This window comes from Triticum urartu, chromosome 5 (genome assembly GCF_003073215.2).
Source record: "Triticum urartu cultivar G1812 chromosome 5, Tu2.1, whole genome shotgun sequence".
NCBI lineage: Eukaryota > Viridiplantae > Streptophyta > Magnoliopsida > Poales > Poaceae > Triticum > Triticum urartu.
In genome coordinates, this window is record NC_053026.1 from 108,457,206 (window position 1) to 108,529,294 (window position 72,089).

Sequence of the window (72,089 nt, forward strand, 5' to 3'; positions counted from 1 at the left end):
TGGCTAACGCTTTAGCAATAAAGTAAAGTAATTACATGACGTTTATGTTGACACGCAGGTCATAAATAAGTTAAGACAACTCCTATGGCTCCTGCCGGTTGTCATACTCATCGACATGCAAGTCGTGATTCCCATTACAAGAACATGATCAATCTCATACATCACATATATCATTCATCACATCCTTTTGGCCATATCACATCACACGGCACATGCTGCAAAAACAAGTTAGACGTCCTCTAATTGTTGTTGCAAGTTTTTACGTGGCTGCTATAGGTTTCTAGCAAGAACGTTTCTTACCTACGCCAAAACCACAACGTGATATGCCAATTTCTATTTACCCTTCATAAGGACCCTTTTCATCGAATCCGATCCGACTAAAGTGGGAGAGACAGACACCCGCTAGCCACCTTATGCAACTAGTGCATGTTAGTCGGTGGAACCAGTCTCACGTAAGCGTACGTGTAAGGTCGGTCCGGGCCGCTTCATCCCACGATGCCGCCGAATCAAGATAAGACTAGTAACGGCAAGCAAATTGACAATATCGACGCCCACAACTGCTTTGTGTTCTACTCGTGCATAGAAACTATGCATAAACCTGGCTCTGATACCACTGTTGGGGAACGTAACAGAATTTTAAAATTTTCTACGCATCACCAAGATCAATCTATGGAGTCATCTAGCAACGAGGGAGAAGGGAGTGCATCTACATACCCTTATAGATCGCGAGCAGAAGCGTTCAAGAGAACGGGGTTGATGGAGTCGTACTCGTCGTGATCCAAATCACCGATGACCTAGCGCCGAACGGACGGCACCTCCGCGTTCAACACACGTACGGTTGGGAAGATGTCTCCTCCAACTTGATCCAGCAAGGGGTAAGGAGAGGTTGATGGAGATCCAGCAGCACGACAGCGTGGTGGTGGAAGCAATGGTGATCTCGGCAGGGCTTCGCCAAGCTCAGGGAGAGGGAGAAGTGTCACGGGAGGGAGAGGGAGGCGCCAGGGGCTAGGGTGCGGCTGCCCTCCCTCCCCCACTATATATAGGACCCCTAGGGGGGCGGCGGCCCTAGGAGATGCAATCTCCAAGGGGGCGGCGGCCAAGGGGGTGGAGTGCCCCCCAAGCCAAGTGGGGCACCCCCACCCCTAGGGTTTCCAACCCTAGGCGCAGGGGGAGGCCCATGGGGGGCGCACCAGCCCACTAGGGGCTGGTTCCCCTCCCACTTCAGTCCATAGGGCCCTCCGGGATAGGTGGCCCCACCCGGTGGACCCCCGGGACCCTTCCGGTGGTCCCCGTACAATACCGATTACCCCTGAAACTTTCCCAATGGCCGAAACTTGACTTCCTATATATAAATCTTCACCTCCGGACCATTCTAGAACTCCTCGTGACGTCCGGGATCTCATCCGGGACTCCGAACAACTTTCAGGTTACCGTATACTAATATCTCAACAACCCTAGCGTCACCGAACCTTAAGTGTGTAGACCCTACGGGTTCGGGAGACATGCAGACATGACCGAGACGACTCTCCGGTCAATAACCAACAACGGGATCTGGATACCCATGTTGGCTCCCACATGCTCCTCGATGATCTCATCGGATGAACCACGATGTCGAGGATTCAATCAATCCCGTATACAATTCCCTTTGTCAATCGGTACGTTACTTGCCCGAGACTCGATTGTCGGTATCCCAATACCTCGTTCAATCTCGTTACCGGCAAGTCACTTTACTCGTACCGTAATTTATGATCCCGTGATCAACCACTTGGTCACATTGAGCTCATTATGATGATGCATTACCGAGTGGGCCAAGAGATACCTCTCCGTCATACGGAGTGACAAATCCCAGTCTCGATTCGTGCCAACCCAACAGACACTTTCGGAGATACCCGTAGTACACCTTTATAGTCACCCAGTTACGTTGTGACGTTTGGTACACCCAAAGCACTCCTACGGTATCCGGGAGTTGCACAATCTCATGGTCTAAGGAAATGATACTTGACATTTGGAAAAGCTCTAGCAAACGAACTACACGATCTTTAAGCTATGCTTAGGATTGGGTCTTGTCCATCACATCATCTTCTATATCTAAATAGCTGCCCCCCACTACCTGATTTTCCTGGCTTCTCGTGAGGCCACGTCATCGCTAACCCCCCACCCTTGATCACACCACTACGTCATCACTAATCCTCCCGCAGGCCCCCCGCTGCTGGCCGTTTGGTTTACCATGGACAAACCCGCAGATGGGCTCATGACTTGGTTGATAGCCCATAGTGGCGGCCCGTGTAATTAGGTTAATCTGCTCAAGAAAATGTACGTACTAATTAGGTTCATCTTTTTCTTTTGAGAATTAGGTTCATCTTCTCCGCTACGGGTGTTATCTCCACCGCTTGCTCTTCTGTTCCCCACGGCCACAATCGACGAGATCTGCCGGCCAAAAGTGCAGGCACCAATGCAATGAAATGGCAACACTAATTCATCCTCTCACATTAATTACCTCACCTTTATTACCCGCTGCGAGTTATCTCCGCTGATTTCTCTTCTGCTCGCCATCACCACAACGAGGAGATGACCCATCCACAAATGCAGGCATCAATGCAATGAAACGGCACCATTTATCTCCTCCCATTAGCTCGCCCTATACAAGTCACTAGAACAAGCTTCAGCCACGACCCCTCGCTGCCGAGCTCGGCCACAAGGTGCTCGATGTACGCGGGGAGACTGACCATGAAACCCTGTGTTGGCTATGGCTATCCCATCCTCGACAAAAAGGTAGTATCATCTGTGGATTCCTTTAGAATTCTTTCTGTCTACCAGTTCAATTGATTTACGTACCAGATTCTGTTTGCATCGGAAGTCTTTGGGCTTACTTGGTGGAAGTGGTCAGTCTTTTTCCGTCCACACCTACGACATCAGACAAGATTGATTTTTATTGTAGCACCTAACTTGAAGACGCGTTGATATTCATCTTCCTTCAAACGTCATGGTGAATGATAAGGGGTTTTGGAATGATGCACGACCCAGTCCTCTGGGTCATCTTGATCTGTTGTTGAGGTAACTAGAATTGTGTGGAATTGTATGCTCTTCATGTGTTGTTTGCAGGGAAGCAATTGTTATAGATCCATTCAAACTAATTTACCATGTTTGTTCTCCACATTTTCTCTACGTAATTGTTTATGGTTGTAGTGTGGCTTGGGCATGATACTGATTTCCTGATTGTTCCATCATATGAATGTTTATGGTACATGGTAGTTATTTACACACAAGTGTCAGTTGCAGATAACGTTGATGATAGTATGAGGTGTGTTCTCTACATGTTTTAAGAGAGCATATTATGCTCTATGGCGCTAGATGAAGCAAGCTTATGGAAGCATATCTTTTTATAAACAATATGTATATCACTATATCATGATTTGTGACCCAGCGAACATTTGGTGCATCTACCTGCAAATAGTAACGATGTTGGGCCATCCTAAAATAACCCCATGTATTCCTTTGCAGATTAGACAAGAATTGATGTTATCCGGTTGATGAGATATCTTCGTCAGTTTTGTGAAATATATTACAGGAGTTATGTTCTCAACCAATGGTTCATCTAGCGCTCTCCATTCCAAAACCTACTACACATTCCCCTGGAAAAATGAAGAACCATTGTACTAGATGGAAAACAATGGACAAATGCCGACATCCTATATATGTTATTTCCTTTTCTGTTTTGTCAAATATCTTCAGAAGTTTACAGTCTCTCACCCTATTAATATTTTATTTCCATAGATGTTATGTGTGTGTGTGAGCATGTTTATTTCTTGACTGCTATTTTAGTCGCCATTCGTTAGTGCATATTTTGTAGATCGATTTAGATAAAGTTCATTGTTGGCTTGAGTATGTACTTTCAAAGGCTATGATATGATACAAGACTGGTTGTTCTTCTTAATCAAAGAGAGGAAAAGTTGAATGAATCTTTCATAGTATCGAGGCACCATGGCATGCTTTGAGGTTATGATACACTTTTTTAGTGCAATTCATGTAAATCATATTTTCACTCTTAGATAATCGATGTAATCTCTTGGTATGCAGGCATCGGTAATCCAGTGGGCTAACATGTTGATATCGATACTCTATCCTCACATCCACAAGACCGAACCTCCTACCAACAGAGAACCAACTCTCTTTGCTATTACATTGTTCATTTTGGAATTTTTAGCGCATTTTTAGGGTTTTATTCAAATCTTTACACTACTTAACTAACAGCAAAGAGATCCCGCAGCAACGCGCGGGGTATCACCTAGTTCTCCTAATGATGTGATCCCGTTATCAATGACATCCAATGTCCATAGTCAGGAAACCATGACTATCTTTTGATCAACGAGCTAGTCAACTAGAGGCTCACTAGAGACGTGTTGTGGTCTATGTATTCACACATGTATTACGATTTTCGGATAACACAATTATAGCATGAACAATAGACAATTATCATGAACAAGGAAATATAATAATAATCATTTTATTATTGCCTCTAGGGCATATTTCCAACAAACTTTCCCATCGGCGAGCATCTGTTCCACCTCGCCCGCCCGAGCCAGGGGTGGTGTCTAATCAGATGGCGCGGGACGACCGAGAGGCGAGGGAGCGCCTCGAGGCCTACATGGACGACCTCCGCCGACAGTACCCGGAGCTAGTGGAGTCGAAGCGGGCGATCTTCGTTGTCCATGACGTCGAAGTTATCGTTATCTCCGACAAGGGCGGCAATGCAGGCAGCAACGTCAAGGAGTGGCAGAGCATCTTCCCCGGTGACGACGACGACAGCACCGACCCGGGCCCTAAAGGATTGGCTCGACCTCCACTTCGACAACAAGTAGTTTAAGTTTAGTTTTAGTTTAAAATTATGTTTAACGTTCAGTTGAGAGAACTTTATGTGTTGAACTTATGTTTAAATGCAGTTCAAATTTGATTGAATTTGCGCAAATTAAGTTGTACTCCGCTAACTTTAGTGGATCAGCTAGGTGCGGCCAAATTTTAGTGGAGTATATATACTCCACTAACTTATAAGGGATCATTTAGAGTTGCCCTAAGAAGTAAAAGCACATCAAATGTGTGATCACAAATGGAAAGCTCACACCCATGTTTTCTCAGGAGGGTACATGATAATACGTAAGGCAAATCCATTCTGGATCAACTAGCTTACATCAAAACTACTATGGGGAAGAAGATCTAACGACACACTTGCAACAAAACTTGAAAAATTCTTGTGTTGCGGTTCGAAAACACTGTTTTCCATCATAGATGAGGTTCATGGTAGTTCTGTTTATGAAATCTTCCGAGCAAGATTCTTCACTCCCGCACCAACACATTTTAGAGTGACCGTGTTTGAGTTTGTATCTGGCTTGATGATGAACTTGACATCAAGGAACTCCTTGATGTTTCGAAGTGATTCTATAGCGTGCGGTGTCAGCTGTCCCACGCGAACCTTTGACACATCAGGCGGGCATAGAGCGCACAGCATGAACAGAAGGCCCTGCAAATTGTTTACAAGAGAAACATCATGTGGCTAACAGAAGAAGCATTTTGAAGCAAGATTCAGAAAGAGCCATAGAAGGAAAGTTAGACACGGTCTCAGACATTATCTTGCCAAAATGAACCAAGGACCAGGTTGGCAGAAGAACTAGCATAAAAAGATCATTCTGACGGACTACATCCATGCATACAATGTTCAGTTTGAATTTTTTATTCTTATCCAACTTTTGTGGCTGGCTTTTGAGTTATTAATACAATGGAAGAAAGGATTCTCCCCTGCTGTGTTCTCGAGAGGGGGGGGGGGGGGGGGGGATGCTAGAATTGCTAATTTATCTTCCTACAACATCATCAGCCAAAATAATAAATGACCATTATTGTTGCAGAGCGGTCTAAGTGCTTCAGAGTAGACAAAAAACACAGTAGTGATCATAAATCGTAGGAGAAGCATGTAAAGAAAACACAAATTATCAGCCACAATATAAAAATATCTGCCACCAGCCAGCTAAATAATATAAGAAAGGAATAAACTGGAATGAAATATCAGACCTGATGTGTTGAGTCAACAACTCCTCCTTGAGCCACCTCTTCTAGCAGCATCGATGCAACTTGCTCACCAAGATCCTCTGGAGACATTAGCTCAGGCTTCTTAGATTGTTCACTCATTTCATCAACATTGGGATAACTCACAGTAGCATCTGCAGAAATCAGACAGCCTGTTGTGGTCTCAGCAACTACTGATACGCCATAGCCTGCTGACCTGCCAAAAGATGAATAAATTTAAATTTTTGAATAGCAGGACACCAGGAGATAACAGCACATTGTGTCACTAATAATATTCAACAGGTTCTACTTCAAGTTGGAAACGTACAATCCACCAGATAAACCAGCTCTATGATCGGTGAAGATATGAACATCCGGAATAAACTTATTGAAGAGTCCACGTGCAGCATAGAGGATACGGTTTTCAATCTGTGGAGATACATTGGTTGAGAATGTTACACCTCTTATCCTCTTTACCATTCCTTCATCAATCCAATTAACTGCCTGCAAAAACACTTGATATTAGAAGGGAATGTCAACAGAAATCACGAAACGTGAGCAGAAGTAAACTCCACCACACCTTTAATGTACTATTTATATTGGGAACTCGAAGAAGCACTTCACCACCACCACGAGGAGGAGCTCCCCGGTTTTCAATTTTGAGCTCCAGTCCCTCAAGAGGAACGCCAAAATGCTTGAGCATATGCAACGTAACCATCCGGAAAGTATCCACAGAAGGATCCTTTGTATCATTCGTTATTCCTAAAAATAATGGCATCACATTTAGACTCCATACTAAATTTAGAAGCAAAAGACACTGTATGATCAATAACAGTGATGGCCATCAACCTTCTGCAGAATTTGTGATTCCTACAAGCATGACAATATTTAGACTCCGTAGAAGTGGAAGACTTTCTACAATCATTAACAACAACGGCCATCATTTGCGCAGAACTAAAGAATTATTTTCTTTCAGTCTTTTGCAGATCTTGGCTTATGGAAGCTTGAGACACATAGTACTACTGAGCACCTCATGTTAACAAGAGCATCTTCATTAGCAAAAATGAATGGCCACAAGGATCATGGGTTCATGAGAAAAAGCTAATAAGGTTTGCTTACTCGGTGACAGCGAATTCAGCCAAATTAACTAACTGGCCATAAAACCACCTTCGTCAAAACAATCCATGCGAGAACAGGACCAACTCACATGATCCACATACACCAATTGAAACAAACCATCCGACCGAACAATGAATCAGACTGGATAAGAACAACCTAAAATTAAAATAACTCATTGCAATGAACAATGAAGCAGATTTGATAACCAATAATTCTAGAAAACCCTGACCACACAACCTCTGCCTGAACTAATATCGTAATTCCGGAGTTCCAGTGCAAAACATGGCAATCAATTGACCTGACGGTGCAACAACAGTCACCCGAAATTTCTCTGATTCTGCACACCTCAAGCACAAACAAGATGAGCAAACGCTGTTCACCTTTGAGCCGAATGGACAAGGGCGACCTGGCGAAGAGCCCGAGCAGAATGAGCGGCTCGATGAAGTAGCCGATCCCGCGGTGCACCCCGCAGTCGTGCTCCAGGTCCTTCCCACCGAGGACCACCCCGGGCTTGTACCCGACCTTCGTTCCTGCCCACGAACGAACCCACTACAATCAGCCACCAGCCCAAAAAGAAGAAGCCCCTGTCGCGGCCACAAGTCGGCGCGCCCTTGCCTGTGTCGTTGACATCGATGACGTGCTGGTCCGAGACCTTGTCGAGGAGGTGGAGGAGGGACATCTCGTGCTGGCGGAGGCCACCCTCGCCGGCGCGGATGTCTTGAGCATGATGGGGTGGAGGGTCAGCGTGCCAGCACGCCAGCACCAGCCGGTGCCCGGAGTCCGGCTGCCCGAGAGCCTCCGGACTTCTCGCGACCCATCCTCGCGGTCGCCGGCGCCGGGGACGGTTGGCTCTACCTCCGCCGCGCGGGGGTGGTGGGGTGGTCGTGACGGCGGGGCGGGGGAGGGCTCTTGCTAGTAGGTTTAGCGGGCGCCGGCGAGGCGTTGCTGCGGCGGGTATTTCACCAGGGACGCGGGCCTCGCGCAACGGCCCGCTTGTACTTTCTTTTAGCAAAGCCCCGCTTGTACCAAACCGGAGAAAATGGCCCGGTGTCGTCCATGAATACACAGCCCACATAGAGATTTAGGGTGTGTCTGGATTGTGGCCGCTCCTTCGGAAGGCTCTGGTTAGGTCAGTCCAATGGTCTTCATTTCGTTCCTGTAAACATCGTGACGATTAAATAAAAAGCTTTAGAATTTGCCTAAAAAAACTTGGCGCACTCTCAGCCATTCGACACGTGTCGCGTTCTGGGCGTCTCCTTCGGATTTTGTTTTTGTTTTTTTTCGCACGCGTTTTCAGCTATTTAAACGGGTTTTTTTCGGTTTGCTTTTCATTGGTCTTCCTTAGCTTTTCGACCAAAAATAAATAAATAAATACGAAATGCGTTTTCTTTTTTTCCTTTTCGCGAGAGTCACGGTTTCGCTTCCGCGAAAGGCGCGGTTTTGCTTTCGCGAGAGTCATGGCCGTGCCTCTCAGAAACGAAAAAACACGTTTTCTGTTTTTTCCTTTCGCGAGAGTCACGGGTTTGCTTCCGCGAGAGGCACGGTTGTGCTTTCACGAGAGTCACGGTCGTGCCCCTCGGAAACGGGAAAAACGCATTTTCTGTTTTTTTTCCTTTCGCGAGAGTCACGGTTTTGCTTTCGCGAGAGGCATGGTTGTGTTTTCGCGAGAGTCACGGCCATGGCTCTCGGAAACGGAAAAAACGCGTTTTCTGTTTTTTTTCCTTTCGCGAGAGTCACGGTTTTGCTTCCGTGAGAGGCACGGGTGTGCTTTCGCGAGAGTCACGGTTTTGCTTCCGTGAGAGGCACGGGTGTGCTTTCGCGAGAGTCACGGCCGTGCCTCCTCGGAAATGAAAAAAACGCATTTTATTATCCTTTTTTCCTTCCGTGAGATTCACGGTTTTGCTTCCACGAGAGGCACGGTTGTGATTTCGTGAGAGCGTGCCTCTTTCGGAAAGGAAAAAACCGTGCTCCGGGTTCGGTTTTTTTGTCCGGTTTTTTCGGCCGGTTTTTTCATGAAAAAAAGTCGTCAAAACCAATCAACATGGAATCTAGTTTTGAAGATCTCGACGCGAGAAATTCAACGGTGAAAGCGATTTGAGATTTGGACGCATGTTTTGAGAGATAAAACGTTTTGAACAAACGGATCTATGAAAAAAGGAAAACTCTCAGGTTGCCACAAGTGGTGCAGAACGTGACACTTGTCGCAACATGGGGAGTTGGAGTGGATCTTTGCAACGAGTACTCCCCAACTAGTGATCTCGGCTAAAGTGCACCTTATCAAAATTTTGGTCATGACCCAAAGATTGGTCTTTGTTTGGATGGTTGACAATTTTTTGGCAATGCCAATGAACTCTAGCCAACTCTAGTTTAATTTTTTGCTAATGTTGGCCAAATCATGGGTAACCAAAACTCAACCATAATTTGGCTAGCCAATACTTTGATGGGGAACATTGGGCACAAACCAAACACACCCTTGGCTCCAAAAACAAGCCCACATAGAGATAAAAATGAAAAGAAAAAAAACTACCAGATACATTGTTTGCTTTTTTCTGCTAAAAATGGCACAATGTTTTGATTGCACACCCTAATTTCTATGAAACTGTTTTTTTCAAAATAAAATAGTAACTGTTTTTGGTGGATCAGTAAGAAAACCACATGTTTAGCACGCGTTGACTGCACATTATTTAGTTTTGTGAATAAGGTTGCATGCTCCTCATCATGAGTTGGGACTTGGCTTGCATTGGAGGCATGACAGTACCTTCTACCCGTTCATATATGATCCCTTAAGGCATCTCCAAGGGGATCCATCAAATCGTCCCCAAATATTCATAACAAACAGTCCAGACACTTTTAACCCTACAAATGCGGCTTAATAAATTGGATTGGACCGGTCTGGACAGCCAAAATTCCCTAGACTGACCCCAAATCGAGGAGCTCTTGGGAATCCGTCACGTTGGAATCCCCACTCATGTCCCATCCAAAATTCCACTTAAATCCCATGATCTCATATTTCTCCTCCGTCATGATGTAACACGAACTAGCGAGATGCTAATTCGCGCGTGTAGACGGCCGATCTTTCACAGCGATGCTTGATCAACAGTTCGTCCCCTTGTTCCTCCTCGCAACCTTCAAGATAATTTTCACCGTGTACGAAAATGCACATTGAAAATAATGACCCCCTCGGATCAGCACGTAGGCGTCGATGTGATGATCAACCCTCCATCGCTAGTAAATTTCCACGATGGGAAAATCACAGATAATACACAAGATATGGCCGCCCGTAACTCGGACGTTTTTCTGTATATCTCATACTCGAAATAAAACTCAAAACTGATCTGTTTACACGGCCATAGCCTGGCTTTTATATGCCACACCTACGCAACCCCAAAGTCTATCTAGAAACTTAAAACTCCAACCCTCTTACGAGTGCTAACTATAAAAAAACAAATCCTAACTAGAAAAGACAAAATGACTTACGTACCATGCTAGCCAGCTAGCTAGCGTGTAGACACAAAATAAAATAAGGAATCCTAACAGATTAATTCTAGGACTCTGTGTATCACAACTTCACATTGCACGAAGGGGTATGGAAATTAGGCTCCACCACAGCTAGCGCAGGCTCCTCCTTTGCCTCTTGTATTTTCTTGAGCGCCCGAATAAATTGACGCTGTTTCGATTCCTTTTTAGTTTGGACACTATGACCTCTTGGCATTTTATGTGTACGTGGCTTCCTTTCTATCCTTTCTTTGATCAAGCCTGACCATACACCTCTAGATTCCATACGTTTAGGACTATGCACCCATGTGCCAATACCATCTCTTGAATCAGGTGCACACATCATATAACTGGTCGCTAGTCTACAAAATCAATTCTCGAACCACAAAGTTGTCGCACACGACCATCGTTTCCTCGACAAAGTCTGGCGGCATGCATGGCATTATTTTCCACAACGTTTTCCTGGCCTGACTCATTAACTCGCTCAACTTTAATAGAATTGTCGGTCAATGGTGACATGCCCATATCCTCCTCCCTCCCTTGAAGAGAAACCGTCCTCGGTTTCAAGTTATTTTTTAACACAACCTTCCTCTCCGAAACTTGCTGTTCTCTAGTGATTGCACTGTCCAACATTGGCTTTAGCACGTGCTTCCTCCCATTATGCGTGAAAGTGTACGTGTTTGATCTCCCAGCATGCACCGCATCGTGATCGAACTGCCACGGTCTCCCTAATAGCAACTCACAAGCGTCCATCGACAAGACATCACAATCCACCTTGTCAACATAATCCCCAACAGCAAATGTCACACGTACCTTATGTGTAATTTTTAATTTCCCAGAGTTATATAGCCACTCCACATGGTGTGATTGAGGGTGCCGCCACATAGACAAACCCAACTCTTGCACAAGATCTTTGCTAATGGCATTGGTAAAACTGCCACCATCAATTATCATCTTACAAGCATGATTCTTGATATTACATTGTGTTTTAAAAACACTCCACCGTTGTCCCTTTGCACCACTGTCAATTTTTACCTTCTTCACCAAAAGATTTAGCCCCTCTATCGGTGCATCAACTTCTTTCTTTCTTTCTTCCTGTTGTTCTTCTCTTTTTAGCAAACAATTTTTCCAATCTGCCCTAAACACATCCGTTGGCATGGGAATAAAACAGATTTGTTGGCCCTTCCATGATAGAGAATAACTATTTTTCTTGGCATCCCAAAAAGCCCCGACGCGCTTGCACCATGGGTCCCCAAATAGCAGATGGCATGACACCATGGACACAGGACAAATATGAAAAAAATTCCGCACAACAATATTTTCCCAGATCAAAAATTAGCAAAATCTGATGCGTAATTTTGATTTCACCTTTAAACCACTTCAGCGTGTACGGTCTTTCAAGAGGTGACATCTTCAGCCCCAATTTTTTGACCACCTCGATGCTCACCATGTTGACTGCGATACTCTCATCGATCGTCAGATTGACACGTCGTTCGTTCACGACGCAACGAGTGTGAAAAAGAGTGACCTCGCCAATGCCTTCCTCCTCCATCAATATGTTCCTGCTTAACATGTTGATGCTCAACTCCGTAGACAATGTTGCAAACTGAATCGCCGTGACTAACCTTTACTCTGAATACCACTTGATGTAACACGAACTAGCGAGATGCTAATTCGCGCGCGTAGACGGCCCGATCTTTCACGGCGATGGTTGATCAACAGTTCGTCCCCTGTTCCTCCTCGCAACCTTCAAGATAATTTTCACCCGTGTACGAAAATACACAATTGAAAATAATGACCCCCTTGGATCAGCACGTAGGCGTCGATGTGATGATCAACCCTCCGTCGCTAGTAAATTTTCATGATGGGAAAATCACAGATAATACACTAGATATGGCCGCCTGTAACTCGGACATTTTTCTGTATATGTCATACTCGAAATAAAACTCAAAACTGATCTGTTTACACGGCCATAGCCTGGCTTTTATATGCCACACCTACGCAACCCCAAAGTCTATCTAGAAACTTAAAACTCCAACCCTCTTACGAGTGCTAACTATAAAAAACAAATCCTAACTAGAAAAGACAAAATGACTTACGTACCATGCTAGCCAGCTAGCTGTCCGTGTAGACACAAAATAAAATAAGGAATCCTAACAGATTAATTCTAGGACTCTGTGTATCACAACTTCACATTGCACGGAGGGGTACGGAAATTAGGCTCCACCACAGCTAGCGCAGGCTCCTCCTTTGCCTCTTGTATTTTCTTGAGCGCCCGAATAAATTGACGCTGTTTCGATTCCTTTTTAGTTTGGACACTATGATCTCTTGGCATTTTATGTGTACGTGGCTTCCTTTCTATCCTTTCTTTGATCAAGCCTGACCATACACCTCTAGATTCCATACGTTTAGGACTATGCACCCATGTGCCAATACCATCTCTTGAATCAGGTGCACACATCATATAACTGGTCGCTAGTCTGCTAGTTACAAAATCAATTCTCGGACCACAAAGTTGCCGCACACGACCATCGTTTCCTCGACAAAGTCTGGCGGCATGCATGGCATTATTTTCCACAACGTTTTTCTGGCCTGACTCATTAACTCGCTCAACTTTAATAGAATTGTCGGTCAATGGTGACATGCCCATATCACGTCATCTATCTCCGCTTCTGGAGACCGATGTTTCCTCTTCCTTCCCCCCTCTTTTAAAAGGAGTTGGCAGTGTGTTTCTGAAGAGAAGGGAGGAAAAGGGTTTGTGTTTCTACATGAGTTGCCCCTCTTAATGGGTTGGGCCTATTTCTTTTGCAAACTGGTATTTTTTTTTTCTAGTAATACACACATATGTATGTACTCCATGCATGTAGTATGGGTTGCTGTTTACGCTGGGCCCTAGACCGTTGCACTCGTTGCCATGGCCCAAGGCCGGCCTTGGTGATACTCATAGGTTTTAGTGAGTTACTCTAGCACCATGTTTACTTTTACATTCCTTTCACTTCCGTAAATGATGTTCTTTGTAAATCTCTTTCAACGTGTTGTCGATAAGCAAGCATTAGCTAGACGAAGTAGAATAATTACTAGTTGATTACTTTTTCTAAATTAATGAAGCTTTTGTTCTGATTATCTTGGCCTAACCCACTTGCATAATAACAATTGCCGCTACTACAACTATGCTAAGTTTTCAGGTAAAAAAGCGGTGTACTATCTAGGCACGTGGATCGTAAGTGAATCAAAACCTTCTTGTTATTTTGGTTTAAACAAATGAGTTCTTACGGTCTTGTTTCTTGCTCGAGGATTGTCGGAGATATACCCCGCGGTATGACTCGGCTGGAGTTATAACCCGGCTGAGACTTGGTAAACTGGCAGAGAGGTAGGACAGACAGTTAAGTCAGATAATAACCCGTCAGGTGTTAAGTCAGATGATAACCCGGCAGGTGTTAAGTCAGATTATAACCCGGCAGGTGTTAAGTTAGATCATAACCCGGCAGACAATCATAACCCGACATACAATCATAACCCGACAAACAGTCATAACCCGGCAGACAGTCATAACCCAGCAGGCAGGGGCGCATGGGGTTAACAAGCCCGAGACGTTAAGGAGCCCAAGATGTTAAGAAGCCCATGAAGATAAGTCAAAATAGTTTAAGTCTTAATCCAAGTTGGACTCTATATGTAATCCGCCCCTTCAACATATATAAGGAGGGGCAGGGCACCCCAAAGAGGGAGAAAATAATAACTAAGCCTAGACACAACTAGAGGAGATCCGGTTTATGCGGCGTCTCCCTCATGATGATAATGAGACCTAGCCACAAACAACATGCAGGGTTGTTACCGGATGATGTTTCTCGGGGCCCGAAGCTGTCTAAATCTTCGTCTTGCGTGTCGCGTCTCTCGATTCCGATCAATCCCTTCAAGCTACCGCGTAGATGCGTTGGCCTCACGACTAAGTTCTTACACTAGGACATCTGCCGTGACAATTCCACGACAGTTGGCGCCCACCGTGGAACCTGCGCACAGTGGTGTTGAGTTATTGAAGAGATCTTTTTTAGGTTTTGAGAAGTTTACAATTTTCCAACTCAAAAATGGCGTGGAAAGTTCGCAACAGCTGCAAGTTCATCAAATCAAGATCAACGAAGTACTCCAAGTCGCCAGAAGGGCCTCGCTCTGGGACGTCCCGAGTTGCTATCGCCGGTTCTCGTCCGCCGCGCGTCACGGCAGCAAGCCGCCGCCTGCTTCGTCAGCCGAAGAGCCGCCCGAACCGCCTGTTTCTGCCGCAGCGTCCGAGCCGGGCCTGCTTCAAGGTCTCCATCTGTGGTCAACAACTGCAACGGTGCCAAATCTTCTTGCCGGTGCAGCTTTGCCAACGCGGACCATTTCATGCAAGAACCGCCTGTACCTCGCTACTGGTTGTCTCCATCCGCCGCTTCAAGTCAAAATCAACACGGCCTCGAAACACCAACACGACAAGGTGCCGATCACATCTGAAATTGCAATCAATGATCCGGAATCAGACTTGGCCACGACCCGGACATGGACAGTCCATAGGCTCAGACTTCTCCTACGACCCGCCTCGTTGACCCGCTGCGCCTCCATCGCCGCCGGTTCAACTGATCGGCCGTGGCCAAGCTGTCGTTCTGGCTGCTCCCGTGTTGCGGTGCCACCCGAGCGCTTCCGCCCCTGCCGCGAGGCCGCCTGTATGAGTCGCCCCGTCGCCGTGGCTTGCCGGCGCCGCCTCATCTCGCCCCTGATTTGAGCCGCCGCCGCGGCCTTACCTCACTTTTTCCACCAAGAGCCGCCGCGGCCCCTGCCGGAGCAGGCCTCGGACCGCCCCTGCCTGTGGGTTGCTGCCTCCACCGGCGTCGCGCCCGCAGCTGCGACCTGCCGCGCCTTGAGCCTAAACAGTCAATATCCGGGTAACACAGTACCAACGATCATGGATTTGGTACCCGCAACAGTCAATATCCGGGTAAAACAGTACCAACGATCCACCACATTATCGGGACATGTCCAGGGTTTGAAGGAAAAGCCAGTGCTGGCACAGCAGTCCTCGGTCAACGCCAATACATCAGACCGCATGCTCTGACTGCTGGTGTGCATCAAATATGCTGGGTCACTCGGCGGATGCCCCCGAACAATTCGTTGCCTTACAAGAAAAATAGAGAGAGCAGCGACAAGCCGCATCAACATGCTTGTACTGGAAGTAGCGCAACAGCAGGCACACGCAAGGGTGGCATGAAAATACCTAGTACTGTATTTCGTCTGACAACAGTCAAATCGGTTCAGCAGTTGAGGAACTGTCGAACATAAAATATTCTCACGTGGGATCCGAATGAAAAAATACATACGAGCCCACATGAGCCTAGTAATACAATTGGTGCTGCTAGTAAAAGCAAACAGTGGTGGAAGTAGAAGCATCACATCGATTATGAGGAATCAAATAAGCGGATGGATGATTGAAGGTGGAGGCGTGCAAATTCCGCTAATTAGGATCATTTGTGTCAACCTCTGCGTCCAGCATTATCCGGCATCAGTGCCTGCACTCATCTCATGAAAATATCAGGCGATATTCGTTCAGTTTATTTTAATAGCACATATTAAATTTTGTGTGAAAAAGTACTTTGGTTTGTGATATTTTTTGATGCAGGACAATTGTTCACTGCAAGAGTGATGGTCGTGTCGTGGATGTATGGCTCGCGCCACCATTATCATGCGCTAGCATCTGACCATGCCATGATGCTCGACGAATATATGTGCAAACCGCCGTTTTTACGGCCCAATTTACATCAATATGACGTGGTTGACTCGCCCGTCCACGCTGGCTTCCAACGCTGCGGGCGGTTCACCCGTTATTGATTTCAGCTTCACCGTGGTGATCATCAATTCCGCGGTGAATAATTTCTGGCCTAACATATCAGGTGAAATTCATCCAGTATATTTTTATATCATATATTGCTTTCTTTAAAAGAGCAATTACTCCGGCTTGCAAAGTTATCTGATGCAGGACCCTAAAACCGCTATATTGGTGCAAATTTAAAGGCCGTCAAAAAATTTCCGGCTTAAAAAGAAAGATTTCGGTTTAAAATCCGGCTCAAGGGAAGCTATCTCCCACAAAGCTTTGAAGCTCTCAATATCCAGTTTAAGAATTTCCGGTTAAAAAGAATAATCTCTCGCAAGTTCGAGTTCTCAGGAAAAATTAAAGGGACCAAAGAGAGTCTGTTGTAAAAACACAGCTCAAACATAGGCACCCAGCGAGCATAGCTCAGAAATATATCACTTAGGGGCTTCCGGTTTATTGAGATAAGCTATGATTATCCTTTGATCCAGCTTATACGCCATGTTTACAAAAAAACTTGGGGGCTTGTTACCCAAAGTCAAAAGGGGCCAAAGAGAGTGTTGCAAAAGCACAACTCAAACATAGGCACCCATTGAGCACAAATCAAAATATTGCTCGGGGGCTCTTTGCTTCTACAAGAACAAAGAGTCTATAACCTTGTAATAGGCTATAAAAGCCAGGCTTGGAAGCCAGGTGTATCCACCTAAAACCTCGGGTTATCCTGCCTTTTTTAAGTAAGCCACTCCGCCCAGGTAATCCTGGTAAGACCCGTCGAACGTTTGACAAGTTAATCTTATAAAGACCCTGAACTTGTCATAGTTAAAATGACAATTGGTTAATGTGAGGTCCATCTTATAAGGCTTTGCAAAATGGTTTAACTCAGTGGCCTAGCAGCCCATGAAAAGCCTCACCTTTTTGCATGTTTTCTTCTGAAAATTTTCTTTTGGCAGTTTCTTTTGATGAAGATTATACTGATCCGGTGTTTATTGACCCAGCTTGGCTTTCAGCTATAAGTTGTCAGCATACGATCAGCTACAATCCGGTGTTTATTGACCCGGTCTGGTTTTCGACTACAAGTCGCCAGTATGAGATAAGATAACATCTGGTGTTTATTAACCCGACCTGGTTTTCGACTATAAGTCGCCGGCATATATTTGGGTTGCGCCATTGGAATCATGCGCTTATAAATCATTGGGTATATTATTCAAATCTTTAATAGCCAACATGGCTGGATTTTTATTATGGTTATCAATAACCAATATTATGATTGAGGTTTTCAAAGTCGCTTCAGCGCAATGGCTATTATTTTATCAATGGATATAATTTATTCTACAATGGAAGGAATAGTCCCAAGTCGCTGCAGGCTTACGACCCGGCACTTGGGGGCTACATTATTCAAGTTGAGATCACATCAAATATGCAAGTCTCATGTCGCTGCAAGCATGCACCATGATACTTGGGGGCTAATGTAAAGTCATTTTTACTGGCTTTATTGAAGACCCGACTCATCACATCATAATGAGCCGGCCCTCGGGGGCTACCAATTGCTCCTGTCAACAATTCAAGGCACACAAATCTTAATCCATTATATTGAAGGGCCCACTGCTCAATTGGTAAAGCATAGAACTCTTAACCTTGTGGACGTGGGTTCAAGCCCCATGATGGGAGCTACATCATATGATGTTATTTTCAATGAAGTATATATATAAAGTCCCAGCTCAGTATTATCTTACTGAGCCGGCCCTTGGAGGCTACACATTGCTGTTAAAGTCTACATGATCATATTTTCAAAGTCCCTGATCATTATTTGCATAATGACCCGGCCCTTGGGGGCTACACTGGTTGAAGTTTTTATGAGCATAAGGCAATTACAAGTCCCAAATTGCTGCAAGCATGACAACCCGACACTTGGGGGCTACATATGTGGAATACTCAGTTTTGACTAGTGATTGAGATGAACAACCTAGATTTCTTCAAGCTTGTGACATTCATATTGAAACAATTCTTAAGCTGTTACTACGTTACCTTCTTAAGACTTGGGGGATACAAGTGATAGGCATATAAGAGGTATATTTTCAAAGCTGACGTTAACAAACAGTTATGACCCGGTGCCATCAATATTTATAAACCGACAATTTTGGCAATGATAAACCGGCAAGTTCTATATCCTTAAGCCGGCTGAAGATCAGATGAGTATTTCAAGGTCCAATATTTTTGTTAAGCATTGGGAGCTGAATCAAATGAATTATTCTTCACAATTTTTCTCTGTGACAAACCAATGTCAGCAAATTGATTATGAAGCTAGCCTATTGACCCAGATTTTCTAGAAGAAGGAAATGACAAGGATTTAAGGATGATTCAGGATCAGTTTAACATGGATAAATCCAAAATAAACTGGGGGCTAATATCGGGGATATACCCCGCGGTATGACCCGGCTGGAGTTATAACCCGACTGAGACTTGGTAAACCGGCAGATGGTAAACCGGCAGAGAGTTAAGACAAACAGTTAAGTCAAATGATAAGCCGGCAGGTGTTAAGTCAGATGATAAGCCGGCATGTGTTAAGTCAAATGATAACCCGGCAGGTGTTAAGTCAGATGATAACCCGGCAGGTGTTAAGTCAGATGATAACCTGGCAGGTGTTAAGTCAGATGATAACCCGACAGGTGTTAAGTCAGATGATAACCCGACAGGTGTTAAGTCAGATCATAACTCGACATACAGTCATAACCCGGCAGGCAATCATAACCCGGCATACAATCATAACCCGGCATGCAGTCATAACCCGGCAGACAGTCATAACCCAGCAGACAGGGTCGCCTTGGGTTAACAAGCCCGAGACGTTAAGGAGCCCGTGAAGATAAGTCAAAATAGTTTAAGTCTTAATCCGAGTTGGACTCTATATCTAACCCGCCCCTTCAACATATATAAGGAGGGGCAGGGCATCCCAAAGGGGGAGAAAATAATAGCTAAGCCTAGACACAACTAGAGGAGAGCCGGTTTATGCGGCGTCTCCCTCATGATGATAATGAGACCTAGCCACAAACATCATGTAGGGTTGTTACCGGATGATGTTTCCCGGGGCCCGAAGCTGTCTAAATCTTCATCTTGCGTGTCGCGTCTCTCAATTCCGATCAACCCCTTCAAGCTACCGCGTAGATGCGTTGGCCTCACGACTAAGTCCTTACACTAGGACATCTGCCGTGACAATTCCACGACAAGGATGATCAAGTTTAAGACATGGGAGGTTGATGAGTGTATTTTTACACTCATTTCCACCATTGTTTAAACATGATAACCTAAGATATTTCGAGAGACTCACTTTGACACTATTACTAATGATTAAAAGCAAAAGAGTGCAAATCCCTCTATTTATTTTGTTATTTTGTTTCCTATAGGAATGGGCCAATTAAGGGAGGAAATCGAAGCATAGATGGAAAAAATGAAGTTATGCGAACATCGTTAAGCAACCGTAGGTGCGGAGATGCAACCAGGAGAGAAGGCGGCGCCTGGTAGGAGTGCGCCCGCATGTACCAATGTTAGTACTACCCGACGCCATCTCCGTGACGTCAGCACAAACTTTATAAAAGGGGCGAAACCCCATTAGAAATAGAGAGTCTCCCATTCGCAGCAGAACACTGAAACCCTAAACTGCCGCACTACCATCCATCTTATAGCCTGTGCCATTCCCATGTCCATATCCATAGTAATTATCCCTTAGCCACTGGTCATCGCTTGTAATCGAGATACATTGCATACACTGATATTGTAAGACTATTATCAATAATCCATCTTCAAGTTGGATTTTCTTTCTACTGTGATTCATCTATGACGTGTGAGTAGTCCACTCGAGCTATGGACTGAAGCGTGGCCTTGCAACCCCATGTACTTGTGCAGGATTGTTGGTATTGGCTTTAAGACCAAACACATTTATGTCCATTGCAACGGATTTGTCTCTTGTCTCTTTATCGTTCTAAGGCCCCGCAGGTACCCAAGATCCCAAGGATCGATCAAGGAGGAGGTAAAGTGCAGGGATGAATGGAAGGTTGTGCCGAAAGCAGGTGATAGTAAGGATAAGTACGATCGCTGAAAGAAATTCCCTGGGGAAACATGAAGTGCAGTCATTAAATGACCCAATGCGTTGGTCTGAAGAAATCCTTCATAATCGAGGTAACCTTGCATGACGATAAGGGCATTGGCTGGACAATAGAATCATGATGACCCACAAGTATAGGGGATCAACTGTAGTCCTTTCGATAAGTAAGAGTGTCGAACCCAACACTACAAAAAAATACACTTCCATGATGATACGTGTTTGTCACAGTAGGTCGCTTTTTTTGTCATGCATGTACATCCATGACAAATTTATGACAGAATCAAGATAGTCATACCTGTGCTGTCGTAGAAGTGTTCCATGACATTACCAAAATTATCATCACGGAAGTGTCCACTTCCATGACGGTAAATCACGCGTCACAGAAGTGCTTTCGTCAAGGGTGACCGACACGTGGCATCCACCGTAACGGAATGCCATTAAGCTATCGGGTCGGGTTTTGGATCTGATAACCCGTTAACAGCCCCGACCAATGGGGATTTTCTACGTGTAAAATCATCATTGGCTAGAGGAAACACGTGTCGGCTCATCGTTGGGACAGATGTCATCCACTCATTGGACAGGAGGCGCCTATGATAGGTCGACACGTGGCACGGCCCAACAGTGGCCCATTCCGGTGAAAAAGGCCGGCCGAGTAAAAATTAGCAGGCCGACCCATATAAGGCCTACTTGTGTCAGGTCCATTTAAGCCCATAGCCCATACGAGATGTGCCAATTCGGCCCGTTAAAGATTTGACACCATTGCAACCCATCGTCAGTTCGAGCCCATTAACAGCCCGCTATATATTTGGGCTCAATATCGGCCTGATGAGATTTCGGCCTGTTAATGACCCATTTAATGGATGGGCCAATTTTCAGGATGTACATCTTTCGGCCTTTTAGCGACCCATTTAAATGTTGGGCTAATTTCCGGCCCGGTGTGTCTTTCAGCCTGTTGACGGCCCATAAATCTGATGGGCCATTTGTAGTCGGACCTGAGTTTCGGCCTTTTAGCGGCCCATTTAAGTGTTGGGCCAATTTCTGGCCCGGTGTCACTTTCAGCCTATTGACGGCCCATAAATCAGTTGGGCCAATTGTAGTCGGACCTGAGTTTTGGCCTTTTAGCGACCCATTTAAGTGTTGGGCCAATTTCCGGCCCTGTGTGCCTTTCGGCCAGTTAACGGACTATAAATGAGTTGGGCCATTTGTAGTCGGACCTTAGTTTTGGCCTCTTAACGGCCCATGCCCTTCATGGTCCAATACCAGCCTGGTTTCTCTTTCGGCCTGCTAAAGGCCCACAATACAGTTGGGCCGTTTACAATACGACCTGACTTTCGGCCTCTTAGCGGCCCATGCTCTTCATGGTCCAATACAAGCCCGTTGTCTCTTTCGGCCTACTAAAGGCCTACAGTATAGTTGGGCCATTTGTAGCCCAAACTTAGTAACGGCCTGTTAACGGCCCGTGAAATAAATTGGGGCCACCTGTTGCCCGCTTCGATGTCGGCCTGTTAACGACCCGGGAGGTAAGAGGGCCGACCATTAACTTTCGGCCTAGTAACGGCCCATTAAGTTAATGGGCCCACTAAAGTTCGTTCATGTCTTTAGGCCAAATTAGATAATTTGAGCCCATTACGACGAGCAAAGGTACGGCATACAGGGAATAACGTTGCACATCCAGAATATATTACAGGAAATTACATCCACTGGGCAATCAAAGATTGATGCGAGTGCAAATAAATGAGCAGAACCTAACCATCTACAATGTCACAATCTGCAACCTCAACACAGATGACGCCCATAAGCATGTGGGCAAGTTCTTGCTGCTTTGCCACACTGTCTCTGAAAACATTGATCAGTTGTTGTGTCACACGACTCTGCACCCCTGATTCATCCACCATTTCCATCATTGCTTCAACCATTAATTGGATCACAAACATACATTTATTCCGTCGCATTCGAGACAGAGGATACTGAACAGACTCAGATGGCGATTTTGGCAGGCTTGTATTATTGATAGTGGAGAGTGTCTTGACCACTACATCATAACATAAATTAGGACGGGAACCAAATAGATTAATCACGAGTTATTGCCATATTACCTGGCCTAGATTTACTGGAAAGAAACAATGGGGTTGCCTTGCTGTTTTAGAGTTTGTCTTCTTATCTTCAGCAGCCTACGCAAAATTAACACACTAGCATTGCTATCATTGGTCAAGTCAGATAATAGGAAAGCAACATTGACACAACGAATGTTTGGGCAACTAGCCTACACCAAATTAACACAATATGACACAACTATCATCAGCCAGGTAAGGTAATATGAAAGCAACATTGACATAATGAATGAATGGGCAACCAGAGAAGCACTACAATTAAGTAATGTGCGTGATATGAGATAGCACATTCATGCAGCTCAGTACGCAAAACTACCAGGCAGTTTTCCTTACAAAAATCAACATTGGCGCCTTTAACATTTTGCTACAACTAATTTTATATCAGATAAATGTTAGATTCAGATCGATTAACAAAATACATGCTGATGTAAAAATATAGTGATATATAACAGGTACTTACATCAGCACTGGAGCACAGAGAATTCCCGCAAGATATTTTCCTCGAATACGAACCCAATGGAGGAAGTCTTGTATCGTTTAACCTTATTTTCTAAAAGAGAGACGGGTAAGAAACATGTAGAAAATATGATCAAAATGCTATAAAATTTTATGATGCGAGGATACGCACACGCTTCTTAGAATGGAGTTGACATTCTTTTGCTGGACTGGAGTGGACTAGTTCTTTGGCCACTGAAATCTGCTTATAATCAGTGGGAGTTGGGTTTTTCTGTTCTGGAGCAGTATCTGTGAAAAAATGAAGTTGGTTTACGGATTTGCTATTTTACAGTTGACTGTTTTTCAATTCGCCTACACTCAAATCTCTCTCCGTCCGCTCTTGCGCAGAGATTCGCGTTGTGAGGTTTGGTTTTCGGGCTGGTTTTTTGCTGTCGGGCGCGGTTTTTCTATCTCAGCTCGTTACCGTAACGCCTGCCCGACCCCTGTTTGGTTTTGTCCTTTCTGAATTTTCGGCACGGTTTTCCCTTTTCATTCGAGCATCACTGTTTCGATAAAGCAGAGAGAGAGAGAGAGAGGAAGGGGCGCTCGAGCGGAGGAGGAGGAGACCAGGCGATTCGTGTTGTTCATGTCGATTCCGAGACCCTCCTCCCCCCACCTGTCGAGCTTGATTTCTCTCCCCTTTCTCTTCGATTCATGACGTCTTCGGTTGGTCGGCCTCGTCATTCTCCCTCCTGCGCATGATTTTTGATTGTTTCTGGGTGTGTGGCTTTCCAGATCTAGGTGAATTGCTGCCGTGATTTCTTTGTGGGTTCGTGATTGGTGTTTGTAGCCGCCGTGTTGTTGTAGATTCGTGGTAGGTGCTTGTAGTTTTAGCGGTTGGCTCTGCTTCCTGGCATGCGTAATCCTCCATTGTTCCCCATCTACTCTTGTGTAGGCGCTGGTAGTTGTCTCGTTTTTTTGTTAGATGTAGATGTATGGATTAGATGCAGGGTTTCAGATGAGTGTTTTTATGGTTAGAGTTTGGTGACTTGCGCTGGCAGGTGGTCTTTATGTTCGTGGATCCTGTTGGTTTTTTGTTGTAGATACATGAATTTTGGTAGGTTTAGTTGTAGTTAGTTGTTACCAGTGGCCTCTACTGCATGCAGTGCACAGGTTCCATGACTTCTGAGTGTTATCAATGGCCTCTGGGTGTATCAGACTTACCCCAGCCTCCAGTTAGCTCTGTTTTTGGTGTATTTTCCAGGTTATATTTTCTATTTCCCCCTGTGTTCTAGCCCTGTACTTACCCCTAGTTTGTGAGTGTTGGTTCTTATCAATGTATTTTTTTTCAGTGCTCATGTATTAGAGTGTAAGCACAATAATTTATGTGTTCTTTTGCTAGTATTTGTTTTCTGAAGTTCATGTAGGTTATCTAGATTTTCTATTGAATCATGCGCTTTTCTCTGTACTTTTATGTGCTTTGCACTTCAATTCCTCTATTCTTTCATTTTTCTAATGCTCCTGGTTGATTTAACCAACCAGGATTTGCAGTGTAACTCTATTTGTATTGAGCCTGTATTTTACTTATGTTTCTCTAGTGTAATTATCCTAGAGTTACTGCGTAATTATGTCCAGAGTTTCAGTGTAATATAGGCCAGAGTTACTGTGTAATTTCCCTGAGTTGCAGTGTAATTCCCCCCAGAGTTACCGTGTAATTCTCATGCTTATTATATGTACTTGACCCTAGAGTTTTACACACTGTGATTACCCTAGAGTTACTGTGTAATTACCCCAGAGTTCCAGTGTAATATACCTTAGAGTTGTGCAATTTGTCCCAGAGTTTCAATGTAATTACCCCCAGAGTTACTGTGTAATTCACATGTTGCTTACATGTTATCCCAGAGTTATAATGTGTCCCATTTTTTACAGTGTAATTTTGTATGATTCGGTTATGTAATTCCTGAAATTTTGGCTTTCATTCTTGTTGATTGTTCGAGTGTCGTTGTGGTGCAGTTATGAACTATGTCCTGTTTACAGTGTAATCTTCCCAAGAATTCCAGTGTAACCCTAGTTTTAAACGCCTTGCTTATTCTATGTATTTACAGTGTAATGTTCCCAATAATGTAGTGTTATCCCAGATTTACAGTCTAAGCCCCCTTGCTTTTATTTCTGTATTTATAGTGTAATTTCCGCCCTAATTTTTAGTGTAATACTCATGCTTTAGCTCTGCAATTTATAGGTTTTAGTTTAATGGGTAAGCTTCGGAAAGTCTCTCGCCAGGACGTTACATTAGTATCATCTTCGGAATTTGCATTTGTGTGAGTGCTCTGATTCTCCCCTTTCTCTTTCTTCATTGCTGTGGCAAGTGTTTGAGCTTGCTTTTGTTGCTGCTGAACTGGGGTGAACATCTTCAGTCTCCTGGATACTTAGCATTTTGTTTCCGATTTATTATTCTTACTAGTTTCAACTTGTATGATATGTACTTGTTTCTGAAATTTTATTAATGTGCCCACCTGTTCCAAATTCATGTGGGCAAACATGTCTGTTTTCCAGGGGTTCAGTTCTGTTGCGCCTTCTTCGCTTGGTGTAGCTTCGTTTTGCATTTCTTCCAATGTCTGCAGCAGAGTTCTCAAGATGTAAGTTTCTCAATTTTTTGCCAGGTCATGAGTTTTTCACCAATAGTTTCACTTACTCTAGAATGAATTGTTGGGCTGTTGGTGTTATGCGTTTTGTTACTGGAGTCCTCCACTCTTGATTGTGTTGTTGATGTAGCCCCATTTGCCGAATGTACCTGCAATCACCATGTTAAGTTAACTGGAGTTCTTGTTGGAATAGCATACTAAGAAAACACTCTTTTTTGTCAAGAGGTTTGGTACCACTACTGTATTTCAAAGTTGCTTTTCTGACCTTGTACATAATGTCTTATTGTAGGAGTGCTGTAAAAGAAAACGATTCCTACAATGTATTTTTTGTGTGAGCTATTTTGATTTTGATGTACGCAACATTTTCTTCTGAGTTTTTGCCATTTAGTGATACTCACATTTTGAATGAGATCTTCTTGTAATAGTGACACTAGATTGTCTTTTGTTATTGTTCTTCTCATGCTCCCCATCTACATTTTTTGTAAAGAATTATCTGTGAATTTACTGGATCTGTATAAAAAGTCGAGAATTAGGAGGACAGTGGTCTTTCCGGTGTATTTTTAAAGTTCATGGGTATTTTAGTTCCCTTTGGTATTTCCAGCATAGATTTTTTGGTGATTTACACTGTATTTATCATGGTAGTATCGCTGTAGTTACTCTGCACTTTTAGTCTGTATTTACACTGTAAGTTCATATGCTTTTTCAGTGTACTTGCTATGTATTTTAGTAGTTTTATGCACCGTTCTTACACTGTAAATCCAGGGCATTTTGATTGTACTTGATCTGTACTTTCACTGATCATTGTACTTGTAAGTTCCGCGACATTTGGTAATTCTATGGTTTTTTTCCAGTGTAAGTCCATGTGTTTCTACATTGTCCAGGAAGTTACAATGTATATATAGGGGCACTTTACAGTGTAGTTCCTGGGTTATTTCGCTGTAAATCCTGATCAACAACATTCTTACAATGTAAATGTTCATTTTTACAGTCTAATTTACACTGTATATTCTAGGCGATTTCCATGGTATTTTTTGTGCAGTTACACTGTAATTCCTAGGTACTTCACCGTGTAAGCTGACAAGTTTTGGCAAGTTTAAATCTCTTGTAGTTTTCAGTGTCAATTCCTGTGTCAGTGGACTATAATTTCCAGGGGATTTACACTGTAAGTCTTGGACTATTGCAGTGTAATTGTTAGGCAGTTGCAGTGTAAGTTGGCAAGTTCTGCTAGTGTAAATCTTGGACTGTAATTTGTAGGCGTTCTTGGACTCTTTTGCACTGCAATTCTTGGTAAATTTTCAGTGTCATTTACTTTGTCTACGCAGTCTGTAGGCTCTGATTTTCTTCTTCTTTCTACTCTTTGTAGCCTTGTTTTCGTATTATACTCCGGAAATGAGTTCCTGTCATTTTTCTGAATGTTCCTATGGTATCAGGTGCGCATATTCTTTTGTATTTTTCTGCATGCTTTCACTAGTATTGAGTTTACAGTGTAATTTTCAGCTACCTCGGGATTATAGTGTAGGTTCTATGATTTTTGCCACTGTATTTCTTCATTATATACTTCAAAGTTTCTGTAATTTCCCAAGTTTAGGCACTGCTAGCGATCACTCATTTCCAGAGTATCCTGTGGTCCAGGTTTAGTTGAAACTGGGTGATAGTTTAGCCCAGCCCGTTTTTTAGAAATAGAAAACATATAGTTGCTGGGGTGGTTATTTTTGGACATACAAGTGTACTGTGTTTATTTGTCAAGAAATGTGAATGTTGCCGAATTGAAAAACAGTCAAGTGCTGAATAGACACTCCCTTGGTTTATTATCTCCTGGCGTTTGGATCTTTTGCAAAGACCTGGTTTGTAACCCTTCAGATTCTACCATAGCCATCTTCCCCTTGCATGCCTTATATAGAAGAACGGTGATTCAGTTATAAAACATGCTACAGAAGAGATGGAATAGGTACCGAAGAATAGAAAGGCATGATATATTGACATGTATTCACTCCATCCGGAAATAAATGGATGAGTCTAGGCGTATTTCAGTTCTAGATACATCCAGTTTTATCCATTTCTGCGACATTTAATCCGGACGGAGGGAGTATGATGTAAGAGTTAGGGATACGATAGGACAACACAGTAAAAAAACACTGAAAAACCCACTGCAGAACCAAAGTATTCAAACCCACTGATATGAGATAGTACACTCATGCAGCTCAGGATGCAAAACTACCAGGTAGTTTTCCTTGCAAAAATCAACATTGTGGCCTTTAATCATGCATTTTGCTACAACTAAATTTAGATCAGATAAAGGTTGGATTCACGCCGATTAACAAAATACATGCTGATGTAAAATATAGTAATATACAATAGGTACTTACATCTACATTGGAGCATAGAGAATTCCTGCAAGAATCTTTCCTCATAAACGATACCATTGCAGAAAATCTTCTATCTGTTAAGCTTATTTTCTAAAAGAGAGATGGGTAAGAAACATGTGGAATATGATCAGCATGTTATAAAATTTCATGATGCAAGGATACGCACATGCTTCTTAGAATTGAGTTGACATATTTTTGCTGGACTGGAGCGGACTAGTTCTTTGCCCACTGGAATCTGCTTATTATCAGTAGGAGTTGGGTTTCTCTGTGCTGGAGCAGTATTTTTAAAAACTGGAGTTGGTTTATTATCTCCTGGCATTTGGATCTTTTGCAAAGGCCTTGTTTGTAACCCTTCAGATTCTAACATAGTCGTCTTTCCCTTGCATGCCTTGTATAGAAGAATGGTGCTTTAATTATAAAACATGCGGCAGCAGAGAGATGGAATAGGTACTGAAGAATAGAAAGGCATGACATATTGACATGCATTCCCCCCATCCCAAAAAAATGGATGGGTCTAGGCGTATTTAAGTTCTAGATACATCCTTTTTTATCCATTTCGGCAACATGTAATCCGGACGGAGGGAGTGGTGTAAGAGCTAGGGATACGACAGGACAACACAGCAAAAAAAACACTAGTTGAATGTAAAACTGTATGCTAGCGGAATACATACAGAAATAACTAAGGCAACATACACATGTATGATTGGGAAAATAAGATGGCATTGCAACAGAGCACTAGAACAACACTTCAATGTAAAAAAGCATGGTATGGTAGACAGATGAAGTACATACTGATGAATAACAATGCATAAGATATTCAGAAGCATGATGTCCAAATTAAGCAAATGACATTGTGATAGAGTAGAATGACAGTACTTAAATTTGAAAACATGTAATCATGAATGGAATAGGTACTGAAAAACAGGAAGGCATGACATATTTACATGCATGATCAGCATGCTAAGCACATGGCATTGCAACAAAGTAGATACACTCCAGGACATTATATGCATGTTGTACCCATATCACAGGCCAAGTTAAAGCAAGGACCTTGTGGGGTGAAGAGGATTCATCATCTTTCTGCAAGTCTTCTGAAGAATTGCCTTTACATGTTCCATCATATTGGGTATCATTGACATCAAGTTTATTGGCCTTTACATTGCTCCATGAGGTTCTTGTGGATATATCAGTGTGTGCAATTATATCTGACATGCATGGAAGACAACTAGTAGTTAGATTTATGTAATGAGTGCCTATAGGAGACGACATAAATAGTAGGACTGGGGTTAACTAGCAGCAACAGGTCTCATAAACTAAAAGGAGAACACAGATGAAAGCTACAGAATATGTATCGTTTGTACTCGAGATTAACTAGATGGCACACAAAAGTATTAAAGAACAATATAGGAAATACTAGAAGTGGTATAATACTATAATCACCAGCCTGTAGGATAGCATTGGCTGATGGATGATAACTATGGAACAGTGTTACCTAAAGAACAAGTATCTTAGCTGAACTATGGAACAACGTTAACTCCTGAACAAGACCCGTAAGAGATCAGCATGAATATACAGTAAAATGTGATGATCTATTTTCCATACTTAGATGAATAACAAAGCCATAAATGTTGCACACAAGTAAAATGAGGGTACAACCTATCTGGCTGCCATCCATAGGAGTGAGCATCATGTGCTGACTTGTGGATAGCCCTACAGTTGTTGTGGCTGTGCACGTCGGGCACATGCATTCGATGCAGGGAACTACTGAGTGGGGACTATAGCTCCCTTCTGGTGTATGCTTCCCTTGTTGGAGCAGCTGCATTGAGTCGGAAGACGGTGTGTCTGAAGATGCAGATAACGCATAATGTTAAGAACGACATATCTCTTTGATCTAAAGAAATACACTAAGAGATCAACAGCAAGGTACGAGAGTGGTCACACGTCTGTTGACTGAAGACTAAATTGGGGTCACACGATTTTATTTTATTTTCGTACTGTCCGATCTACGCCGGATGGCTGGCCGTCTTGTGCCTCCCAGCTAACACTGTACGGAATCTTCCCCGAAGAGCCAGCGACCAACGGCAGAGCAGCCTGCCTCCGCCGTCTGTGGCCCCGGCCAAAACCCCGCTCCCCACTACTACATTGGTAGTACTACTACTAGTACTAGCAGCACCACCGTCTGGATTTAGGAGTACTACCACTGGCACCGAGGAACGTCTCCAGGTAGTATTTCTTGAGGCCGCCAGGGCGAGGGGCCGCTTGGACGACAGCTTCGTCTCCTTGTTCGATGAGGTCCTCGTCGGTTTCCTCGACAAGTTCACCGTCGTCAAGAAGCTTGCGGACGACTTTGATGTAAGCCTCCAGCCGACGCGCCCAGGCTCTGCGATGCCCGCCACCCTCAACGGCCACTATGGTAACAACCTCTTCGACGCACTGGTGGCCCTGCGACTGCCCGCCGTCGCGCCGGAGAATGTCCACCTCGAGGTCGCGCTCGCCGCGCAGCGCCTGGCACAACAAGACACCATCGACATAATCACCCACGTCTACGCGCAAATCGTCCACAAGGACTACTACATGCAAGAGGAGGACAATAGGACGCTGGCCTTCTTGGAGCACATGGCAACCTTGGACGGCACTGTTCAGAAGCACGTTGAGCTCGTCGCCAATGCCGCTGCTCCTCACACGTCGGTTGGTGACCCGACGCACTAGGGCGTGAGGATGTCGTTGAACGTTGATGGATCTGTATGTATTTTTATCTTTCCATCAAATCCATGTAGTAGTATATGATACTACAGTAATTATCTTACCTTTCGCATCAACTTCATAATTTTTTTACGTACTCCATGCATGAATGGTGCCAGAACCAAACTTCTCATTACTCTAGGCAAAATTGTTATTTTCTATCTATCGGTCGCGCCATGGAGCAGAACCAAATTTTACAAGCTACGAGTTCAAAAGGAAAAGCCTGCCGTGTTCGCGTCGCACCCCCACACGGTTGGTCCAGCACGCCGCTCAAGCGGGGATGCGTGCGGTGTTGCATTTTCACTTACAAGTGGGACCGCAGTTGAGCAAACCGACTATCGGCAAACCCCAACCCCGCCCACCGCGCGATGGCTGAGAAAACAGGAGGGAGAAGAGATGGCTGTAGCACGGACTCCAAGAAAATTGGTGTCGAATGGGACTCGTGTGGGTGGCGTGTGCCGTACTGCTAGACGTGAATGCTACTGAGTTATGGCCCATGCCACCCCACTATATCGAGCCTATATCGAGGTACGTAGAACAAATTTCCTGCAGTCCGTGCTCAGCCCTCCTTTATCTCTCTTCTCAGCTAGCCAGCGGACGCGCGGAGCCCATCGTCTGCTTGCTCACATGCGGCCCCACATGTCAGTGAAAACGCAAGAGGACCCACTGAACCTGCACATCTTTCACCTCGACGTGCTGGTGATGAAAAACAAATCCAATAAAGATCTTCGGTGGCCGCTTTTGGAGTTACTCAAGAGTAGTAAGATTCTATTTACAGTTTAACCCAAGATGCACATCTCGTGGCTTCAACTACCACTCTATTTTCTTTCATGACACGACCTGGATGCTGGATGTCCCACGTGTCGGCAAAAGGAGGAAGAACCCAACCAAATCTTCGGTTCTGCTCTCGGATTAGACTAGTTGTGCCAACTTAAAATTTTTATTGTGTACTCCCTCCGTTCCAAAATACTTGACTTCCATTTGTCCAAAAATGGATGTACCTATATACTAAGACATGTCTAGATACATATATATTTTGACAAATAGAAGGCATGTATTGTGCAACGGAGGGAGTAGAATGGATGCAAGTTTTTGTATTGGGAAGAAGAGTACATCCATATATTGATAGAGCGCAATTTAGTAGATGTTCTATCACTTTTAGCTGGCACAGACGCAAGATCGAGCCTCCGCAGATCAACAATGAATGCATCGAGAAGGCACTAATCCAACTTACAGGAGTAGTAAAATGTATTCTTGTGGTTCTTGTTTTCTTTGGTCTTGCTTTTCTAGTCAAAATTATCGTTGGAGTCCGTGCAAAACGGAGGTGCGTTTGGGGTCGTGCGTTGGAGTTGGCCTTACAAGTGGGACCGCAGTTAAGGAAACCGACTATCGGCAAACCCCCACCTCGCCCGCCGCGCGATGGCTGAAGTTAGAGAAACGACAGGGTTGAAGAGATTGCTCTAGCACGCACTCCAAGAAATAATATGGTGTCAGATGGATGTCGTGGTGGTGGCGTGTGCCGTACTCCTGGACGTGAATGCTTGTTCTGGCCCATGCCACCCTACTACTCCCTACTACTTACTCCTACTATATGGTACTAGTATCGAGGATTCGAGGTGTTGGTTACGTACAGCGAACACATTAACATATGGCTATAGTAAAAACACCCGCCCGGCGCGCGGAGCATCTGAAGCTAGTACAAATAGTGTACTACTATTGTTGATTGGCCTCATCCGATAACTTGTTGCAATGCACGTACAATTATGTATTCGGAAAATATTTTTTGCCTCGTCGCACCACTCACTCAGAGAAGCGACTCGAAAGCCATTCATAAATTTAGTAAGTTTATCACACGCATATCGTTTTATTACATACAACAGGTCATCAACCCACATCGACAACGAGGATACATTATAAATACTAAAGTTTTCACCACACAACAAATAACAAGCAATGAAATGAACTTCAACTCAACCATTCCTCGGCGTTGGAAACGCTTGCTTTGAACCACAAGTGATTCTCTGGGACGGGCCATCGATTGTCGATCTGGAAACCAACGCAACACTGATCATCCAGGCTGAAGCGGCCTACTATATCCCTACCAGGGTAGGGAACCACACAAATGTCCGAGGTATAGACACAGTTGCTTCTCATAAATGTTTCAACAACAGTTGGATCGCCTTTCACCATCATCGGATAGTTTTGTCCAAGGAAGAGCGAGTTTTCTCCAAGACTATCAATTCTGTACCAGGGAGAAGGAGTTGGTGCTAGCACACTAGTATCCATCCCGAATACCATGAACGGGTGTTGGAATAGGTCCGGAGAGTGCGACGATGGGAGACACCTGCTTCCTTAGCAGTAACATCATCAGTGGGCTATACACACACAAGAAGAGGTGATCCATCGGAATTAGTTGCCAGGCGCCACAGAGTATATGGGCGCTGCTCGTCCTCATGCTCGTGATCATCACCATCGTCATCTCCCCCTTGGTTATAAATTTTTTCAAGTATAGGTGGTGGGATGTTCACAGGACCTTGGAAACACAAGAAGAAGGTTAATTAGTAAAGGGAAACTTGCTAACCCGCATGCATGTGGATGAAACAATTATAATTATGGTGGAAGACAAACGTATCGAAACTATGAGGATGCCATGCAAAAACAGTGCCACGAGTGGTGGCAGCAAACACAAGGCGCTCGTATTGAATTGCATCACAGTACTCATCCATGTACAGAAACTGATTTTTGAGCAATATCCATCGAGTGAAACCATCAAGGACAGCAACAAGCTTGTCGAAGATAGCAACAACATCATAGTTGCTGTAATTCCAAGAGCAGTTGGGAACTCGACAAATTTCTATCTTCCATAGAATACAGTCACCATGACCGTATTTGAACGTGCGTACATTACCGGTGTGCTCAACCTCTGGGCAGTGTGCTGAGATTTTTGTAAGTGGAACCCGGTGACGAGTGTACACATTCACAAGTTCCCACTCGCAGTTGGACCCAATGTAAACAACCCAATCTCCATTTGTGCCCGCCCAAGCCTTTCCCCCAAGCGATGGCATCTTAACATCATACGTATCATTATCAAGCGGCATCAACTTGCACAGGGCGAGGCCTCCGTCGTGCCGGCGCCAGTCATCATCAGGGTCACGGCGAAGAAGATAGGGGAGATCAAACCTCTCCTTGACTCTTGGGTTCTTTGTAATGATGCTATTAGTTGAGTCGAGAATGGGCTTGAACGAACCTGCCATGCTAGCCGAGGTGATGACGTCGCACCAATCAATGAGTTCCTCCACCACGTCATCTTTCAGATTGGGGCAAGAATAACGGGGTCGATTCCGGCCTGTTCCCTCCATGGAGAAGATGGTCGAACAATGGCAGAAGAAAGGGTGAAGGGCTGAAGGAAAATGGAGGAGGGAGAGGAAGAGCGTGCGACAGCAGTTCCAAATCGAGAGGGAAAGGCGAAGAGTCGGTGGACGGTTGCGAGTTTGCCGCGGTTCACGAAGAGGCGCCCCGGCCTACACGTCCGTTCGGAAATACTCCTACTACTTGCCGTCGTCTCACTGATATGTTGGAACGGGACCACATGTCAACGAAACATGGTGTGTAATTTCTCGTGCAAAATGCGATCTGGCCGCGTTGGCCCGAGGTGCCGCATTAGTTATCGACCTTTATTTTTTAATGGCGTGCCAATCAGTTTTGAAGCACGACTAACTGGTACTGTATGCAGAGAAAATATAAACTACTCTACCACTACTCCACCTCCAGTACTAGTAGTAACAAAAAGATATATAGGCTGGAGCTTGAGCGCTTTCTTGCTAAGGGCTGCCCACTTGCTTCTCACACTACCACCCTCTCTCTAGATCTAAAAAAAACGGCCCCTCTCTCCCTCCTCACCGGTGGTCACAGATCTGCCGGGGAAGAAAAGGACGTGCAGCGTTGACGCACTCGTCGTCGGCGAGCGAGGTCACGCACTGACGACAAGGCCGTCCTCTTAGACCTAGCGCCCGCGCGGGATGGCTTCCGTCCCCAAGCTCGCTGCCGTAGTGTGTGCGGAGGACGACGACCACGAGCGAAGCCACTTCCCGCCGACCCTCAGGTATGCTACCTCTTTTCGAACCATAACCTTGTTCTATTGCCCCATCTGCCACGTCGTTGCATGTGGATCTTTTTCCACTCCACCATATTCCCAATTTGCTATCCTCTGCTCTGCTGGCCACGCAGACGAAAACCATAATTTGCACTATTAAAGGAAACCCTACTTCATGCAGACTAATCCATGTCTGGGTTGAATAAGGAAAGGAAGGGAGACTGTACTGTCCAAGAGAGTAGGCATCGAACCCGCATCTAGGTTGAAAAGGGGAAAATCAGTAGCTAAGGAACGAGTCTCGTGTCTCTTGGTTGAAGAAGGGTAGAAAGGCATGACAACGCAATAGAGAATGACTAGGTCGATCGGTTTGTTGTCCTCGCATAGGAAAAAGGTGGCTAAAGAGAGCAAAAATGGGACGTAATCCACATATGCTGCCTGGATATTTGTTGCTCTGGGCAACCATACCTCCCTCACCACTCTGCGTCCGTGGAGGTACATCGTACTGGTGCGCCCACTGTCCGAATGGGCCTCCCATGCTCTTATTGCCACTTTTTTTGCTGTTAGTATAATGCCAGCAGTCAAGTCAAGCAATGCTACTGCTAAAGTGATGCCACATTTAACTAATGCCGCTCTCAGTCTAATGCCACTGATAAATTTAAGCAATGCCATTTAATGTCACTGGATTATTTCAGGGTTAGCTGTTGATTGTGGATGTATTAAAGATTTTTCAGCTAAGGCATTCTAATGCTGTTGCACAGCCAGTATACCAACGATGAAACTTGTTACTACCTTCAGATTTTTGCACTGTTAATGCTTATAGATTACATACCTCACTTTCATGAGATAAGTTAATTTTTTGTACAGTGTCACCAAAATGCCAAGGCGCTGATGTCATTTTATTTTGGTTAAACTGCACAGACAATTATGAAGACAAGAGGAAAGGTCAAGAGTGGGCACCTCCTCCTCCGGCTGTTCTCTTGATTCGTTCGATCAAGTTTTTATATTTGATCGATTATCAAGATTGGGATAGCAATTTTTAAGGTCCCCCCGAGTTCGAAATGATATTTACCTTGGAGGTACATGGTTTGCAATTTTTTTATACTGTCATTAGTTAATAATGTAGTTACCTTCAGACTTTTGTATTTGGTTTAATGCTCATGCAGAGCTAGTATACCAATGCTGAAACTTGTTACCTTTATATTTTGTATTGTTAATTCTTATAGAAACCTTACAGTGCTAGAGTTTATTGAAATCTGTTCAGTAAAACCATTGTACTGTACCCTGTAATAAACTGACTACTCTACTGTTGCACTAGCCACTGGATTAGTGTATATTTGTAGTATTCGAATGGTGTTGCATTAGCATATGGACATAAATAAAGTGTGGCAAGCTTTCCCAGATATGTGCTCAAGAAAACTACTACCTGTTTTTCTAAATACTAGACGTTTGGGTACTTTAAATTGAACCGCGAAAACGTCTTATATTAAGGAACAAAGGGTGTCGAGTTCACTCAAATTATCCCGGTAAAGCTAGTCACACCTTTGTTAAAATTAATGTTCATTATGTTATCGGAGGAGGTCTATATGTTTGTCTCTAATGCCTGTCGACTACATACCTGACATCATGATGTAATGTTAAGTCATTTCCTTTTGTACAGTGTCACTGAATTATCAAGGCGGTGATGGCATTTTATTTTAGTAGAACTACACAAAATTTGCTTAAAATAAGAGGAAAGGTCAGGAATGGCTCAGTTTTTCAGAAAAAACTAGGTATGCCTTCCTGACATCAGCTGCTGTTGCTTTATTTATTCCTTCAAACAGGTGGTTAGAAACAGTCTTGCTACCTTTTCCCATTATGAAATTGGAATGCTTATATTTGTGAGTCTATTCTTCAACTAGTGCCACATTTAGAGTAATCACACTTTCAATATCTATGCAAACAGGGATGCTCGATTTTAGTGGAACTGTACAAAAAGTCCAACTGGTTCAACATTAGGAGCATGTTTTTTCCAAACCTTTATATCCAATTGGTGGCACTATGAGCTGTTCATTACGAAGGTACATGGTTTGCTACTATCTTGCTACTCTTTTTGTATTGTCATTAGATAGTAATACTAGTGGTTTGCATGTGAATTTATTGGCAGGGTGGACCTACATTGGAGGTGCAGGACATGATTCAATGATTGGATGCTCAATTTCGGTTGTATTGATTTCACCTCTTCCATCACTGCGAACATGGATATCCTTGGTCTGATGAAGAATAGGCGCTATATTTTGCTCTGAACCAGCAAATCAATTCAGTATGAAATTGTCCAGGGCAAAACATAACTGTATCAGATTGTCCAGTGCAGAACATGACAGATGCTAAGCGGAAGAGACATGTTTAAACCGAAAATATAAGGTGTGGTATATGTTTACTAGCTGCTTGATATTTGTGCAGACAGAGATGTCTGCCCATTGCTATTTGGCAAACAAACAAAGTGTCCGCAATTTTGGTTGAATTGCACAAGAGAATAGTATAGTCACTGCATGCAGTGCCATTTGAAAATAGACACAGAAAGATTGGATAGTCACTTCATGGACTGCAGAAAAGTAGTACTGCACTATTTATTGGCCAACACTAGGTGCTTCATTGCTTTGGTCTGATTATACAATGGGCATAATTTTGCCTAAGTTAAAGTTTGTATTCCGAAAATAGTCTCGCGGTGTGATCGAGAGAAGACCAAATCATATTGCAGTTGATGTTCCTCCATCATGTGTGGTTCATTCTCATGGTTCCAGCTATTGGTGAAACCACTTACATTTGCAAGAGGAATTGTAGACTTCACAAACAAATTTTTTCTTTCAGTCTGTACTGAATGTTGGCCAAGAGAAGCATCCATGTTAGTAGGAAAGAACAGATGTTTTTTCTAGATCTCTGCTTTTGGAGCTACATATTTGTATATGATCTGTTATTGTATATCTTAATATTTTTGTTGTTGATTTGTTATTGTATATCTTAATATTTTTGTATATAAACTTGGTCAAAGTTTGTAAAGCTTGACTTTGACCAAAGCTAATATGCGAACTAAATAAAAACGGAGGGAGTACCTCCTTTCCGGTTTGCAGGGCTTAATTCAAACCTCTCACCAACCAAGGTACTCCCTCCGTCCGGGATTTATTAGTCCCGTGAGCAAAGCAGCAAGACCAAGGCATGGCAATAATTAACGGCATGCAGAAGTTTAAGCCTAATTAATTCCAGCGATTTAAGTGGCTGCATGCGTGCCCTCGGCTATGACTCGTTGCATGCTGCTTCGCGTACTGCCTGCGAGCGATTCTGAGTGCCTGCATGCAGCCGGCCGTAATTAAGGCAGCTAACTGATGCAAAAAAGATACACTTTAAATCCGTGGAATCATTATTGACAAGGAGGGAGATGATTCGAGTGCACTCGTTTGACCGCCATGCCGGCGTGCAACCCAGACGGGACGGGAAGACACAGTCATAATTTCAGTTTCTCTAGTTTTCCACGGCAAGCTGGCGCGCTAAGCCATTATGCATTGAATTCCGATGACCGTCGCGCTACCTTCCGCCTATAAGTACTGTTTCTCGGCCTTCTCAGGTGCCACCGTGACCCAACTCGCCATATCCTCATAAGCCCTCACCGGCCCGACGTCGCTCGCCACGTCCGCCATGCCCCCGCCCGTCCGCGGTAGGCGACGTCGGAGGCGGTCACTGCCGGAACTAGTGTTCAGGTTTTCACCAGAAGGCAGACGGAGGGAGGAGGCATTCTATTTGTCTTTAGATGGCAATGCGGAGATCAAGGAGTTGTTGGAGCGCGACCGCATGGCGGAGGAGCAGGAGTTGTTGGAGCGCGACCGCCTGGCGGAGGAGCAGCGTATCGCCGATTTGTGCCGCCAGCAGGACATGGAGCAACAGCACACCGACGCTCTGAGTCGCGAGCAGAGCGCCCACAACTGGGCCGACTACGTGGAGGCCGGTGCCCGGCAAATAGCCCTGGAGGCTGTCGGGCACGCACGCGTTCGCGACGCCGATTTTTACTACCAGCTCGTCAAGTGGGTTTCCTGCTTGGAAGCCGAAGCTTCGATGGACCACGCCGGCATGGAAAGGGCCAACGCGCGCTAGCAACGCGCCCTATCGCACCTCTGGCAAGTCCGAGGCGAGGCGGAGGACGCCGGTGCCGGCATTTAGCATGGACAGCAGATGGCGGCCGACATCGTCTAGTTAGCTAAGAGTAAGTTAGTACTTGTACACTACTAGAGTGTTAGTGGGAGTAGATAGTTAACTTGGCTATGATGGTTGTCAACGTGGAAGTTCAGTACTCTATATGTGGATCAGACCTATTACTTTGGTCTGAATGTTGAACTTTCCGTTTGAACGTATGGAATGGGCTGTTATTTTTTTAATGGGTTGTATTTGTCCTCCACAGTTTAGAGGCTGACTTGTGGGCCTAGCAAGTTGACGCGTACACAATCAGGAGATGATTGTACGTGGTGAGGATGATAGCATGGACTCGCCAAGGTCATGGCAGTACACAAGCAAGTGCCTCCTTATTTCAAGCAAATAAAAAATGGCTCCTCCTAGTGGATTTCTGACATCTGGGTCCCATGCCATTGTCAACGTAGTCAATAAACGAGAGAATTGCACAACGAGTGGCTGACACCAGGGACCCAGCAGCTCGCCCAGTTATTTTTGTTTTGGGTTAATTTGATAAATGCCACTCCAAATCTGGTGTATCCGAGAAATGCCACTGCAATTTCCAAACTTTGAAAAATGCCATTTCATGCCATTTCTAGTGGCATTTTTCGAAGTCTGGAGTGGCGTTTTTCAAAGTTTGCAAACTGCAGTGGCGTTTTTCAAAGTTTGCAAAAATTGCAGTGGCATTTTTCAACGTTTGGAAATTGCAGTGGCATTTTTATGAATCGCCATAATTGGAGTGGCATTTATCTAATTTGTTTTTGAGACGGAAGCAGGGTGTCAACTGGGCTGTGCGGGACACTCTGGCCTGTCTAGACAGCCTTTTCTTTTATGTTTACCACAGACCAGCCTAGTAGTTTTTTTCTTTCTGAAAATGGCTAGCCCATTTCTTTTGTGATTTGTCAAGTAAGTCGCTTTATCAGGCCTGTTGGGCTGCAAATCTTTCAAGATGAGGAGAGCTTCATTCGGCTGGCCGAGAAAATAGCCTATCAGTAATGAGAAATGGGCTGTACATTTTTAAAACACATCAAACCGGCAATTATTTTCAAATATCTTTTTTTCATTTCGACATTTTAAATTGCATTGATTTTTATGCATGGACAATTTATTGGATTTTATATTGATATACATTTATTTTTAAAATCAGTCTGAATGTGACTTGAAATTTCAGGATTAAAAACAGTTCAGACCGCACCAACATATGCAAAATTTCGTATAATTTTTTAACCGTGCCCACAATATGGGCTGTAATGCTAACATAAAGAATATGGGATCCAAAAAAACCCGTAAGAATTAGCAAATGGGCTGTAAATTATTTGAAATAATGGCAGATAGGCTGTATGCTGTTTTCCACAAATTTGAGGCTTTCCACAGATGGCCTGTATACTGTTGGATGTCCATCCAATGGCCGTCGTGCTTCTTCAATCTCTGCTCTTCCTACTCCAGCCGCTCAAACAAGCGCCGGCGGGACTGCCTGCTCCCTCCTCCCCGCGGCCGGCTGTGCTGCCGCGCAGGCCTCACCGCCCCACCATACTCCCATCGCTGGCCTAGCCATCCCTCTACTCACCCACACCTGCTGTTATTCTTCGGCGACGGCAGACGAACCAGTAAACCCTCATACAGTCGTACTCCCCTCCGCGTGGGAAACAAAAACAACGACCGAGTCTTCCCTGCCTCCGTGTCGTTCCCTTCCTAGGCCTCGCCGTCGTCCACCACCCTGGTGCTCTCCGCGTGGCGTGGTCAGCGTGGTCAACGACCGACATGCATCTGAAGTGGACTGTACGTGGAGAGGCTGACAGCTGGGTCCATGGCCGCACGCAAGGAAATGCCTCCTTATTACGCGCAAAATAATGATTTCCTCCACCTGACATCTGGGACCCACCGAAACGGCCTCTGTATTTCGCGAAAAAAATGTTACCAGCGCTGACAGCTCGGACCCACCAGCTATATCTTCGCACGCAAGGAAGTGCCTCCTTATTACGCACAAAAAATGAATACTCCCCCTGCTAGCTGGGACCCAGTATAGTGGGCCTACTAAGTTGACGGGGATGAAGGGCTTTGTCAACTTAGTCAATATGCACGATTCTAGCTCGACTGACCGTACGATGTCCATCCAACGGCCGTAGTGCTTCTTCAACCTCTGGTCTTCTTGCTCCAGCCACCCAAAGCAGCGCCGGTCGTGCCGCCTGCTCCTGCCTCCCGTGGCCGGCTGTGCTGCCGCGGAGGCCTCACCGCCCCCATACTACTCCCACCGCTGGCCAGGCCATCCCTCCACTCCACTCACCCACACCCCTGTTATTCTGCGGCGACGGCAGCGCAACCGAACCAGTGAACCCTCGTACTCCTCTCCACGTGGGCATCCACTGCCGCGTCTTCCCCGGCTCCGCGTCGTCCCCTTCCTAGGACTCGCCATCGTCCACCGCCGTGGTGCTGTCGGCGTGGCGTGGTCAATGTGGTCAACGACCGAATTCCATCGGAAGAATTCTATACGTGGAGAGGCTGACAGTTGGGTCCACGGCAGCCGCAAGGAAGTGCCTCCTTATTACGCGGAAAATAATTATTCCTCCACCTGACAGCAGGGACCCACCGGACGCCCACCAGTATATCGCAAAAAAAACGTTTGCCCCTGACTGCTGGGACCCACCCAACGGGCCACCGTATTTCGCGAAAAAACGTTCCCCCTGCTGTTAGCTCGGACCCACCGGAAGTGCCTCCTTATTACGCACAAAAAATGAATACCCCCTGCTAGCTGGGACCCACCTTGGTGGGAGGCTGACTTGTGGGCCTACTAAGTTGACGGGGACGGAGGGCTTTGTCAACTTAGTAAATATGCACGATTCTAGCTCCAGTGACCGTACGATGTCCATCCAACGGCCGTAGTGCTTCTTCAACCTCTGGTCTTCTTGCTCCAGCCGCTCAAACCAGCGCCGGTCGTGCCTCGTGCTCCTGCCTCCCATGGCCGGCTGCGATGCGGCGGATGCCTCACCGCCCCCTACTACTCCCACCACTGGCCAGGCCATCCCTCTACTCACCCACACCCCCTGTTATTCTGCGGCGACGGCAGCCTCACACCGCAACGAACCAGTGAACCCTCGTACTCCTCTACGCGTGGGCATCCACTGCCGCATCTTCCCCGGCTCCGTGTCGTCCCCTTCCTAGGCCTCATTGTCGTCCACCGCCCTGGTGCTCTCGGCGCGGCGTGGTCAACATGGTCAAGGAACGGCTTCCATCAGACGTGGACTGTACGTGGAGAGGCTGACAGCTGGGTCCACGGCCGCAGAAAGGAAGTGCCTCCTTATTACATGCAAAATAATTATTCCTCCACCTGACAGCAGGGACCCACTGGACGGGCCACCGTATTTCGCTCCCCTGACTGCTGGGACCCACCAGCTACATCTTCGCACGCAAGGAAGTGCCTGACAGTCGGGACCCACCTTGTCGAAGCGTATGTAGCGTTGTCATTCTGGTCGCGAACATGTACCTACATATATACTGGTGGATGTAGAGGCGCGCACGTGTCGTAGTAGAGGTGGCCAAGGTGCAAGAAAGAAAATACGGCCACGTATGTGTACATACGGGCGGGGTCTCGAATGCCTACTCGCGCATACGTACTGCGAGGGCTCGTGTACATGGCTGGGTCGGAACGGAGAAACAACGTCGTCGTCGTGTTCATGGGGAGGCAACGGAATGCGTCATGTTCATGGGGAGGCAACGGAATGCGTCGTGTTCATGGGGAGGCAACGGAATGCGTCGTGTTCATCGAGAGGGCTTGGATGGAACAGGCGATGGAAACGAGGCCTGGCGTACCGCAGAACGGAGGAAACGGCCTTGTGTTCGACCGGCCACGTTCGAAACGGGATCTTGTTCATCGGGAGGGGTCTGGCGTACCGCAAAACGGAGGAAACGGACCTCCTACGGTCGAAACAAGGGGCCTGTTGACCGGGAGGGGTGTGGCGTACCGTAAAACGGACGAAACAGACTTGTGTTGGAGCGCTACGGTCGAAACGGGGTCCTATTCATTGGGAGGGGTGTGGCGTACCGCAAAACGGGACTCAATGGGATACTGTTCATCTCCACCGTCGACCCCCTCCAGCCTCCACGAGCTACTGTTCATCCACCGTCGACCCCCTCCAGCCTCCACGAGCTACTGTTCATCCACCGTCGACCTCCTCCAGCCTCCACCTATGACTGTTCATCCACGGGCTCCTGTTCATCCAGCCTCCACCGCGCGCTACTCCACCGTCTACTGTTCAACCAACCCTCTCCACAGGCTCCTGTTCAACCACCCCTCCACGGGCTACTATTCATCCTGCCCTCCACCATCTACTGTTCATCCTGCCCACCACGGGGTGGTCCTGTTCATCTAGCCCTCCACAGGGTCCTATTCTTCCAGCCCCAACCGACTCGATCGATCGGGGTCCTGTTCATCCAGAGGCAACACCACGGGGTCCTGTTCATCCACCCCCACCGGGAACTGTTCATCCACCCCCCGCAACGCTCATTGTTCATCCAGAGGCAGCATCGATCGGCTTCAGTTAGAAGCAGTAGCGAAGGAATCGCTCGATCGGGTTCAGTTAACAGCCATCGATCGATCGCTGGGTTTAGTTAGAGCCAACACCTCGCACACACGCGCGTACGTGTACGAGAGAAACGCACATCGCTCGGCCCCGACCTCCCACTGTAACCGGGAACTCCCCGAAATTTTCCTCGCCCTCGCTTCTACCATGGTTTTTTCCGTCATGGACGGCCCGAAGAATGTCATGCAGCTGCGTCTCCGGCCCGCCCAGGACGAAAAGCCCATTTTCTGTCATGATTTTTTTGTCATAGAAGTAGGAGCCCACCACATCTATGATGATACCGGGTTTTGTCACAATTATCGTCATAGAAGTGTCATATGTATGACAATTTTTTTTTCGTTCGGCCCAAAATGTCACGGATGTGTCTTTTTTTGTAGTGCAATGAGGAGCAGAAGGAAATGACAAGCGGTTTTCAGCAAGGTATTCTCTACAAGCACTGAAATTATCGGCAACAGATAGTTTGATAGCAAGATAATTCGTAACGGGTTACAAGTAACAAGTGTAACTAAGGTGCAGCAAGGTGGCACAATCTTTTTTATAGCAAAGGACAAGCCTAGACGAACTCTTATATAAAGCAAAGCGCTCCCAAGGACACATGAGAATTATTGTCAAGTTAGTTTTCATCATGCTCATATGATTCATGTTCGTTACTTTGATAATTTGATATGTGGGTGGACCAGTGCTTGGGTGTTGTCCTTATTTGTATAAGACTCCCACTTATTATTAACCCCTCTCGCAAGCATCCGCAACTATGAAAGAAGAATTAAGATAAATGTAACGATAGCATAAAACGTGTTGATCCAAATCAACCCCTTACGAAGCAACACATAAACTAGGGTTTAAGCTTCTGTCACTCTAGCGACCCATCATCTACTTATTACCCCCCAATGCCTTCCCCTAGGCCCCAATTATGGTGAAGTTTCATGTAGTCAACGTTCACATAACACCACTAGAGGAAAGACAACATACATCTCATCAAAATATCGAACGAATACCAAATTCACATGATTACTTATAACAAGACTTCTCCCATGTCCTGAGGAACAAAAGTAACTACTCACAAGACATATTCATGTTCAAGATCAGAGGGGTATTGAATAGCATTAAGGATCTGAACGTACGATCTTCCACCAAATAAACCAACTAGCATCAACTACAAGGAGTAATTAACCCTACTAGCAACCCACAGGTACCAATCTGAGGTTTTGAGACAAAGATTGAATACAAGAGATGAACTAGGGTTTGAGATGAGATGGTGCTGGTGAAGATGCTGATGAAGATTGGTCCTCCCATGATGAGAGGATCATTGGTGATGACGATGGCTTCGATTTCCCCCTCCCGGAGGGAAGTTTCCCTGGCAGAATCGCTACACCGGAGACCTAGATTGCTTCTGCCCAGGTTCCACTTCAAGACAGCGGCGCTTCGTCCCAAAAGCCTACTCCTTGTTTTTTCTGGGTCAAAACAGTTCATATAGCAGAAGATGGGCACCGGAGGATGGCCAGGGGGCCCACAAGCTCAGGGGGCGCGCCCTGGGGGGTAGGGCGCGCCTCCCAGGCTTGTGGCCACCTGGTGGGTTCCCTGCTGATATTTCTTCGCCCAATATTTTTTAATATATTCCAAAATAATTCTCCATAAAGTTTCATGAAATTTGAAGTTGTGCAGAATAGGGATATCAGATTTTCTCCTTTCCAGTCCAGAATTCTAGCTGCCGGCATTCTCCCTCTTTATGCGAATCTTGCAAAATAAGAGAGAAAAGGCATAAAAATTACATCATAAAGTGTAATAACAGCCCATAATGCAATAAATATCAACATAAAAAACATGATGCAAAATGGACATATCAAACTCCCCCAAGCTTAGACCTTGCTTGTCCTCAAGCGAAAGCCAAAATCGATAATCATGACCACATGTTTAGAGATAGAGGTGTCGATAAAACAAAATACGGACACGAGGGCATCATGATCATCATTAGAACAACAATATATTGTCATGTAACTTCTCATGTTAAAGTGATAATTCGTTCACAAGGCAAAGTATGAAACATAAACTTCATTGAAAACTAACAACTATGATCTCAGTCATTGATGCAATTGCGATTTATCATAATGTCAGAAAGAGTCTGTGTAAGAGCTGTTATTTAGAAAGTTCACATACTCAACCATCATTTAGTCTTTCACAATGTTGGGAAACGTTGCATGGAAAACAAAAAAAATCTACGCACACGCAAGATCTATCAAGGAGATGCATAGCAACAAGAGGGGAGAGTGTGTCTATGTACCCTCGTAGAGCATAAGCAGAAGCATTTAGTAACGTGGTTGATGTAGTCGAACTTCTTCATGATCCAATGATCGAGTACCGAATGTACGGCACCTCCACGTTCAGCACACATTCAGCTCGGTGACGTCCTCCGCCTTCTACAGCAAGACGACGAGGTAGTGGATGAGTTCCAGCAGCACGACGACGTGGTGATGGTGATGGTGAACCTATCTCCACAGGGCTTCGCCTAAGCACTACGAAAATATGACCGGGGGTGTAAACGGTGGAGGAGGGCGACACACACGGCTAAGACAATGTTCTGGGTGTGCTAGGCGCCCCCCTCCCACATATATATAGGTGGGGGAGAGGGGAGAGGCCAAGGGGCACCCCAAGTAGGTCCGAATCCTACTTGGGCTCCTGCCCTAGGCCGACCCCGCCTTGCCTTCTTTTGGCGCCAAGGGGAAGGAAGGAGGAGGTGGCGCCCCCTTCCTTTCTCCCATAAGGAGGGGAAGGCAGGAGGAGGTGGCGCCCCCTCCTTTCCTTCTTCTAGGGCCGGCGTCCAGGGAGAGGGCGCGCCAGCCCCTCTGTGGGCTGGTGTGTGCCTCTCCTTGGCCCATTAGGCCCATAGACCTCCCGAGGCCTCCCGGAACCCCTTCCAGTGATCCGATGACTACCCGATGCACTCCAAAACTATCTCGGTGTCCAAATACCATCGTCCTATATATATCAATCTTTACCTCTCGACCATTTTGAGACTCCTCATCATGTCCGTGATCTCATCCGGGACTCTGAACAACATTCGGTCACCAAATCATACAACTCATATAACACTATATCGTCAACGAACGTTAAGCGTGCGGACCCTACGAGTTTGAGAACTATGCAGACATGACCGAGACACCTCTCCAGTGAATAACCAATAGCAGAACCTGGATGCCCATATTGGCTCCTACATATTCTACGAAGATCTTTATCGGTCGAACTGTTATGACAACATATGTAATTCCCTTTGTCCATTGGTATGTTACTTTCCCAAGATTCGATCATCGGTATCTCCATACCTAGTTCAATCTCGTTACCGGCAAGTCTCTTTACTCATTTTGTAATACAACATCTTGCAACTAACACCTTAGTCACTTTGCTTGCAAGGCTTCTTATGATGTGCATTAATGAGAGGGCCCAGAGATACCTCTTTGATACTAGAACTGACAAATCCTAATCTCGATCTATGCCAACTCAACAAACACCTTCGGAGATACATGTAGAGTGTCTTTATGATCACCCAGTTACGTTGTGATGTTTGATAGCACACAAGGTATTCCTCTGGTATCCGGGAGTTGCATAATCTCATAGTTGAAGGAATATGTATTTGACATTAAGAAAGCAATAGAAATAAATTGAATGATCAATATGCTAAGCTAACAGATGGGTCTTGTCCATCACATCATTCTCCTAATGATGTAAATGACAACACATGTCTATGGTTAGGAAACCTTAACCATCTTTGATCAAGGAGCTAGTCTAGTAGAGGCTTACTAGGGACACGGTATTTGTTTATGTATTCACACATGTATGTAAGTTTCCAACCAATACAATTCTAGCATGAATAATAAACCTTTATCATGAATAAGGAAATATCAAATAACAACTGCTAACTCTCACACAATTATTGCCTCTAGGGCATATTTCCTTCACACAATTGTTAACTCTCACGCGATACTTATGAGATCAAAGCTTTAGTCAGACACATAGAAAGTAGGGGCTTATAACTTCGCCTCCCAACCATTTACCTCAAAGGTAATGTCAACAATAATAACTCATCATCGCCTACATCTGACTGGATATGTGTGTCTAGATCTTTCCCCAATACATGATGCTTGCCAAAAAAGAGAAAATAAAAAGGAGTGGTGAAGATCACCATGACTCTTGCATAAAGGTGGGTAATTAAAATAAAAGATAGGCCCTTCGCAGAGGGAAGCAGAGGTTGTCATGCGCTTTTTATTTGGATGCACAAAATCTTAATGCAAAGGAACACCACTTTATATTGCCACTTGTGATGGCGAACTTTATTATGCAGTCCGCTGCTTTTATTTCTTCCCCATCACAAGTTCGTACAAAGCTTATTTTCCTCACACTAAAAGATCATATATATTTAGAGAGCAATATTTATTGCTTTGCACCAACGACAACTTACTTGAAGGATCTTACAATTCATAGGCAGGTATAGTGGACTCTCATGACATGAAACTGGGTTTAAAGATTTTGGATGCACAAGTACGTAGTATCTCTACTTGGTGCGGAGTTTTTGGCTAGCATGGGGTAGAAGGCAAGCTCCACATGTTGGAGGATCCATGACAACATAACTCCTATTTGGATATAAGAAAACATAACTCATTATGTTGTCTTCCTTGTCTAACATCAACTCATTAACATATAGTATTTTCATGAGTGCTCACAATCATAAAAATATGTCCAAGATAGTGTATTTACATGCGAAACTTCTCTTTCTTTATTACTTCTTATTAATTGCAACAATGACCAAAAGTATGGTTGTCAACCTTCAACAATTTTTATGCATTATACTTCTTATATGTGAAGTCATCACTCTCCATAAGATTATCATACAATCTTTTATTTTCTTTACCCCCCTTTATTTCTAAGAGCAAGAAATCAAAGCACTCAACCCGAAACTAATCTTTATTATATATCTATCATTCTCGATTACATAGATAGATCACGAAGCAAAAACTTAAAGACTAGATCATACTAAAACTTTTATTCTATTAGATCAAGATTTAACCAAAAGGATCGAACTAAAAATAGATGATAATGATAAAGGTGGTGATACAATATCGGGGCACCCCCAAGCTTGGCACAAGCCAATGGGAGTTGAGGGAGTCCTAGATTATGGGGTCCTCGGGTGCCCGGGCTGTGTAGCATAGGCCGGACTGATGGACCATGAAGATACAAGAGAGAAGGCCTTCCCCCGTGTCCAGGTGGGACTCTCCTTTGCGTGGATGGCAAGCTTGACGTCCGGATATGTAGTTTCCTTTCTCTGTAAACCGACCCTGTACAAGATATACCCATATCTGCTCAAATCATCTATGAAGGTCATAAAATAACGATACCCGCCACGTGCCTCAACACTTATCGGACTGCATACATCGGTATGTATTATTTCCAATAAGTCATTGGCTCGCTCCATTGTTCCCGAGAACGGAGTTTTAGTCATCTTGACCATGAGGCATGGTTCACAAGTATCAAATGACTCATAATCAAGTGATTCCAAAAGCCCATCTGTATGGAGTTTCTTCATGCGCTTTACACCAATATGACCTAAACGGTAGTGCCACAAATATGTTGCACTATCATTATCAACTTTGCATATTTTGGCATCAATATTATGAATATGTGTATCACTACAACTGAGATTCAATAAACCATTTACATTGGGTGTATGACCATAGAAGGTTTTATTCATGTAAACAGAATAACATTTATCATCTAACTTAAATGAATAACCGTATTGCAATAAACATGATCTAATCATATTCATGCTCAAAGCAAACACCAAATAACATTTATTTAGGTTCAACACTAATACCGAAGGTAGAGGGAGTGTGTGATGGTGATCATATCAACCTTGTTATCATTTCCAACACACATCGTCACCTTGCTTTTAAATAGTCTCCGCAACTCCTTTTTCGAGTTACTAATCTTAGCAATTGAACCGGTATCAAATACCCAGGGATTACTTCGGACACTAGTAAAATACACATTAATAACATGTATATCAAATATACCTTTGTTCACTTTGCCATCTGACGATGACATGTACCTAGGGTAGGGTCATAGGCCTGTCCTAGACACCCTACCCAAGGACACTACCCTAGAGTCATGAACATTCAAAGGACAATAGAAGATACTGACTGAAATGACCTTAGAATGCAATCCACTCGACCAGCTATCCCACTCGGATACCCCAATTCCATTCGACCAGAACAGAGTCACTCGACCGTACAAAGAATCACTCGGAGCACAGAAGATCTAAAGCCACCTATGGATGGCAATGGTCAGGCTTTCACTCAGTAGCCTTAATGATCATTTATAGTCATTCATAGCTAGCGTTACCAGTAACACCCCTGCCTTAAAGTACATTGAACCCTGTGTAACTGAGGGCGGGAGGGGTCCTGCGCACTCTATATAAGCTACCCCTCCTCTGGCACAAGGGTTCGCACCCCATGTAACTTTCACGCATAATCCAGTCGACCAAGCCTCCGGGCACCAAGACGTAGGGCTATTACTTCGTCCGAGAAGGGCCTGAACTTGTAAACCTTCCATGCACAACCTCACCGTAGTTAGGACCTTGCCTCCTCCTTCGTACCCCCTATTCTTACTGTCAGACTTGCTCCCACGATAGTTGGCGCCCACCATGGGGCAGGCGTCTTAGCGACTTCCGGTGAGGTTGCAGTTTTCCCGATCTTCATCAACATGGTTTCCGATGGTGGTTTGGCTTTGGGCCGCGAGATCCGTCTTAGTGCACTGATGTCTACTACACAACCTTCTTCTTGTAGACGTTGTTGGGATTCCAAGTGCAGAGGTTTGTAGGACAATAGCAAATTTCCCTCAAGTGGATGACCTAAGGTTTATCAATCCATGGGAGGTGTAGGATGAAGATGGTCTCTCTCAAACAACCCTGCAACCAAATAACAAAGAGTCTCTTGTGTCCCCAACACACTCAATACAATGGTAAATTGTATAGGTGCACTAGTTCGGCGAAGAGATGGTGATACAAGTGCAATATGGATGGTAGATATAGGTTTTTGTAATCTGAAAATATAAAAACAGCAAGGTAACTAATGATAAAAGTGAGCGTAAACGGTATTGCAATGCTAGGAGACAAGGCCTAGGGTTCATACTTTCACTAGTGCAAGTTCTCTCGACAATAATACATAATTGGATCATATAACTATCCCTCAACATGCAACAAAGAGTCACTCCAAAGTCACTAATAGCGGAGAAAAAACAAAGAGATTATTATAGGGTACGAAACCACCTCAAAGTTATCCTTTCGGATCGATCTATTCAAGAGTCCGTAGTAAAATAACACGAAGCTATTGTTCCCGTTCAATCTATCCTAGAGTTCATACTAGAATAACACTTTAAGACACAAATCAACCAAAACCCTAATGTCACCTAGATACTCCAATGTCACCTCAAGTATCCATGGGTATGATTATACGATATGCATCACACAATCTCAGATTCATCTATTCAACCAACACAAAGAACTTCAAAGAGTGCCCCAAAGTTTCTACCGAAGAGTCAATACAAAAACGTGTGCCAACCCCTATGCATAAGTTCATGAGGTCACGGAACTCGCAAGTTGATCAACAAAACATACATCAAGTGGATCACGTGATATCCCATTGTCACCACAGATAAGCACATGCAAGACATACATCAAGTGTTCTCAAATCCTTAAAGACTCAATCCGATAAGATAACTTCAAAGGGAAAACTCAATTCATCACAAGAGAGTAGAGGGGGAGAAACATCATAAGATCCAACTATAATAGCAAAGCTCGCGATACATCAAGATCGTGCCAAATCAAGAACATGAGAGAGAGATCAAACACATAGCTATTGGTACATACCCTCAGCCCCGAGGGTGAACTACGCCCTCCTTGTTATGGAGAGCGCCGGGATGATGAAGATGGCCACCAAAGAGGGATTCCCCCCTCCGGCAGGGTGCCGGAACGAGTCTAGATTGGTTTTCGGTGGCTACGGAGGCTTGTGGCGGCGGAACTCCTGATCTAGGTTTATTTCTGAAAGTTTGGGTATATATAAGAGGTGTTGGAGTCGAGAACAAGTTAGGGGGCTCACCGAGGCGGCCACGAGATAGGGGGGTGCGCCCAGGGGGTAGGGCGCGCCCCCACCCTCGTGGTGACCTCGGGACTCCTCTAGTCCATCTCTGGTACTTCGTGGGCTTCTTCTGGTCCAAAAACAATCTGCGTGAAATTTCTGGTCAATTGGACTCCGTTTGGTTTTCCTTTTCTACGATACTCAAAAACAAGGGAAAAACAAAAACTAGCACTGGGAGCTAGGTTAATAGGTTAGTCCCAAAAATCATATAAAATAGCATATAAATGCATATAAAACATCCTAGATGGATAATATAATAGCATGGAACAATCAAAAATTATAGATACGTTGGAGACGTATCATGTGCTCATTTTTGTCGCCGACGACTCCGCTTGGCTCGAAGAGGCCCCCCTCAACGTCGAGGCCCTACCCATCCACGGGGTGGCGCACTTCCAAGCGAGCGCCTGCGGCATGCTCTTGCGGCAGCCGTCGACTCAGTATCAGTCAGCTCTCGCGTCATCCACTCTCCCTGCTGTACGCCGCCGCAAGCGATCTGGTCGGTCGCAGCTTCATCGGTGGGTGAGGCATGCGGTGGGTCGACAGGTAGCCACCCCTCAAGTCACAGCTATCGAGCCCGACGAATCTCTCTACGCACTGTTGGACTGGTTTCGCGGAGACTCTTTCTGAGTGCGGAAGCAGCGACCCTGTGGTGGAAGTCCTCATGGTCGACATGCCCGCAGCCCAAATGGGTTCCGTCACGGTGGTGGCGGCGGCCCGCTGCATGGTCATGACGAATATCATCACGAAGCCCTCACTTCGGAGTAGAGGGACGAGCTGCATCATTGCAACATGGAGGCACTCCACACCCCCATCATTGGGAAGACCTCCCAGGCTTGGGCCTTGGAGGATGAGCGTCTGGCCACCTTGGCTGAGCGTGGGTGACTGGAGAATCTCCAACATTCACTCGACGAGCGTGCCCGTCGACGGATCCCCAAATCCAGTCGACGGCCTCGACAACTGTTTCCGCCTGAACCTCAGGTATACCGTACTCCAATCCAGAATCTTGCAGCTGCAACACGAATAGCAGAGTCAATTCAACCATCTCGTTCAGAAGCTGGTAGAGGTTTGCTGCAGATTCATGCGCTGCTCCGAGTAGCGGGTGAACAAAACTCAACTGTTTCTCAGTCGTGCAATAGGATCCATAGTAGATCCGTAGTCACAGAAATAGTTCGGTCAGCACATAGCCCAAGATCGCCCCCATGGTGTGATAATCATGGGCATCGCCAGGATCAGAACCTGGATCGAGGCCACATACAGTACGATCACCGCTACACTCACGATGATCACTGTCGAGTGCCTACGCCCCCTCCGAGAGGCGGGTCGTACGCGTCCCGCCGGTATGATGACATGCACCCGTATGGTGATGATCGGAGAGTTCCAGTCGACCCCAGAGAGCCTGGTTTTGATGCGAGATCTCTTCTTGTACAAGGTCTGGTCGACAGGAGCCGGGCACACAGAGAAGGACAAGACAGAAACCATACGAGTGGAAGCAGAGTGCATGTTTCTGGGCCAGAATGTTTCAGTAGAGCCATCCATGCTGCAGAGATCCCCCCCAACTTCAGATTGGCAACAGGCGTGAGTAAGTTCACCGGTGAGTCGAAGCCCGACACTTGGCTAGAAGATTACCAAGTGACAGTGCAGATTGTGGAGGCAATGATGACATAGCCATGAAGTACCTCCCTGTGATGCTCGAGGGTTCAACAAGAGCTTGGTTGAATCAGTTGGCCCCTGGAAGTATTTTTAGTTGGGAAGAATTGGCCCGAGTGTTTATCAAAACATTTGAGGGCACCTGCAAGCGACCTGCTGGACTGACTGAATTGCAGCACTGCGTTCAGAAACAGAATGAGACTTTGAGAGACTTCATCCAGAGATGGACTACTCTTCATCATACCGTGGAAAATGTGTCAAAGCACCAAGCAGTTTGCGCCTTCAAAGAGAGTGTTCGATATAGAGAGCTAAACCTGAAATTCGGTCGGTCAGGTGACATGTCTCTAGCTCGAATGATGGAAATAGCCACTCGGTACGCTAACGGCGAAGAGGAGGACCAACTCCGCAGTGGCAAGAACAAACCAGTCGCCCAAGACACCGGAGGAGGAAATTCCAGTTGAAAGCAGAAACGCAAGGCTGAAGCTACAGCTTTGAATCAAGGGAAGTTCAAGGGAAAGCCTAAAGGGCCATGGATCCCCAAAAAAGTGAAAGATCGGGTAGGAAATGATGTTCTTGATTTTTCGTGCCACATACACACCAAAACAGATGCAGAGGGTAACTTGATTCTGCCCAAGCATACCACTCGACAATGTCGGCTTCTGATTCAAGGTTTTCGGGAAGGTCAGCCTAGTGAGAAGGAAAAAGAGTCCAATAAGGATGAGGATAAAGAGGAAGATGAGGGTTACCCCAACGTCAATGCTACTTTGATGATTTTTGCTAGCATCGAGAGCAAAAGTCGACTGAAAGTTATCAATAGAGAAGTGAACATGGTTGCTCCGGCAACTACGACGTATTTGAAGTGGTCAAAAACTCCCATTACATCCAACCAGTCCAATCACCCAGCACACGTTGCTACCCCTGGGCAGCAAGCGTTGGTGGTCGATCCAGTCGTTGGGGGCACGCGACTGACCAAGGTTCTGATGGATGGCGGTGGTGGTTTGAACATTCTATATGCTGAGACCCTCCAAGGGATGGGCATTCCGATGTCCAAGCTCAGTGAGAGTAATATGCGGTTTCACGGAGTCATCCCAGGAAAGAAAGAAGATTCACTCGGTCAGATCACTCTAGACATGGTTTTTGGTGATTCAAAGAATTACTGTAAAGAAAAGTTGATGCTTGAGGTGGTGGATTTTCACAGTGCCTACCATGCAATTCTGGGCAGGCCCGCATATGCTCGTTTCATGGATTGACTGTGTTACGTATACCTCAAGTTGAATATGTCTGGTCCCAAAGGTGTGATCACAGTCACAGGGAATAGGCAAAGAGCAAAAGAATGCCTCCAGAAGGGTTCAAAAATTGCCGATGAACAGATGGCAGCTGTTGAGATGGAAGAATACAACAAAAATGCAGATCCGAGAGATTTGTTGCGAGCCAAGAAGCCTGCTTCAGAATCCGCATTCCAGTCAGCTGGTGAGACAAAGCCTGTTCATATTCAGCCGACTGATCCCAATGCTGCCCCAACCCACATCTCAACGACACTCGACAGCAAATAGGAAGAAGCGCTCATCCAGTTCCCCCGTGAGAATTGGGACATCTTTGCATGGAAACCATCTGACATACCGGGTGTACCCGGGGGACTAGCTGAGCACCGTTTGCGTGTCGACCCAAAAGTAAAACCTGTCAAAGAACATCTCCGTCGGTCCACCGTGGAGAAGAGAAAGGCAATTGGCGAAGAGGTGGCTCGGCTCCTGGCAGCTAAGTTCATCCACGAGATATACCACTCTGAGTGGCTCGCCAATGTTGTCATGGTCGCCAAGAAATATGATTCACTTCGTATCTATATCGACTTCAAGCACATCAATCGGGCCTGCCCGAAAGATCACTTCCCTCTTCCCCTCATCGACCAGATCGTCGATTCAACTGTGGGGAGTGAACGTTTATCCTTTTTGGACGCGTATTCCAGGTACCATCAGATCTGACTGTATGGACCCGATGAAATAAAAACAGCCTTCATCACCCCATTCGGGTGTTTTTGCTATGTCACCATGCCCTTTGGTCTTAAGAATGCTGGCGCAACATTCATGCACATGATTCAGAAGTGCATGCTCACTCAAATCAGTCGGAATGTGGAAGGATACATGGATGATATCATGGTCAAGTCACGTAAAGGTTTCGACCTGCTGACTGACCTCACTGAGACATTTGCCAACTTAAGAAGATACGACATTGTAGGATCGAGAGTATGTGTAGAGGGGGGGTGATTAGACTACTTGACTAAATAAAAATCTAGCATTTTCCCAATTTTAAGTCTTGGAAGATTTTAGCAACTTAGCACAAGTCAAGCAATCAACCTACACATGCAAGTCTAAGAGTATAGCAGCGGAATGTAAAATATTTGCATATGAAGGTAAAGGGAGGAGGTTGGAGGGAGCAAACAAAATGTAGACACAGAGATTTTTGGCGTGTGTCGGATCACGGGTTCCGGCAAAACCCTTAAGGTTTGAACTCTGGTGTGCGCGCGAAGATTTACCCCCTACCGATACACGTCCTAGTTTTGCTAAGATCTCGCGGGCTAACTCGACGAACTCACAACACAAGAGACACAAGATTTATACTGGTTCGGGCCACCGTTGTGGTGCAATACCCTACTCCAGTGTGGTGGTGGATTGCCTCTCGGGCTGAGGATGAACAGTACAGGGGGAAGAACAGCCTCCTGAGGAGAGGTGTTCTTGTGCTCGGTGGATGTGATTGTGGGGATGAACTAGTTCTAGTCCAAGATGAGGTCGCCCCCAGCTATAGTGGTGGCTAGTTCTATTTATAGAGGCCCTGGTCCTCTCCCCAAATATTGAGCGGGAAGGGAGCCAACAATGGCCAATTTGAAAGGGGACAACTAGTACAGCTTATCCCGACAAAAGTGGTCTTTGCCTGCAAAAGGCTCTGGTGGTGACGCCGCCTTGGGCTCCATGGTGACCTCCGTCTTGCCGTCCTGCTGGTCTTGGTCTCATTGCACCGATATGGAAACCTTTGCTTGATGCCTCGGTACTCTGCGCCTACGCTTGCCCCCTTAGCACCAAAGAGGAAACAAGGACGCTGTGCACGCTGGCGCCCGCCTGGTCTCGATCGTCATGGCTCACGTCACGAGAACCTCGCGAGGTTTGCCTTGCCTTGATCTCTCCGCCCCTCGCGAGCCTGTCTGGCGAGGCCGCTCCTGAGGAGGTCTTGCGTCATCTGCCTCGCGAGGCTTGGCCCCTCACGAAGGTCTTGAATGCCTTGTTGATGAAGATGGGCCGTACATGCGTGCTAGCAAAGCCACGCCATGGGCCGCAGGCAGGCAAGTCTGGGGACCCCCATTCCCAGAACGCCGACAGTAGCCCCCAGGCCCAAGGCGCGCTCGGGCTTGGCTTCGAGGCGAAGCCAAAGGTCAAGTGCGGAGCGCCACGGGCCCCAATAGCCCGCGGCCTCGGTCGACGCGTGGCGGTTGATTGGACGTGGGCGTCTCTGCTTCCCCACGCTGCCTTGGAATCCGCCTGGCTATGCGCCCCTCGCAACCTACACAGTTATTCTTCCATCGCCCGCGCCATACTTCCCCGATTCCTTTGCTTCCCCTAGACTCTGCTCCTCCTCCCAATCTGGCCTGCGCTCTGCCCGCTCCATCGCCATCGCGCTGAAACAAGCTGACAAGGGGAAGAAGCCTCTATCTTCTACCGGCGCGCCTTTGACCATTGAGCCCGTGGTTGGACGACCGCTGGTGCTCAATGATGAGGCCATGAGCAAGGTGCGCCCCATGCTCGCCTCCAGTTTCAATGAGTGGGGGAAGACAGCGGCTTGGCCTGCGTCTCGCACTTGTATTGACCAGGCAACCACCGAGGTCCCAACCTTCATCGATGCTCTTTGGGCTGGCCTGGTCCCCCCTTTCTCTGCCTTCTTCAACGCAGTGCTGGAACACTATTAGATCCACTTGCTGCATCTTGACCCCCAATCCGTGACCCTCCTTGCCGTCTTCGCCTTTGTGTGTGAGGCCATGGTGGGCATTGCCCCTTCCATGGCCCTTTTTTGCCACTTCTTCTCGTTGCACCTGATTGATCCTCGGCAAAGCTCGGGGTGCGTGAGCTTCCAGGCTGTGGTTGCGATGGCTGGCGCAGGGATCGACTTCGAGCTTCCTCCTTCCACGAGCAAGTTTCGGACACGGTGGGTATGTGTCGACGCCGGGGTGCTCAGCCTTGTGCTCCATTCTCCGTTAGCACTTGCCGTTCCCAACTCCGGTTGGGGCCACAAGAGGCTCGCGAGCTCCTGTCTCATCCCCATCTGGCTCAGGCTGAGGGGTATGAAGGACCGCGGCGTGACTGTGCCTATGGTGGTGAAGGAGTTCATCAGGCGCCGGGTCGCTCCGCTTCAGCGCCATTCTGGCCCAATGTGGGCTTTGCTCAGTAGTGAGGACCATATGAGGCTTTAGGAGTCCGGGCTCCCTCTTGAGACACGACGAACAGTGCTCGAGGTCCAGACGGGTGTCCCTTCGCCGGACGACATGCCTGGGAAGAGCTGTCTGCTGTACCACTGCTCGAACAAGGTTGGATTTGTGTAGCAGATGCCTTCCTTTGATGAGTGGGGGTTGCGCCCGGAGGGCCTGGTGGGGCCCCGTGAGAACCCCGTCAATGTGGTTCCCTTCTTCGTAGCTGGCGCCGGGCTCGCCCCAAATGTGGATGCAAGGGGGCGAGCATCGCCGGAGGCCGGCGGCCCGAGTGCTGAGGTGCAGATGTCGTCTGGGGCTCCTCGGGCGTCGTCCCCAGGATCTCATGATCCTTCCCCTAGGGTATCGGTGCTGAGACGATGTAGCACACGGCTCCCAAGGCCGAAGCTCCAGAGGTCTCGGGAGGTCGCGCTGAGACGGCACCCGACTGCTGTCCGCAGCCCGGCACCCCTGAAGTTGTCCCTTGGAGCGCTTCTCTGGTTGCACCCCATGCCGGCCGCCACGTCCAGCGCTTCGGCCGGCTTTGCATGGACTTCGAGGAGCTCCGCAAGAGGAAAGGATCCCCGAGCAGCAGCGGTATCTTCGGGCCGTTGAAGCGAAGGAAGTGCATCGCCGTCAATGAGTAAGTATTGTACCCTTGTGGTTTCTTGAGTGCCGCTTTCCTTCCTGACGATGGTCCTTTAGGGTCCCTTCTGCCAAGGCCGTCACATCTCTTGAGGAGCAGCCTCCTCTCTCCTCGACTCCCCTGCTGGCCTTGAGCACCCCGCGCCCGCGTGCCACTCTCGGCGCGGGGTCGGTCGGAGAGGCGCGCTCGCCTTCATGGCGCCTTGAGCTCACGGCCTCGTCGCCCCTCCTTGGCGGTCTTGCTTGGAGCTTGGCGGGCGTGCCCAGAACCCCTCCTCTAGTTATGGATGGTGGCTGGTCGGCTTCGGTCTTCGGCTCCTCTTCAGGTAGCGGGCCCCGTCTAGTTCGGGCCCCTCGCAAGGCCCGGCTGGCGCCTGGGTGTTGGTGTTCTGGGAACAGGGGTCCCCAGACTTGCCTGCCTGCAGCCCACGGCGTGGCTTTGCTAGCAGGCCTGTACGGCCCATCTTCATCAACAAGGCATTCAAGACCTTCGCGAGGGGCCTAGCCTCGCGAGGCGGACGACGCAAGACCTCCTCAGGAGTGGCCTCGCCAGGCGGGCTCGCGAGGGGCGGAGATATCAAGGCAAGGCAAACCTCGCGAGGTTCTCGTGACGTGAGCCATGATGATCGAGACCAGGTGGGCGCCAGCGCGCGCAACGTCCTTGTTTCCTCTTTGGTGCTAAGGGGGCAAGCGTAGGTGCAGAGTACCGAGGCATCAAGAAAAGGTTTCCATATTGGTGTAATGGGACCAAGACCAGTAGGACGGCAAGATGGAGGCCACCTTGGAGCCCAAGGCGGCGTCACCACCAGAGCCTTTTGCAGGCGAAGGCCACTTTTGTTAGGATAAGCTGTACTAGCTGCCCCCTTTCAAATTGGCCATTGTTGGCTCCCTTCCCGCTCAATATTTGGGGAGAGGAACAGGGCCTCTATAAATAGGACTAGCCACCACCATAGCTAGGGGGGTCAGATCGAGAGAGACCAGAACAACCACAAGTTCACCAAGCACAAGAACACCTCTCCTTAGGAGGCTGTTCTTCCCCTTGTACTGTTCATCCTCAGCCCAAGAGGCAATCCACCACCACCACACTGGAGTAGGGTATTACACCACAATGGTGGCCCGAACCATTATAAATCTTGTGTCCTTTGTGTTGCGAGTTCGTCGAGTTAGTTCGTAAGATCTTAGCTGAGTTAGTACGTGGATCGGTAGGGGGAAATCTACGCGCGCACCCGTGTGTTCGAACCTTAAGGGTTTTGCCGGAACTCGTGATCCGAAATTTGGCGCTCCAGGTAGGGGTGCGCCGGGGCTCTCCTCCCATCAGCCGATTCGCTCGTTGATCCTTCGGCGTCCCGCGGCTCTGATGTCAGGCGACTCGAGGACTAACACCGACCGCTGGGCAGCCTGGCCAGCCCGGGCAGCGCTACCAGTCCAGGAAGACCACAACCCCGCGTCTCAGGCGGCACGCGCACCACCAAACACTACAGGGCGTGGGCGGTGCAGTCACTCACCCTCTACTCTTACTCCCCGACAGACGCGAGCTGCTTCAAGGGCCACAAGCCACGCCGCGGTGACGGTGCCGCACACTAGGAGGGAGCAGGTGAACATGCGGGCCGTGCTCATGGTGGCACGGGAGCTGCTGCGGTGCCGACTGATGGAGAGCGGCCGGAATGCACTGCTGGAACGCGTCACCGAGCTACTGGACGGGGCGGCCACAGGAGCACCGCCCTTCTACTACCAGCTCATGCCCCAGGCAATGACAGGATCCCACGGCGGGCCTCGCCACGCCCGCGTACCCCCAAGTGCACCCGGGGCTTCGTCGACATCAGCACGATTCACGGTGGAGGGCGCCCCCTCGCACCCGCACCACCTCAGATGGGTGCGGGCACGAGCATCATCGCACACAACCCTGGTGAGGCGCTACCCCACCATCCTCAGGACAGCGTCTTGAGCCGGGCGACATGGAGTGTGGGGCACTACGACGAGGCCTTCAAAGCAAGGGCCTCGGAGGCCTACGTGCCCCGCATGATGAACCAGGAGTACGCGCCAGAAGATGACCCCGGCTCGTTCCTCGAGCTAGGCTGGGAAGAAGAGGTGCTAGGAGCTGAGGCTTTCTAGGAGCTGCCCGAGAGCCCCGCCAACCGCGCCGTCGACAACAGCTACAGGGTACCACTAATCTCCTAGGGGCAGGCTTACGCTAACCATGAATCGCAAGTGAGCCAGGTCACAACACCCGATGACGGTTCCAGCACGGTGGTATCCGTCTCACCAGAAGAGGCTCACTGGGGGCTGCGTGGGAGGGGCCAGGAGCAAGGCCCCTCCCCGCATCGCACGGAGCAAGGCAACGCCCGGAGGTAGGCCCTCTGCCGGGGTGGCGCCGGTGACCATTCCCCCGGCAGAGGACCTGTGGTCGCCGAGGGCGCCGCTGGCGTCCCCTCTGCCCTTGTTGGGCCGTCCTGGTTTCCGGTCGTCCCGGCGGTGGTAGGGGGTGGCGCAAGGCGAGGCCCTCGTCAGGCGATATGAAGTAAGGCTCACGCCTGTGAAGATCGCCACCCGTGACACTCTCACATAATAACAAGTGGGGCTGTACACGCCCCGGAGTCTCAGGAGTGCCGCCCTCGGGCCTCGGGGGCTCCCTCCCATGCCTAGTGGCAGCACTTAGCTCCATGATGGTGAGAATACGTCGAAGACTAGACTAGGCACCGGACGCGGCCATTTGCTTTGGATATCTTTTCTGTAACCCCGCCTTCTGGATTTGGATTTAAGTTGAAGTTGAATTTTCATTTGATGCGCGCCGGGGGGGATGCCTTTTCTCATTCGAGCTATTTCTCACAGTCTGGTTCTTGCCTTATTTTGGAGTTCGTGCCTGTTGCTCCCCTCTCATGGGCCCCTCATGAGCGGGGATGGGCATGAAGCACATGAGCCACGCACATGTCGCGCCGCGGCTGGCGCTCGCTTATCACGCGCCCCCCTCGGGCATGTCGACGAATTCCTCAGGAGCTTCCTAGAAACCCACAATCTCTTGAGCCGATTTTGGGCTCGTCCAGGCTAAGGTAAACCGCAACAGCAAGCTTGCCCCAGCATACGTGAGTTCGTGAAGACGCATATTCAATTCAACCTAAAGGGGTAGAGGCAGTAGTATATTTACATGAGGGGCTCCCCCTCCCAAAATGCTCTTACAACCTCCGGGGCCGCGCCCGAGCTTCTACGTGCAGGGCAAACAGGTGAGAAGCACGGAATCAATCGGACAGGTCGCTCGCTGCACCCCCAGGATCGCCCTCGGATGCGTCACTGGCATCGCTGCCATCATCATTGGCATTACCATCACGTCCCTCGGCGCCGCCATCGCCATCATCGACCACGACGCCTTCGTCATCCGCAACTACCACCCCGCCGTCGTCAGAAGTGAAGGCCCTGACCAGCGCATCCACATTGTCTTCAACCCATCGCGCCAGGTTTCCCTGGATGGCTTCAGGTATGGGAGCAATGGCAGCGTCAAAATCGATGTTGGGATCGGCGTTCTAGAGATGGCTGAAGACGCGGGAGAACACGCGCCCGAGTAGGCTGCGACTCCTCTCTTCAACAAGCTGGCGAGCCCTCTCGGAACGGTTCTGCAGGCGCGTCACCATGTTGGCGAACAAGCGGAGGTGACTGGCGTAGTCATTCGCATGGGGATGAGGAGAATTCTCATCGCAGATATGGCCCGGGGCAGTGTTGGCCCTATTCCTGAGGTCCTCGAGCATGGGGGTGTGCACGCGCTCCAACGTCCGCCGTAGAAGCACTTCGTCCTTGTTCTTCCACGCGACGGACTCGGCGTCGACGAACCGCTGCTGAAGAGAGAGCAGCTCGGTGCGGGCGGAAGCCAGCTCAGCCTGCGTTGAGGCCAGGGCGGTTGCGGCGACTTCCTCGCGCCGCTCCACCTCGATCGACCTAGACTTGAGGGCAGCAGTCCTACCAGTGGCCCAGCTTCCATGAGCTTCAGCTTCAGGTCGTGCCTGCTCTCGAGATCCGTGCGAGCCTCAGCCACCTGGCGCTCGACCTCCTCCTAGGCCTTGGCCTCACGCGCGCCGACGTCGTCCTCCTCCTGAGCAACCTGGCGCTCCCTCTTCTCCAGCCGTTCGAGTTCAAGGCTGCACTCCACGGCTTCCAGCACCAGCGCCTCCTCGCACTTCCGGATCTCTTCCTCCTCGGTGGGCGTCCCCCTCAACGACGCAAGGGCAGCCCTGCGCGCCTCCACCTGCTGATCCAAGACAGCGCTCCAGGCTTGGAGCTCCCATGCGCGCTTCTCTGCGGCCTCGCGATGGTAGTCAGCTTCCCGAGCCTCTTCTAGAGCTCGGGAGCAGGCCTCACAGGAGGCTGCGAGGGAAGCCTCGGCCTTTGCATTATCGAGCTCGACGCCAGCATCAAGGAGAGGGACCACGACGATGGGGTTCTCACAGGGCCCCACGAGGCCAACTGGGCGCAGCCCCCACTCGAAGGAGGGCATCCGCTCCACGAATGTCATCTTGTTCAAGCAGTGGTACAAAAGGCAACTCCTCCTAGGCAAGTCATCTGGCAACGGGACGCCAATCAGGACGTCAAGCACCGTTCGCCGTGCCTCAAGGGGGAGCCCCGACTCCTGAAGTCTCATGTGGTCCTGGCTGCTGAGCAAGGCCCACATCGATCGGGAGTGGCGCTGAAGCGGAGCGATTCGGCGCCGGACGAACTCCTTCACCACCATAGGCGCAATCATGCCAAGGTCTTTGAGCCACCTCAACCTGAGCCAGACGGGGGCAAGGCACGGATTGGCGAGCCTCTGGTGGCACCAACCGGAGTTAGGAATGGCGGGCCCTGACGGAGAGGAGAGCAGGGGCTGAGCACTCCGGCATCAACAAACACCCACCATGTCCGAAACTCGCTCGTGGATGGTGGAAGTTTGAAGTCGATCCCGTCGCCGGCCATCGCCGCCATGGCCTGAAAGCTCAGGCATCCGGAGCTCTGCCGAGGATCAATCAGGTGCAACGAGAAGAAGTGGCAAAGAAGAGCCACGGAAGGAGCAATGCCTACCATGGCCTCGCAAGCAAAGGCGAAGACGGCAAGAAGGGTCACAGATTGAGTATCAAGGTGCAGCATATGCATCTGATAATGCGCAAGCATAACGTTGAAGAAGGCGGAGAAAGGAGGGACCAAGCCGGCCCAAAGGGCGTCGATGAAGAAGGGGACCTCAGTGGCCGCTGGGTCGATACGAGTGTGAGATGCAGGCCAAGCCACCGTCGTTCCCCACTCATTGAAGCTAGAGGCAAGCATGGGACGCACCTTGCCCATAGCCTCATCGTTGAGAACTAGCGATCGGCCAACTACGGGCTCGGCGGCCGGGGCGCACTAGCTTCTTCCCTTTATCCGCTTGCGTCGGCGCCCTGGCGATGGGGCGAGCAGAGCTAAGGTCTGATTGGAAAGAGGAGCAGAGTCTGGGGGGAAGCAGAGGAATTGGAGGAGAATGGTGCAAGCGATGGAAGAATAACCGTGTAGACCACGGCGGCTGTCTAGCCAGGCGGGTAACAAGGCAGCATGGGGAAGCGGAGGCGCCCACGTCCAATCAACCACCACACGTTGACCAAGGCCGCAGGCTATTGGGGTCCGTAGTGTCCCGCACTTGGCCTTTGGCTTCGCCTCGAAGCCAAGCCCGAGCGCGCCTTGGGCCCGGGGGCTACTATCGGCGTTCTGGGAACGGGGGTCCCCAGACTTGCATGCCTGCGGCCCACGGCGTGGCTTTGCTAGCAGGCCTGTACAACCCATCTTCATCAACACGGCATTCAAGACCTTCGCGAGGGGCCAAGCCTCGCGAGGCGGATGATGCAAGACCTCCTCAGGAGCCGCCTCTTCAGGCGGGCTTGCGAGGGGCGGAGAGATCAAGGCAAGGCAAACCTCGCAAGGTTCTCATGACGTGAGCCATGACGATCGAGACCAGGCGGGCGCCAGTGTGTGCAGCGTCCTTGTTTCCTCTTTGGTGCTAAGGGGGCAAGCGTAGGCGTGGAGTACCAAGGCATCAAGCAAAGGTTTCCATATTGGTGCAACGAGACCAAGACCAGCAGGACGACACGACGGAGGTCACCAAGGAGCCCAAGGCGGCGTCACCACCAGAGCCTTTTGCAGGCGAAGACCACTTTTGTCAGGATAAGCTATACTAGCTGTCCCCTTTCAAATTGGCCGTTGTTGGCTCCCTTCCCACTCAATATTTGGGGAGAGGACCAGGGCCTCTATAAATAGGACTAGCCACCACCATAGATAGGGGGGGTCAGATCGAGAGATACCAGAACAACCACAAGTTCACCGAGCACAATAACACCTCTCCTCAGGAGGTTGTTCTTCCCCTTGTACTGTTCATCCTCAGCCCATGAGGCAATCCACCACCACCACACTGGAGTAGGGTATTACACCACAACGGTGGCTCGAACCAGTATAAATCTTGTCTCCTTTGTGTTGCGAGTTCGTCGAGTTAGTTCGTAAGATCTTAGCTGAGTTAGGACGTGGATCGGTAGGGGGGAAATCTTCGTGCACACCCCAGTGTTTGAACCTTAAGGGTTTTACCGAAACCCGTGATCCGACACTTGGGCAGCGCCAGCCCTGAGCCCCATGCCGAGAGGGGGCGCACCGCTCCAGGCGTCGCCCACAGCCCCCATGGCTGAGGACGAGGTGGGCCGTGCGCTTGATTTTGAGCACGGGCAGAGCATTGTTCGTCAGGAGCTCTTCCAGGAGGCGATGGGCACGATGAACCGACTCGGTGAAGAACTTGTGGGTGTCGACGCGCGCCTTGAGGCCGAGGGTCTTCGGTTGGCGGAGGAGTGGCACAAGTTGAAGGTGGCTATCAACCTCGGCCGTTGTCAGCGTGATCTTGACAACGCGAAGGCCAAGGCATCTCTTAAGGTCTCTCATGGGACTTGCTCCAGAGCTTTGGAGGAAGCTCGCGAGGCTAACCGCCGTCGCGAGGCTGCGGAGAAGCGCGCGCGGGAGCTCCAGGCCTAGAGCACGTCCCTGGAGCAGCAGGTGGAGGCGCGCAAAGCCGTCCTTGCATCGCTTAGGGGGACGCCCACCGAAGAAGAAGAGATCCGGAGGCGAGAGGAGGCGTTGGCACTGGAGGCTGTGGAGCGCAGCCTTGAGCTTGAGCGGCTGGAGACAAGGGAGCGTCAAGTTGCCCAAGCGGAAGATGTCGTTGGTGCACGCAAGGCCAAGGCTCAAGAGGAGGTCGATCGCCGGGTGGCCGAAGTTCGTGCGTGTCTTGAGGGAAGGCATGACCCGAAGCTGCAGCCTGCGGAGACTGAGGCTGTAGGCAGGGCTGCTGCCCTTGGGCCTAGGATTGCTGAGGTAGAGAGGCACGAGGAGGCCACGACAGCCACCCTGGTCACGGCGCAGGCGGAGTTGGCCTCTGTCCGCGCCGAGCTGCTCTCTCTTCAGAAACGGGTTGATGACGCTGAGGCTGTTGCGCGGCTGAACAGGGAGGAAGTGCTTCAACGGCGGACATTGTAGCGCGAGCACGCCCCCATGCTCCATGTTCTTAGGAACAGGGATAACACCGCGTTGGGCCATATCTGCGATGAGAATGCCCCTTATCCTCATACGGACGACTACGCCAGCCATGTTCGCTTCTTCTCTGACGTGGTGACGCGTCTTGAAGCTCGATCCGATAGAGCTCGCCAGCTTGTTGAAGAGAGGAGTCGCGGCTTGCTCGGGCGCGCATTCTCCCGCGTCTTCAGTCACCTCCAGAACACCTACCAGGATGTTGACTTTGACGCCGCCATCACCCCAGTTCCGCAGGCCATCCGGGGCGACCTGGCGTGGTGGGTGGAGGACAACGTGGACGCACTGGTCAGAGCCTTCGCTTCTGAAGATGATGCGGTGGTGGTCGCTACAGACAAAGGCGACATGGTTGACGACGGCGATGCCGGCGCCGGTGAAGGCGGAGGCGACGCCAATGACGGCGACAGCGACGCCAGCGGTGCATCTGAAGATGACATGGGGGACGTGGCGAGCGACATATCTAGCTGATCCCACGTTTCCGTGTTGTTTACCCTGTAAAAACTTGGGCGTGGACCCTAAACATTGTAAGAGCATTTTGAGAGGGGGAGCCCCTCATGTAAACAAATCGCAGTTTTTTATCCTTCTATGTCAAGTTGGGTATGCATCTTTGCGTGACCGCGAGTCCGATGGAGAGTCTTCGGTGTGGCTTACCTTAGCCAGCGCATGCCCCGAACTAGGTCGTAAGGTTGTGAGCTCTCGAGGAACTTCTGAAGAGTCTGCTGACTCGCCCAAGAGGGCCTTGTGAGAATCCGGCGCCAACAGTGGCGTTGACGCGCGCGGCGCGCATGCTGCGCCCTGCCTCGCTCGCGAGGAGCCCACGAAGGGGAGGTAGCGAGCGTAAGCTCCGGGGTAAGGCAAGAACCAGATAGAGAGAAACGGTCGAACTAGAAAAGGCACCCCCCGCACTCATCAGTGAAAATTCAATTTCAATTCAAATCCAAATCTAGAAGGCAAGGCTATAGAAAAGAGATCCAAAGCAAATGGCCGTGTCCGGCGCCTAGTCTAGGCTTCTTGTCTTCGAGTCTTCTCACCAGCGCGGAGCTAAGTGCTGCCACTAGGATGTGGGAGGGAGCCCCCGAGGCCGAGGGCGGCTCTCCTGAGGCTCTGGGGCGTGTACAACTCCACTTATTATTACGTGGGAGTGTCACGGGCGGCGATCTTCACAGGCGCGAGCCTTACTTCATATCGCCAGACGAGGGCCCCGCCTTGTGCCACCCTCTACCACCGTTGGGACGACCGGAGACCAGGACAGCACCAAAGGGGTAGAGGGGATGCTAGTGGCGCCCTCGGCGACCACGGGTCCTCTGCCGGGGTAGGGCTCGCCGGCGCCTCCCCGGCAGAGGGCCTACCTCCGGGTAACACCTTGCTCCGCGTGGCGCGGGGAGGGGCCTTGCTCCTGGCTCCTCCCACGTAGCCCCGAGTGGGTCTCTCCTGATGGGGCAGGCATCGCCGTGCCGGAACCATTGCCTGGCGCCGTGACCTGGTTCATCTGTGACTCATGGTTAGTGTAAGCTTGTCCCTGAGGGATTAGTGGTACCCTGTATCTGCTGTCGACGGCGCGGCTAGTGGGGCTCTCTGGCGGCCCTGGAAGGCTTCAGCTCCTAACGCCTCCTCCTCCCATCCTGGCCCGAGGAACGAGCCGGGGTCGTCCTCTGGCATGTACTCCTGGCCCATCATGCGGGGCACGTAGGCCTCTGAGGCCGCTGCCCTGGAGACCTCGCCGAAGTGCCCCACGCTCCATGTTGCTCGGCCTGTCACGTTGTCCTAAGGATGGCGGGGCGGTGCTCCGACGGGGCCGTACGTGGCAACACTTGTGCCCGCACCCATCTGGGGTGGTGCGGGCGCAGCAGGGCGCCCTCCACCATGGGTCATGTTGACGTCGGCGAGGCCCTCGGGCGCACCCGGGAGCATGCGGGCACGGCGAGGCCCGCCATGGGACCCAGCCGCCGCCTGAGGCATGAGCTAATAGCAGAAGGGCGGCGCTCCCGTGGCCTCCGCATCCAGTAGCTCAGCGACGTGTTCCAGCAGCGCATCCCGGCCGCTTTCCATCAGTCGGCACCGCAGCAGCTCCCGCACCATTGTGAGTGCATCCCGCATGTTCGCCTGCTCCCGCCGGGTGTGCAGTGCCGCTGCCGCGGCGTGGCTTGCGGCCCTTGCAGCGGCTCACGCTTGTCGTGGAGTAAGGGTGGATGGTGCTTGGCCGTGCTGCCCGCGCCCAACAGCGTTAGGTGGTGCTCGTGCCGCCTGGAGCGCGGGGTTGAGGTCTTCCTGGGCAGGCGGCGCCGCTCGAGCGGGCCAGGCTGCCCAGCGGTCGTCGTCAGCCCTCGGGTCGCCGGACATCGGAACCGTGGAGCATCGATGGATTGACTGGTGGGGAAGAGGTTCGGGCGCACCCCTACCTGGCGTGCCAAATGTCGGATCACGGATTCCGACAAAACCCTTAAGGTTCGAACTTTGGGGTGCGCGTGAAGATTCCCCCCTACTGATCCAGGTCCTAGTTTTGCTAAGATCTCCCAGACTAACTCGACGAACTCACAACACAAGAGACACAAGATTTATACTGGTTCGGGCCACTGTTGTGGTGTAATATCCTACTCCAGTGTGGTGGTGGTGGATTGCCTCTCAGGCCAAGGATGAACAGTACAGGGGAAGAAGCCTCCTGAGGAGAGGTGTTCTTGTGCTCGGTGGATGTGATTGTGGGGATGAACTAGTTCTAGTCCAAGATGAGGTCTCCCCCAGCTACGGTGGTGGGTAGTTCTATTTATAGAGGCCCTGGTCCTCTCCCCAAATATTGAGCGGGAAGGGAGCCAACAACGGCCAATTTGAAAGGGGACAACTAGTACATCTTATCCCGACAAAAGTGGTCTTCGCCTGCAAAAGGCTCTGGTGATGACGCCGCCTTGGGCTCCATGGTGACCTCCATCTTGCTGTCCTGCTGGTCTTGGTCTCGTGGCACCGATATGGAAACCTTTGCTTAATGCCTCAGTACTTCGCGTCTGCGCTTGCCCCCTAGCACCAAAGAGGAAACAAGGACGCTGCGCGCGCTGGCGCCCGCCTGGCGCTCGCCTGGTCTCGATCGTCATGGCTCACGTCACGAGAACCTCACAAGGTTTGCCTTTCCTTGATCTCTCCGCCCCTCACGAGCCTGCCTAGCGAGGCCGCTCCTAAGGAGGTCTTGCGTCGTCCGCCTCGCGAGGCTTGGCCCCTCACGAAGGTCTTGAATGCCTTGTTGATGAAGATGGGCCGTACAGGCCTGCTAGCAAAGCCACGCCGTGGGCCGCAGGCAGGCAAGTCTGGGGACCTCCGTTCCCAGAACGTCGACGGTGTGGTTCCGATAGGTGGTGCTATCGTACATCCACATTGATGGACACTTCAACCCACGAAGGGTAACGGTTGTGCGAGTCCACGGAGGGCTCCACCCACGAAGGGTCCACGAAGAAGCAACCTTGTCTATCCCACCATGGCCATCACCCATGAAGGACTTGCCTCACTAGGGTAGATCTTCACGACGTAGGCGATCTCCTAACTCCTTGCTTCAACTCCACAATCTTGTCGGAGGCTCCCAAGTGACACCTAACCAATCTAGGAGACACCACTCTCCAAAAGGTAATAGATGGTGTGTTGATGATGAACTCCTTGCTCTTGTGCTTCAAATGATAGTCTCCCCAACACTCAACTCTCTCTCATATATTTGGATTTGGTGGAAAGATGATTTGAGTGGAAAGCAACTTGGGGAAGGCTAGAGATCAAGATTCATATGGTTGGAATGGAATATCTTGGTCTCAACACATGAGTAGGTGGTTCTCTCTCTCAGAAAATGAATGCTGAATTGTAGGCACGTTCTGATGGCTCTCCTTGCTAATGAAGGAAGGGTGGATGGGTATATATAGCCTCCACACAAAATCTAACCGTTACACACAATTTACCAAACTCGGTGGGACCGAATCAGAAAACTCGGTTAGACCAATTTAGTTCAAAATGTGAACGTTAGGCTTTTCGGTGGGACCGACACGTCAACTCTATGGGACCGATTCCATTAGGGTTAGGGCATAACATAATCTCGATAAGACCGATTACACAAACTCGGTGGGACCGATTTTGGTAATAAGCTAACCAAAGAGTTGGTCAGGCAAACTCGATGGGACCGATTCGCTCATATCGGTGAGACCAAAACGTTACGAAAGGGAAACAGAGAGTTTGCATTGCGAACTCGGTGGGACCGATCGCTCATCTTGGTTGGAACGAAATGTTAGAAGGGAAACAGAGAGTTTGTAATCCCATCTTGGTGAGACCGAGATCCCTATCGATGAGACTGAAATGACTAGGGTTTCTGGTAGTGGCTATGTCAAGTGAACTCGGTGGCACCGGATAGAACATTTTTGTGGGGCCGAGTTTGTATTTTGGTTTGGGACATATGTGGATATGAGATAGTGGTTGAGGGTTTTTGGAGCATATCACTAAGCATTTTGAGCAAGTAAGTCATTAAGCAACACCTCATCCCCTTTTAATAGTATTGGCTTTTCCTATGGACTCAATGTGATCTTGGATCACTAAAATGAAAATGTAGAGTCTTGAGCTTGAGCCAATGTGTGTCCTTAGCATTTTTAGGGATCCACATTCCTAATCCATGCCATGCCAATCATTGAACTTTCTGAAATGGTCATCTTGAAATAGTATTAGTTCAATGAGCTATATGTTGTTGGTAATTACCAAAACCACCCAGGGATAATTGCACTTTCAATCTTCCCCTTTTTGGTAATTGATGACAACATATAGATCAAAGCTTCGACAAATGATAATAAGATTTAAATACATCGTCTCTTAGAGGGGGAGAGAGTTGGTGTTGATGGTAGAAAGATTGTTGATGTAGATCGCCATCACGATCCTTGCCCCGGCAGCACTCCGACGGCACCGGGACAGAGGGGGAGAGAGCCCCCCTCCTCCTCCTTCTTCTTCTTCCTTGGCCTTCCCCTAGATGGGAGGAGAGTTCCCCCTCTGGTCCATGGCCTCCATGGCAACAAAGGGGCGGGAGCCCCTCCAAGATTGGATGTCCCTCTCTGTTCTCTTCTGTTTTTCGTTCCCCAGATCTTGCCCTTCACCATTTCTTGAATTCCCGGAGATCCCTAACTCCGATTGCGCTGAAATTTTTACATGATTTTTTCCATAAATTATCTTTCTTGTGCTAGAAGAAGGGCCCCAACCGATGTTCGAGGAGAGCACAAGATACTTGGGCGCGCCTGGCACCCCCAGGCGCGCCCTGGTGGGTTCTGGGCACTATGGGCCCTCGTTTGCGTTGATTCCACCTCCCAAAAATCACATATATTCCAAAATAATTCTCCGTAAAAATTTATTGCATTTGGACTTCATTTGATATGGATTTTCTGCGATACAAAAAACATGCAGAAAAACAGGAACTAGCACTGGGCACTGGATCAATAGGTTAGTCCAATAAATCAGATAAAAAGTTGCCAAAAATATGTGAAAGTTGTATAATATTTGCATGAAACAATCAAAAATTATAGATACGACGGAGACGCATCAATGCACGTTCTTGTCTTTTGTTTCTCTGGTAGAAATCTTGAGGCACTCTTTGAGGTTCTTTGTGTTGGATTGTGTATTATGAATCTAAAATTATTTGGTGTTATTTTAGTATGAAATCTTGGATAGATCGATCGGAAAGAATAGCTTCGAGGTGGTTTCGTACCATACAAACAATTTCTTCTTATGTTGTCCGCTAGATAGGAACTGTGGAGTGATTCTTCATCGCACTTTGAGAGGTGGTTATATGATACAATTATATTAGCACTGTTGAGAGATTGCACTGGCGAAAGTACGAACCCTAGGCCTCATTTTCAAGCATTGCAA

The 72,089-nt window shown here is 48.1% G+C and overlaps 1 protein-coding gene and 1 long non-coding RNA gene across 2 annotated transcripts; one reads left to right on the top strand and one right to left on the bottom strand.

Annotated features, from left to right (window-relative positions):
• Positions 1 to 5,069: 5,069 nt before the first annotated feature.
• LOC125555743 (probable RNA 3'-terminal phosphate cyclase-like protein) lies at positions 5,070 to 7,936 on the bottom strand. The gene is made up of 6 exons (XM_048718601.1): positions 7,789 to 7,936; positions 7,554 to 7,703; positions 6,635 to 6,816; positions 6,383 to 6,558; positions 6,061 to 6,271; positions 5,070 to 5,515 (listed from the first exon to the last, which is right to left on the bottom strand). The coding sequence occupies exons 1-6, from the start codon at positions 7,850 to 7,852 to the stop codon at positions 5,306 to 5,308; spliced, it is 993 nt and encodes a 330-aa protein (XP_048574558.1). The 5' UTR covers positions 7,853 to 7,936; the 3' UTR covers positions 5,070 to 5,305.
• A 15,544-nt stretch (positions 7,937 to 23,480) lies between these two features.
• Positions 23,481 to 26,805, top strand: LOC125508084. The gene is made up of 2 exons (XR_007283223.1): positions 23,481 to 25,461; positions 25,697 to 26,805. It is a non-coding gene; the product is annotated as an uncharacterized LOC125508084 (long non-coding RNA).
• Positions 26,806 to 72,089: the final 45,284 nt, after the last annotated feature.

Coding starts and splice junctions, on each gene's coding strand:
- LOC125555743 (XM_048718601.1), bottom strand. CDS start 7,852: ATGTCCCTCCTCCACCTCCTCGACAAGGTCTCGGACCAGCACGTCATC. Junction 6,559..6,634: donor ATATAAATAGTACATTAAAG/GTGTGGTGGAGT, acceptor GTGTTTTTGCAG/GCAGTTAATTGGATTGATGA. Junction 5,516..6,060: donor TTGTTGACTCAACACATCAG/GTCTGATATTTC, acceptor AACAATTTGCAG/GGCCTTCTGTTCATGCTGTG.